The 69,839-nt window shown below is 44.1% G+C and overlaps 7 protein-coding genes across 8 annotated transcripts in view; 5 read left to right on the forward strand and 2 right to left on the reverse strand.

The window, feature by feature from the left end:
* The window catches only part of tmem222a (transmembrane protein 222a), a 10,898-nt gene extending 7,328 nt beyond the window's left edge, over positions 1-3,570 (forward strand). Inside the window, exon 6 of the mRNA XM_063198114.1 lies at positions 2,669-3,570. Coding sequence (XP_063054184.1) covers positions 2,669-2,756 — 88 coding nt within the window. The 3' untranslated portion in view covers positions 2,757-3,570. The remainder of the gene's footprint in view (positions 1-2,668) is intronic.
* Positions 3,571-3,901: 331 nt separating this feature from the next.
* Positions 3,902-6,794, forward strand: tpbgl (trophoblast glycoprotein-like). 2 transcript variants are annotated; one of them, XM_063198116.1, is made up of 3 exons: positions 3,902-3,977; positions 4,221-4,396; positions 4,611-6,794. In XM_063198116.1, exons 2-3 carry the CDS (start codon positions 4,356-4,358, stop codon positions 5,557-5,559), a joined length of 990 nt encoding a protein of 329 aa, XP_063054186.1. In that variant the 5' UTR covers positions 3,902-3,977; positions 4,221-4,355; the 3' UTR covers positions 5,560-6,794. The 2 variants fall into 2 exon arrangements, with proteins under 2 accessions (XP_063054186.1, XP_063054185.1); XM_063198115.1 differs by lacking the exon at positions 3,902-3,977 and having other exon boundaries at positions 4,136-4,396.
* Positions 6,795-8,769: 1,975 nt separating this feature from the next.
* Positions 8,770-19,800, forward strand: kdf1a (keratinocyte differentiation factor 1a). Its single transcript, XM_063198118.1, has 5 exons — positions 8,770-9,018; positions 11,607-12,711; positions 13,593-13,848; positions 14,518-14,595; positions 19,667-19,800. Exons 2-5 carry the CDS (start codon positions 11,626-11,628, stop codon positions 19,750-19,752), a joined length of 1,506 nt encoding a protein of 501 aa, XP_063054188.1. The 5' UTR covers positions 8,770-9,018; positions 11,607-11,625; the 3' UTR covers positions 19,753-19,800.
* Positions 19,801-26,927: 7,127 nt separating this feature from the next.
* On the reverse strand, positions 26,928-28,919 carry nr0b2a (nuclear receptor subfamily 0, group B, member 2a). The gene is made up of 2 exons (XM_063198119.1): positions 28,240-28,919; positions 26,928-27,997 (listed from the first exon to the last, which is right to left on the reverse strand). Exons 1-2 carry the CDS (start codon positions 28,772-28,774, stop codon positions 27,756-27,758), a joined length of 777 nt encoding a protein of 258 aa, XP_063054189.1. The 5' UTR covers positions 28,775-28,919; the 3' UTR covers positions 26,928-27,755.
* A 9,966-nt stretch (positions 28,920-38,885) lies between these two features.
* On the forward strand, positions 38,886-44,241 carry gpatch3 (G patch domain containing 3). Its single transcript, XM_063198120.1, has 7 exons — positions 38,886-39,324; positions 39,712-40,196; positions 41,056-41,230; positions 42,485-42,544; positions 43,107-43,234; positions 43,623-43,750; positions 43,842-44,241. Exons 1-7 carry the CDS (start codon positions 38,886-38,888, stop codon positions 44,041-44,043), a joined length of 1,617 nt encoding a protein of 538 aa, XP_063054190.1. The 3' UTR covers positions 44,044-44,241.
* A 186-nt stretch (positions 44,242-44,427) lies between these two features.
* On the forward strand, positions 44,428-48,932 carry gpn2 (GPN-loop GTPase 2). The gene is made up of 5 exons (XM_063198121.1): positions 44,428-45,126; positions 45,298-45,454; positions 45,755-45,915; positions 47,206-47,336; positions 48,124-48,932. The coding sequence occupies exons 1-5, from the start codon at positions 44,698-44,700 to the stop codon at positions 48,194-48,196; spliced, it is 951 nt and encodes a 316-aa protein (XP_063054191.1). The 5' UTR covers positions 44,428-44,697; the 3' UTR covers positions 48,197-48,932.
* A 2,187-nt stretch (positions 48,933-51,119) lies between these two features.
* Positions 51,120-57,274, reverse strand: LOC134448450 (T-box transcription factor T-A-like). The gene is made up of 8 exons (XM_063198122.1): positions 57,079-57,274; positions 56,541-56,805; positions 56,283-56,417; positions 56,090-56,151; positions 55,850-55,911; positions 55,201-55,377; positions 53,177-53,300; positions 51,120-52,556 (listed from the first exon to the last, which is right to left on the reverse strand). The coding sequence occupies exons 1-8, from the start codon at positions 57,261-57,263 to the stop codon at positions 52,271-52,273; spliced, it is 1,296 nt and encodes a 431-aa protein (XP_063054192.1). The 5' UTR covers positions 57,264-57,274; the 3' UTR covers positions 51,120-52,270.
* Between the last annotated feature and the right edge of the window lie 12,565 nt (positions 57,275-69,839).

A 69,839-nucleotide genomic window follows, 5' to 3' on the forward strand; every position in this document is an offset into this window, starting at 1 on the left:
GAACAGGAGAGAGGAGGGGAGGAGAGCAGAGCAGAGCAAGGGAAGGACAGAGGAGAGGAGAGGAGAGGAGAGGAGATGAAGGGAACGGTAGAGAGAGGATAGAGAAGGGACGTGATCCAGGTTACTACAGAGAGAGAGGGTAGGGAAGTAGAGAGAAAGATATGGGTAGAGAGAGGGTGGGGGAGGAGAAGAAGGGAGAGAGTGTAAGGGTGTGGAGTGGGAGAGGTAGAGAGAAGGCAGAGGAAAAGAGGGAGGGTTAGAGAGAGGGTAGGGGAGGAGAAGAGTGGAGAAGGTACAGAGAAGGCAGGGAGGGGGAGGAGAGAGAGAGTCGGGGAGGAGAGGAGAGAGAGTAGGGGAGGAGAGAAGAGAGAGAGTCGGGGAGGAGAGGAGAGAGAGTAGGGAAGGAGAGGAGAGGAGAGGAGAGAGAGGGTAGAGAGGAGGAAGGAAGCACAGAGAGAGAGTAGAGGAGGAGGGGAGAGACAGAGTCGGGGAGTAGAGGAGATAGAGAGAAAGAGTAGGGGAGGAGAGGAGAGAGAGTAGGGGAGGAGAGGAGAGAGGGAGTAGGGGGGGGAGGAGAGAGAGAGAGTGGGGGAGGAGAGGAGAGGAGAGGAGAGAGAGAGTAGGGGAGGAGAGGAGAGAGAGAGTAGGGGGGAGAGGAGAGAGAGAGAGTGGGGGAGGAGAGGAGAGAGAGAGTAGGGGAGGAGAGAAGAGAGAGAGTAGGGGAGGAGAGAAGAGAGAGTAGAGGAGGAGGGAAGAGACAGAGTCGGGGAGTAGAGGAGATAGAGAGAAAGAGTAGGGGAGGAGAGGAGAGAGAGAGAGTAGGGAGGAGAGGAGAGAGAGAGAGTGGGGGAGGAGAGGAGAGGAGAGAGAGAGTAGGGGAGGAGAGAAGAGAGAGAGTAGGGGAGGAGAGGAGAGAGAGAGTAGAGAGAGAGTGGGGAGGGAGAAGAGAGAGAAAGTAGGGAGGGAGAGGCGAGAAGAGGGAGAGAGAAGGTGAGGAGAGGAGAGAGAAAGCAGGGGAGGTGAGGAGAAAGTGGGGAAGGTAGAAAGAGAGTAGGAGAGGAGGAGAGAGGGGTGTAGAACAGGGAGTGGGGAGTAAGAGAGCTACAGAGACAGGACAGAGACAGCATAGGGGAGCAGAGAGTGGCGAGGATGTCCTCTGGCTGAGATGCGGCTGGGTGATCCATCACTGCCGTACGTCGGGACCCCCCTGTGCCACACACACACACACACACACACACACACACACACACACACTGTGCTAGAGCCCTGTCAGCTAGGCTGGTGTGTGTATGTTTTGCAGTAGAGGACATGATGATGTACTGTAGATGGAGGGCACGTGTGTGTGTGTGTGTGGTGTGTGTGTGTGTCTGTCTGTGTGTGTGTGTGTGTGTGTGGTGTGTGTGTGTGTCTGTCTGTGTGTGTCTGTGTGTGTCTGTGTGTACACGTGTATGCGTACGTATGTGCATGCACTGCATGGTTGGTGTGTGTGTGTGTGTGGGTGAGGGTGGGGGGAGGGGGATCCCCTTGTTGCAGACGCAGAGGGTGACTTGTGCTAAGCCCAAGGGATGACCCCCTCGTTCTATCTCTCCTCTCCTCTCCCCTCCTCTCCTCTCCTCTCCTCTCCTCTACTGTGGAGGTGGAGGTGGGGGTGGTGCGTGGAGAGGACAGGGTACCCTCCATGTTGACACTGTCCTTGACGCCCAGCATCGTCTGATAAATGGCTGTACGGTTTAGCTGTGAAATATTATGTTATTTTGGAACACGCTGCAGTGACGTAGGCAGGTTTTTTTTTTGTGCTTTTTCTCCCTTTGTTTTCGATTACATACTCATCTTATCAATCCATCCCTCGTTCCTGCTCTCTCTCTCTCTCTCTCTCTCCTGCTAACTTTCCATTCTTTTTCTTTCTTTCTCTCTCCCTCTATTTCTCTCTCTCTCTCTCTCTCTCTCTCTCTCTCTCTCTCTCTCTCTCTCTCTCTCTCTCTCTCTTACGCTAACTTTCCATTCTTTTTCTTTCTCTCTCTCTCTATTTCTTTCTCTCTCTCTCTCTCTCTCTCTCTCTCTCTCTCTCTCTCTCTCTCTCTCTCTCTCTCTCTTTCCCCTTTATCCCCCTTTTCCCCTGTTTGCACACTTGTCTCCTTCAACCCTCTTCACTAGGGATGCACGTTGTGAAAAAATTTGGCCGATACCGATATCCGATTTTTGATATTGTTCAACGGTTTTGGCCGATAACCGATATTAACCGATACCAATGTTTTAGTTTTTTTTTAAGAGATAACATTTAATACACACTGACAATGATGCAAACAAACTGAATTTTTGAATGTCCTCTTATTTCCAAAAACGCTTTTTAACTCCCTGTGATAAAATTAGATAAAAAATTGAGACAAACTAGAAGACAAACAATGAAAGTCACCATCAAGTCCAATCTTTTAGAACCCTAACAAATAAAAAAAACCATCTGTGTTAACATCGGCCCAGTTTTACCCATCGGACCATTGTCCGATGTGTTGAGAAATGTCAAATATCAGCCGATACCGATACACCTGGACGATACATCGTGCATCCCTACTCTTCACCCTTCTCATTTTTTTCCTCTCTCCCCCCTTTCCTCCACTGTCTTGCGCTGCCTGACCTTCTCTATCTCTCTCTCTCTCTCTCTGTCCCTCAGCTTCGTGGGGTTCCTGAAGACTTGGCTGCCCTTCCTGATGCTGGTTGGCGTGGTGGTGACCATCGCCCTGGCATTCAACCTCCGGTAACCGAGACAACAGACGCAGGACACACGAGCCGACAAACACACACACACACATATATGACGTGTGAAAACCAACACACGCTTGACACGCGTGAAGGAATTCAGAACTGCTCCAGAAGAGAAGGCAGGAACATCGGAAGTCCCTCCTACTTGTAATAACCTACTGACTCGTAAAATTATCACTGATTGTGAATCCAAAATGCTTCCATCTGCTCCGTTTTGTATGTGTATCTCTCTATGCTGGATCACAGCTGTTAATGGTCGTATGTATGGAATCACAAATGTATTGGCGGCTGACCGTGTGCCAGTCAATGTCTTTCAGGAGAACGCTACTACTGAGCATTTCCCACATGGCTGTTGAAGTCCAACAGATCATGCAGACACACACACACACACACACACTGTTGCTGTTTTTTTCCACGTGGGTTGGTTCAAGATTTGATAAGCCACTGCTGGATTTTCACAAAGCTAAGAAATACTGTACAAATTTGACAATTGTACTTACATATACAGCAAACTATGACACTTGGACAGATGCCACTCCATATTTTCATATCTGAGCTGTAGTTTTTATAGGAACTCCTTTTCGCCTTGGTGTATACCCACAACTTTTGACTGGTTTCCATTCCAAGTCTTTTCATTCGTTTGAAGGTTCATGGAAAGTACTACAGGGACTTTTTAAAAAAGAGAGATTGTATTTTGTTTATTCATGTTTTTTTACTGACTTGGTACGTAATCGATGCATGGAAGCCTCATTGTATTCCAATGTTAACCTATGCTGTACATAAAAATGAAAATAAACAATATAATGGTCTTTACTTTTTTCTTTCTTTTTTTTTATTAAAAAAAAAATCTATCTGTTATCACATTTCTCCTTACAATGTATGTTGTTTAAACCATCTATACTATGTAAATAGTTTGGGCATTTTACATTAGAACAATGCTTTCATGCTACTTGTGTGATTAAAAATGCAGAACCACCGGTATTTGTAGCATTTGAAAGTTTATGGACTGGAACACCTGGCCCTTTAAGTGCTATGCCCCCTCGAGATTGGCGCCACCTGTCCACTCTATGAAGGTGTGTGCTGCTGTATTTCTGAAGCCGCTTCATACATACACACACGCGCGTGAGCCCATGCTGTAGAACTAGGCGCAGTCTCGGTATGCTCACCTCTGTCGCTAGGTAAACTACAGTGGTTCGGAGAGACATGAGGACCATCTCCAGGTAAAGAGAAGGGACGGGGACACAGATGCGTTATTTTAAAACTACTGACAAACTTTACCACAGGATGACCTGACGTCTGATTTCACTGGGCAAAAGCAGACTGCCTTTAGTTATTATTTTGATGTAATTTAATGTATTTGGTGGACCATAGTCCGAGGTCGCAACATGCGCAACTGTGTTATAATACTGTGTGTGGTCCTTGGACCGTTTTTATGCTCCGCTGAATGTCCATCGGGGTGTCAGTGTTCCGAAACGTCCACAGCAGTGCAGTGTGTTTCCCTTGATCTCCGATCTGTGCCAGAAGACATCCCGGGATATACTAGACACCTGGTCATCACGGGGAACTTCATTCCAAGGATTGGGCACGACTCTTTTAAAATGTTGGATAATGTCACGGACTTGGTATTAAGCAACAATGGGTAAGTGCACCAGAGGAATCTACATGCATTATCTTGGTGTTTCAAGCCAATTATTTGTCTATTATGAAAACATTAAGATATCAATGCTCGTGCGTAATGACGCACTTAATGTGTTTAGCTCATCTAAATTGCGTACGTACAACATTACTCGTTGTCAAAACAATAGCACAGTTCTATGGTGCATTAAGAATGTCTTCTCATTCCTCTCCTTTAGGATCACCGAGATAGCATCACACGCTTTCTCCGCCCTGGCCATGCTGCGTTCCTTAAACCTCAATGGCAACCAGCTCGCCCTCATACACCCGGAGGCTTTCTCCGTAGCGGGCAGCCCCCTGCAACACCTCAGCCTCTGCAACTCCCTCTACAATCACACCTCACTCACCGACCTCATCACCGCCTTCCGCTGGGGTGGACTGGGGAGTCTCCGCAGTCTGGACCTCTCTGAGAATAGCCTGGTCCTGCTGCCCCCGGGGATGTTCGCCCCTCTGCCCAAACTCAAGCACCTGAGGCTGGGCAACAACTCCCTGGTGGCCTTGTACAACAGCACTTTCTCCGGCGTGGAGCTTCTAGAGGAGGTGGACCTGACCGGTAACCGGTTCACAGTATTCAGCGAGGAGGGGCTGAGAGAGTTGGAGAGTTTGGAGAAGGCACGGTTACTGCTGGGGCGCAACCCATACGCGTGCACCTGCGGTACCGAGGAGTTCGCGAGCTGGCTGAACAGTTCCAAAGTCAGAGTTGGCGACGCGCAGAAGCTGCGCTGTGCCTCGCCGGGAGAGATGCAGCACGTGGCCGTGCAGACTCTCACCAGGAGGGCCCTGGGCTGCGAGCGCACCGGCGAGAGGGCGATGGACGAGGTGGACGGGCTGAGCCTACATACGTCCTACGTGCTCCTGGGACTGGTGTGTGGGTTCGTGGGCATGGTGTTTTGCTTCGTCCTGTACCTGAATCGGAAAGGCATCAATAACTGGGTTACGGAGATGCGAGACGCTTGTCAAGACATGCTGGAGGGCTACCAGTATCGATACGAGATGGATTCGGACCCTAGACTCAGACAAGTTTCAGCTAATGGAAAAGTACAGCAGACGAACAAGCAGGATGCTGCGCGCCAAATACCAACCGACAAGTCATCTGTGACACAAATACCTGCTGATGTTGCAGTGTAGCTTCTGCACAGTAAATTTTGCCGTGTTAATTTAACTGTATTCGAGAGGCGAATTCAATATTGTTATACTCCCGAAGAGTTCAGTTAATAATGCAGAATTTACTGTGAGGTGATACTCCTTTTGAGTTAGATCCCATGTTATGCCTACAGACTCTATAACCATGTTTAGTCACAAGCACACAAGGAGTCTTCAAAGACAACCATTTTTATGACTGCTGAAACTGTAACATCAAAATAATTCTACTGATCTTCAGAAGGCACAAAGACTCTGTTTGAAGTAGAAGCCTCTCTTCAGAAAGAGAAGACTGTCATTTATTGACAATATACAAAGGATAGTGAAATGACCTATACCAGCACCTTGCACTAGGTAGTATCTCTTGTATCTCTCACAAACAGAGCATGGCCATCACACAAGCCAATTGTCTAAAACTGAACTGAACTTTTTCCACTACCTATCTATACCTGCTCAGCACTATATGCACTAGTACATTATCTAAAAATATCAACACATCATCTCTGCTCGGCACACCATTATTTGTGTCCCCAGCATGCTCTGCCCATGCTTGTGTGCGTACGAGTGAGCCTGTGCGTACCCATATACCCACTCCACAACCCCACTCCCCACCCCCAACCCATTGTGTACTTGTCCTCATTCCCCAAATGGCTTGGTTAGGTTGCGGGGCACAGGCAGCATGATGGAGTGCTGAGGAGAAGGGTAAGTGGGGCAGGGTGAGGACTTTGGGGGTTCTGCTGAGCAGGCTGTTGGTTCAGGGGACCAATTCCTCATCCCGCCACCTTTGCATGTAGCCCATTAGCCTATAAGGCCGTATACTTATCTGTGCCAACTTGCATGTGTTTATGCAATATAATACATAGCATGCATATGCCCTGCACATCGTATAATATGCTTTGCCCAGTTGTTGAACATTTGAATGACCAGTGACCTATCTTGACCTGGTGAGGGACTGAAACCACCAGCATGTAAGCACATACTATTGCAATTCTTTTGTTGTGTGAATAGACTGAAAGTGGAATGTTGGAAGTAGGATAGATGTACTGTATGTATATGTACAATTGTAAATGAAACTTGGTATTGATGAAAAAACAGCTTTTTCTCAGGTATACTGACTTTTGTTTTGTGTTAATACATCCCTTCTACACGCTGAATGTGCATGTGAGAACAAACTCTTCGTCATCCTCTCTGCATGTTATGAATTAAATGTTGCTGCGACAGCACATCTGCTTTCATCTGTACAGGTCACATTCACACATGTTTTCATGCTGTGTACAAGTCGCCTTCACATCCCTAGTTTATCGTGTCTTTGGATAGGGCAGAACACAGAGGGTTCTAGAACTGTCAGTGCTGTATGTTCCATGTCCCATTGCTACAGGTTTTTTTTTTTTAATTCCCAACATTTGAAAATCCAGAGCTGTTTCTGCATGGTCACCAACTCCTTTCCCAAAAACTGTTTGTGTACAAAGTAGCGAGAAGGAATTGTATACATGTGTGTTCCTATTTGTCATACGTTCTTCAGTTCAGTAGCTAAGAATGAAATGTATAGGCCTACATTTGTGTTCCTATTTGACATGCGTTCCTCAGTCCTCTTGACAATGTTCTTCATCGCCCAGTGTAGAGGGATGCCCCTTGGAATGCATTTGGTGCACTGCCAAATGATGACCTTGGATTTGCTAGTTTCACAGCTCTTTGCATTTAGACCACAGGGAAAGCATTGAACAAAACGTGATGTTCGGCCCTTTTAATGGGAGGGAGGGAGTGCACACCATGACATGTTATCCACTAAGCCATTATGTCCTCCTTGCAAAGACAAGGGAGAATGGATAGAGGTCAGTGTTCCTGCAACAGTCTTGTTTCGGACTGTATACATGAACCAAAATAGAAAATAGCTGACCTTTGTGCTGGTCTTTGAGAGCTCCCGAGCCGTGGGGCATTTTTCCCTGAAACTAATTGGTGGGTGACATGGGGGTGACCACTGCAGGTGACCCCTGCAGATTCACTACAGATGACTGAAAAAATACATGCCTTTAATAGAACCTGGATTCTGGCTGATTCTGTTATTCTTTTGTTACCTTGTGTGCCCTTTACAGCAGAGTGGCTCCGTCATTTGGTGTACAGTAGGCATATTGCACAGTGTTGTACGTGTACTTGTGGTTAGGCCAATGGCCTGAACAGCTGATGCTCTCACTGGGTTGGCGTGTAATGTTTAATATAATCTTGAGAGATTTTTAAGTCACACAGCCTAGTAGGCTAGCCTACCTACATGTAAAATGTTGAAGTATTGAAATGGAGAACTTTTTTTGATATGCAGGGCTGGATTGGCCATCTGGCATAGCGGGCATTTCCCGGTGGGCCCGGGAAGAAGTAAAAGTTGAAGTTAACGGAAAAAAGCATTTCTGCCCACAAGGGTGCAGGGCCCACCCATGAGTCAATTCTGCTGCTAATTATGAGGGGGCCTTTTAAGGCAATAGTGTCTGGCCCTAGGCTGTTTAATTTCAATCATCTTCAAATGGTCATGTACCTATTAACAGGTCTGGGTGAGAGTAATTCGCATAACTTTTCCTCAGTTTGCAGGAGGCGTCCTCCTCAGCCGTCATTTTAACTGTCAGCCCAACCTGACCCCCCTCCTGTCAGCAAACACTTCTGGAGTCCTCTTTTGTCTGCGGTGCGCTACTTCAGGCGCCAGACGAGCATCATCCACGCCCTCAAGAAGACAGCAGCACCTCGTGGAGGGGGGCGCATGCCACGGCTTCGAATTGCTGGAATTTTGCAGTTATCTCTCTTTCTCTCTCTCTCTCAGTATTGACACGTGTTCCAACTAATTTAATTGCAACAATAACACAACTCTTGAATTAATATTCAAATACATGCAGCACAGCCTAAAGAGAAGATACTTGGATGCAAACTCTCCTTCCATGTTATCTTTGAAAAAGTTTGTTATAATTATTATAATGTCTTCGATTTTAAAAACTACAATATTCAGTGTGGTGAATTATTAATGTAGGCTATAATGTATTCCGAGTTACACAACAACGGCGTTAACAAAACGACCAACGGACGAGTGAAGATTTGCAAACTGTCCATCCAAATCTCAAGTCATATCCGTTTACATGCGTGACGTCACTGCTTACCTGTGCGAGTGGGTGTGCGGTACCTGTAGCCGCAGGTAAAATAGGCTTCGAGTGTGTGGGAGAGCACCAGCGTATTGTGGAATTTACTGAAACAGATCTAGCCCAAGATCAGCCCCGTATGCTGTTTTGTCTGGATATTTACACGTAGTGACTTCAGGTCTAAATAATCTTATTTAGTTAAAATTGGTGAGGACACTGGGTTTATTGTCTTGAAGTTGTCTGGGGCAAGTTTGACGCCTTTGCTTCACTTCCGTGATATAAGACGCGGAGAGAAACAACAACACAAGAAGACAAGAGAAGTTGCTCTTATGAGGTAAGTGTACGGTTTCACGGAAAGCTCTTCGTCATTTGCGCCCAGTCGCCAGCAAACGTTGGCGAACTCGGCTACCTCTTTCAACTCAATTCCCAAGTACCCGAAGAAGTTGTGATTGTGGCAACGCCATTGAATGAACGAGTTTGGTCATTATCTTTCAGTGACAGAAGTTTGATTCGGGTCAGCTAAACAAGGTGAAAACCTCCATGCATTTCAAAGCTATATATATAGCAGACTGTTTTTTTTAACATGACTGACGTTCAGCCTGTTAAACAAGATTCTCAGTAAGGAGTAGGTTAGTCGGTTGTGGTGTGTTTATTTGCTCATAAGTTCATGCAAGGGGCTGCGCAATCCTATGCAATAGCTTACTGTATAAGCCTACCAGTGCGCATGGCCTATTTACATGATTGTTCAGCTATCCAACTTACATGCCATATGACAGACGTTCTGCAGCCAAGTGTGTGATTGTAATGGATGCTTTTACGCATGCATATGAGGCAATATCATAGTCACAGGTGTAAAGTCATGTACACAGGTGTAAAGTTCATTAGCCAATATCATAATCAAATCAACAACATTGGAATCCCAGAACTCCGTAAGTAATGGATTCTGTTTGGTTTGGCTGCCACTGAATGTTGATGGAGTCAGGTCAGATTCTGGTCATTGTTTCCTTTCAGTGTGAGGATCACACACACACACACACACACACACACACACACACACACACACACACACACACACACACACACACACACACACACACACACACACACACACACAAACACACTGATCAGCGTGCTCTTCATAATAACACTGGGAACAGCCATAGCATTGTTCAGGTGTGACTAAGCTCAACATGGAGAGGATGTGGTGTGTTGACATACTGGGTTCTCCGTCTTAAACTTCTTTAATTAGGCCTAAGTTTACATTTTTTTGAATGCATCGCAAACCCATATGAACAAGCTGAAGTCTGAACCGATCATCACTCGATCATCACAAGCGTACACACACACACACACACACACACACACACACACACACACACACACACACACACACACACACACACACACACACACACACACACACACACACACACACACACACACACATTTTAAAGTGTCCAATCTGATGGGTGTGTGTGTGTGTGTGTGTGTGTGTGATTGAAGATTGCAAGGTGTCTTCTGAAGTCACTGTCCTCAGTGCCACTCTACTCTTGTTCTGGTATCTCTGTGCTGGAAGGCACTAGGCAGCGGTGGCCTTGCTAAGGTTACACATGTACACTGGCTCACCTGCTCCAACGGGGCACGCTGTTTTCGTTTGAAAGCGGTGTAAAATTACAGTGAAATCAAGGAGCTTGGGTCTCACCGTTGCAGTGCCAGACTTTTTTCTGGCTTCTCGGAATAATTTGGGGTCTGCTTTCCTTGTCCTTCATGGTAGACTTGTAGGTTTTTTGGTGTTTTTTTTTTTTTAAACATTTTTTTATAGAAGACATGTATTCATCTTAGCACTCTCAAATTTGAATTGGACTTCAGAAGATTAATCTTAATTGCGTCACATGTCGGCTATCTTAATCTGATTGATGTTCTTAAAAACAGCATGGCAGTCACTCAGCCTTGAGTAGATGGAAGCCTGTTATTTTTGGCTTAGCCTACAGGAAAATCTTTGGCAGCCTTCCACATATTGTTCAGGTATGCCCTGTTGCCTATGTCTATTATCTATCTATTTTTTTTACATTTAGAAGGAAATCATCTAAAGTGTCTTTGAGGAATTTCAGTCATCCATGACGTGTTTGTGAAAATTAAGAGTTTATTTTTTAAGTTGTATCCAACTGCAAATGGATTTCTTTTTGGAGTCAGTTCTAACTTTGTACCTTAGTAGAACTAAACTGTTTTGTCAGCATTAGTGTTGTTGAGTGGCATTCTTTTGTATGCAGACAGTATCAATAGTTGGCCATTTCCATCATAATGGATCAGTGAGTTTCAGTTGGGGGTTTTTGAAAGTTGATTAGAGCAGTTTATTAACGGCACTGATGCTGTTGGTGAGTGGTGTGAAAGTGTGCTGCCACTCACACCCATTTTCTCTATGCAAAGTGTGTGTGTGTATGTGTGTGTGTGCGCACCTTTGAGAGAGAAAGGTGCCGTGTTTGTCCATAGGAACTGCTACGGATAGCAGTGTAATATTCATTTAATTGACACCTATCTGAGCAACATTTTTCTTAATTTGTGTCGTCCTTGTGTGTGTTCAGATATTAAGATGCTCTCATAACCTACATGAACAACAGTGACTGAGATTTTGTCTCTCAACTGCCTTTTTTGTGCAATGTATATCATTTTCCGTCTGATCGGAATCATGGACAAAAAAGAGGAAGTAGAATGTGTGTGTGTGTGTGTGTGTGTGTGCCTGCATTTATGTGTGTCTGCTTTCTCCCCCAGGCCCTGTTTGCTAAATTACAGAGAAATTAACAACTAAAGTGTGTGTGTGTGTGTGTGTGTGTGTGTGTGTGTGTGTGTGTGTGTGTGTGTGTGTGTGCGTGTGTGTGCGTACGTGCACGTGCATCTCTGCATCTCTTTGCCCTCTCCCCCCAGGCCCTGGTCGCGGTGAGGCATGCCTGGCCAAAGCATGGGCCCCAATCACAAGTCCCAGGCCCAGCCCCAGTCCCAACCCCACCACCATGCGTCCTCCTCGTCCCGGGCCAGGGCTGACGACTTCCGGCACGGCCGCAGCTACTCCCGGGACAGCGCCAACAGCCAGGACTCCGGGCGCGGCGACCACCAGCACCCCAATAACAACAACCACACCTACAGCAGCAACCATCACAACCACAACCACACCCATAATCACACTCACAGCCACAACCACCACCACAACCACCACCACCGCAGCCACAGCGAGTCCCGCAACAACAAGAGCCACTCGCGCCACACCAACGGACGCGGCTCCGAAACGCTGGGCTTCATCCCGGGCTCTGCGGACGCGGCGCAGGGCTCGGGCGCCCCGGCGGCGTGCGGCTCCTGCGCCTCTATTGGCTGGAGCGGCTGTAAGGCTCTCATCTGCTGCATCCTCACCTGTGGCTTCTACGGCACGCGCGAGCCCTGCTTACCCGTCCAGAACGAGAGCTCCACCGACAACCCTGCTGCCAAGGAAACCGCCAGCGTCCCCAACAACAATGGCAAGTCCGTGGAGTTCCTGGAGAGCTCCATCGGTGCACCTGCCCGGTACCAGGTGAGCGGTGTGGGCATGGGCATGGGCATGGGCAACGGCGTGGGTATGGCCGTCAGCAACCCCACCTGCGGCATCCCCCTGGAGCCCCGCAAGCAGCCCGAGCTGCCCAATTCGGATAGCTTCCGCTACAAGGACGTGCACATCGGGGGCAAGAAGGTGGTGTACCACCCGGGCCCCACCAACGCCAACGCGCACAACACCAGGCGGCCCTACGCGTCTGGGAAGACAGCTGGCGGTGTCGGCGGAGGTAGCTCAAAGGAGCGCCCGGTCAGCATCTACTCCCGCGAGGATCTCGATCTGGACGACATCGACGACGGCAGCGGCACCGACATCGACTCGCTCATCACCAAGAAGCTGCTGGAGCTCTACAAGCTGCATCAGATCGAGCAGCTGGCCAAGTGCACCTCGGACTCCTCCTTCTCGCGCAAGACCAACGAGATCAGCGACCTCATCTACAGCATCGCCCAGGTAACTGCACCACACTATGGAACAGGTGACCTGGTCCATGTTCAATTGCATTGCAATTGGTTGAAGCTTTTATTCAGAGTGACTTATAATAGAGTATTGGTTACAGCCCCTGGAGCAATGTTGGCTTAGATGCCTTGCTCAAGGGTACTCAAATCAATTAGAAGTATGCCGTTTTAAGCACAGCTTGAAAAATAATGGTTTGGACAGCAATATTAGATTGAATAGCAAAAACGTTATTTTGTTGTGTATATTGGAACCATTATGGGTATTTTTAGTAGAAAATTTACGAGGACTTGTTTTTTCAGTTCTGTCAGAGACGGTTTCATCATCACGGTTTCACCTAATTACTTGGAGTGAATTTCTCACATGATCACTGACAACCACTTCCCTGACACACGGCTACCGATGTACACGCAGCTATTTGCACAACATACAGTAGCCTACACGCATCTCGCGCACCATTACACATGCTTGCGTACATGTTCTCTTTTAGTCACCCATTGTTACATTTTTGCTCGCATTTCCAGCTTCAGTACCCTCACGGTCAATTCCTGATGCTTTCCCCTCACTCTGTGTTCCCCTGGGACTTATTGTGTTACAAGTACACGCAGTACCAGCCTCTCACTACATACTTTTGAAAGACCGCATTTTCCCTCTCATATTACACAACATGCCTCACGATCGACTGCTTCTCCACTTGAGATTTACTGGTAGACCGCACTCGACTGTTGTATATCTAGAATAGGCAAAATCAATCAATTAATCAACCAATCAATCAATCATTCTCTCTCCCTCTCTCTCTCTCTCTCTCTCTCTCTCTCTCTCTCTCTCTCTCTCGTTCTCGCTCGCTCTCTCTCTCGCTCTTTCTCTCCATCCATCAGGACTATAATCTGGAGGAGCAGGAGGCCGAGTGCAGACTGGTCCACGGCGTCATCCGCATCAGCACGCGCAAGGGTCGCAACCACAAAACCTCGTACGCGGGCAGGATCAACAAGGAGAAGGAGTACTACAACAACAAGGACTACAACAACCACAAAGACTACAGCTCCCAAGATGCACTGCTGCTGCAGCACAACGGCCGGCGGGATGGAACGCTGCCGGACAGTGGCCACGAAACCATGACCCTCACTAGCAGCTGTAAGATGCCATGTCGACATGTTTTCACTGGCCATTTGCCTACACACACTACATCACACGTTTACAAAGGGGACATAGACTACGCAGCAACATTCACTGTTTGGGAAGGCACAGTACAGCGGAGTACAGCAATATACAGTAATACAAGTCAAAGCAGGGTTTAAATGCTGGGGGGCAATTCATTACAGTAGAAGTCTTCAATCTACATACATAAATATACTTGAACCAGATCCCAGATGAGCAGATTGTTTTCCGTCGCCACGGTTTATTGTGAAACCCATACATGTGGAAAACTATAAAGCGCATTAAGCCACATTTTTTTTGGTATGGAATGGTTTATAAAAACAAAGATTATGATTACACTGACGGATATTATTTTTGTGTCATATCTACTTGACAGGGCTGTGTGGCATTGCACACAGTTATAATTGCGTCTTGATGAAAGGTGTTCTTTTATCTAGTCTTCATCGCCTGTCTGCTCGTTGTCACTGAGATGGGATATTAGCCATTCCTTAGCTGTAGGCTACACAACACAACACAACACACACAACACAAAGACATGAAAGCATATCTTTGTCTATAAATGTCTATCATAGCTTTCCCTAAGTGGGGTTTAATATTTTATCTTTGACTAAGTTGACTGTTGATTTGTTTTGCTTTATCCTGCAGTCGAGCCGGAAGTGAAAGTGTCAGAGCTGACGCGGTCAGATGAACTGGCGCGGAAAATGAGGCTTCACAGCGGGCGGAGTAAGTAGCCACTCAGACTTGAGTGTTTCTGTTTGTCTGTTGGTGTTTTGATTCATTGTTGTGCTAAAAACTTTTTGTGATAAAAACTTGTGTACAGTTTTATGCAAGCATAACTGGCACTCACATGTGTAAAACAATGAGTGCATATGAGTGTATGTGAAACAGAAAGACACATACATACCGGGAGGGAGAAAGGGCTGAGAGAGTGAGAGAATGTTTGGTATCATTTTATTGTGCTATGGAGTTTCCATAATGGCACTTAAAGGGACACTGTGCAGGAAATGGTCAAAAAAGGTACTGCAACTATGCTGCTCATTGAAACTAGGCTCCTATTGCCAAATTTGATCTTTACATGAAAGTGTACTAAGTAATAAACAAATATTAACTAGTATGGTCCAATTACAGTCATTTTTGCAGCTAAAAATGGCTATTTTAGGAAATTCAAAATGGCGGACCATGGAGAAGATCCCCTTTTCATGTATGAAAACTGTAATTTTTCCAGTCATAAGGAATATTTAGAATTTGATGGTGGTGGTAAGTATTCATGAAAAAGGTAACATTAATGAGTGGGCAGCATGAATTCTGGAAATGAACAACTAAAAATCTCACACAGTGTACCTTTAAAAAGCAAGCACTTTAGAGGTTGTCACACCTCTCTTCTCTGTTGTTTATCTGAGAGTTGCGGATGCCACTCTGTCTCTATTATTGTACAGTGAATGGATTGTATCTTTTATTTTAGATTTGAGACTTTTAACAACTGTGTAAAATAGAAAGAGAAATGTCTGCACACTTAACAGAACTGAGCCCTGAGGAAGGTCAGTTGACCGAAAGCTTGGCTTATTATAAAGAACACAAAGAGGATTTAAGCGCGCAGACATTTTTCTTTCTATTTTACACAGTTTTTGTTTATGTTTGGTGGTGTGATCCGGTTGAATAGAGACTTTTAACAACTAAAATGTGTGTATTTGTTTGGTAATTTAGAGGTTGTCGTGTCACAATGGTTTCCTCTGGTGTTACCGGAAGGTTCCAGATGTGCCTTTGTGCCTCTGTGTGCCATCAATGTGTGTCTTTCATGTGGGTCTCTCTAGCTTTGTGCCTCTTTGTGCCGCTAATGTGTCTCTCGTGCCCCTCTGTCTTTGTCCCTCTGTGTGCCACCAGTGTGTCTCTTGGGCCTCTTTGCCTTTGCCAGGTGTGTCTCCCGTGCTTCTGTGTGCCACCAATTGTGTGTGTCTTGTGTCTGTCTATCTGTCAGTCTGTGTGTGTGTGTGTGTGTGTGTGTGTGTGTGTGTGTGTGTGTGTGTGTGTGTGTGTGTGTGTCCCTCTGTATGCTCTGTACCTCTGTGCCAGTGGAGGCCTACAGTAGGCTACCTTTGTGCTGCCTCTCCTTTTCGTCCCCTTCCCCAGCCACTGGCGTCCCCTGTGCATATAGTATAGTAGTAGTAGCGCTTCGCTCCAGCAGCCTCCCTAATTACTCAGTGGAGTCCCAGTACCCCTGAGGGGGTGGGGGTGGGGTTGGGGTGCAGAGAGGGGTGTGTGTGCGTGTGTGTGTGTGTGCGTGTGTGGGTGTGGGTGCGCGCGTGCGTGTGTGTGTGTGCGCGCGCGCGTGCGTGTGTGTGTGTGCGCGCGCGCGTGTGTGTGTGTGTGCGTGTGTGTGTGCGCGCTGTGTGTGTGTGTGTGTGAGTGTGTGTGTGGGAGATGGTAGGGCATGCTGTTAACCACTGCACGGGGTACGGTCATTATGTCTGGGTGTGGTGGGCATTAATCAAGTGCAGGTTGGCATTCTGCATTAACTGCTGCTGCTGCTGCAAGTGAAAGCTGGGTAGTGAGCATGGCAGCCTGCTCCATCAATGCCCCATTGTGGCCACGTCAGCAGCTGCACACGTTTTCTCACCTTCTCTCCTCTCCTCTCTTCTCTCTCTGCTCTCCCTCTCTCTCTCTCTCCCTCTCTATCTCTCCCTTTCTCCCATTCTCTCTCTCTCTCTCTCTCTCTCTCTCTCTCTCTGCTCTCCCTCTCTCTGCTGCCTCGTCTTGGGTCTGTGTGTTCCTCTCCTCTCTGCTCTCTTCTCTCCACACTTGATTGTCTCTCCTATATCTCCACTCGATTCTCAGCTCTGCTCTTCTCACTACTCTCCACTCCTATCCACCCTCTCCTCTTACATTTACCCCCTCCGCCTACCTCTCTCCTCTCCTCTCTTCTCCTCTCCTCTCCTCTCCTCTCCTCTCCTCTGCTCTCCTCTGCTCTCCTCTCCTCTCCTCTCTCCTCTCCTCTCTTTCTCTTCTCTCCCCATTCCTTCCTCTCCTCTCCTCTTATCTCGTCTCACTCCTATCTACACTATCTCTCCTCTCTTTCTCTTCTCTCCTCTCTTCTCTCTCCTCTTCTCTCCCCATTCTCTTTTCTCATCCCTCTCCTCTCCTCTTCTTGTCTCACTCTGTACTCTCCTCTCCTCTCCACTCTCTGTCCTCACATCTATTCTCCTCTTCTTCACTCTATCCTCTTCTTCATACTCTGCTCTGGCTGGCTCTCTTAATTCACCCTTTTTTGTCTCCCTTCTCTTTTCCCTCCTGTCCTTTCTCCACTCCTCCTTTATCTGTTCTATTCTTCCCCCTTTCCCTTTCGTACTCTGCATAGCTCTTCTTTTTGCACTGTTTTCATCTCTCCATCTCTCTTCTTTTTTTGCTCTCTCTGTCCTTCCCTCTCTACGTTCCCCCCACTCTCTTTCCCTCTTCTCTTTTCTTTTCTTTTCTTTTCTTTTCTTTTCTTCTCTTCTCTTCTCTTCTCTTCTCTTCTCTTCTCTTCTCTCTGCTCTCTCCTTTCCTCTCCTCTCCTCTGCTCTTCTCTTCTCTTCTCTTCTCTTCTCTTCTCTTCTCTTCTCTTCTCTTCTCTTCTCGTCTCTTCTCGTCTCTTCTCTTCTCTTCTCTTCTCTTCTCTTCTCTTCTCTTCTCTTCTCTTCTCTCTCCTCTCCCTGCTCTCTCCTTTCCTCTCCTCTGCTCTGCTCTCCTCTCCTCTCTCTGTTCTCTCGTCTGCTCTGCTCTCCTCTCCTCTCCTCTCCTCTCCCTGCTCTCTTCTCTCCTCTCGCTGCTTTCACTGCACTGGTACTCCTGACTTTGATCCCACTCTTTCACTAGGCTGAAATACCTGCACATTCTTTTCCTCCTTTCTCTCCCTGAGAACAACACTCTTCTGGCCCTTGGCAGCTATTGTAATACACCTTTTCCCCCTTTCCACACACACACACACACACACACACACACACACACACACACACACACACACACACACACACACACACACACACACACACACACACACACACACACACACACACACACACACTCCACTACCCCTCTTTTGTTTGTTGCGCTGTGCTAAGCCAGTTTCTTTGACTATGGCGTCTATGTGTCTCATCTTTCAACAGTTGTCCTACAGCGCTGTTTCTCTTTAACTAAGACGACTCCACAGACCTCAAATGGATGGCTTCCCCTCCTCTCCTCTTCTCTTCTCTGCTCTCCTCTCCTCCCCTCACAACACGAATGTTGATTATACAGTCTCCTATACAGTTTTCTATTACGCCTTAATGCAGTGGTTGGGTCAGGACCCAACCTATGGGTCACCAAAGATCCACAAAGGGTCGCGAAGCCTTCTTGATTTTAAGGGGTTCAATTTTAAATACCATAATAGCCCATGTTGAATAAATGACAAAGCATTTATTTAACAAATATATGCATAGAAGCAACAAAATGTAAGTGCTTCATTAAACATTTATTCTACCGGTATATTTGACCAAAGTCAAATTAAGGAATAAAATAACTAAAAGGAGTTTTTGCAGGAAACAGAGGGTATCATGTGACTGCCTCTCGCGCGGGCGCTCGCGTGGTTGGGTCACCAAATCTTATAATGGTAAAAACATGGGTCCCTGAAAAAAAAGGTTGGGAACCACTGCCTTAATGCATTTACCCTGCAAATGCCAGTGGGCCTAGAGGCATTTACAGGGCTGATGGCATTCAGGCTCAGTGCCTTATTTCAGGCTTGACAGAGTTTGCAAAAATACAAAATATATAGTCATTGAGACATTGACACTGAGAATACGTATTAATTAGGTTTTTCTTATTTCGAAAAGTATTAAAGGTTCAGACTCGGTGCTTTTCTTCTACTTTCAGGCCTGTATTCTGGCATCGCATTGAATAATAGAACAGAGTTCTAAAGAAAGAGAATCGATCATTGTTTTTTGTGTTACTTCCTGATTACTGTCAAAGAGCTTTAGAAATGTCTGAGTGAACTTTTCTCCCTCTATAATTTGCGTTTTATCCAAAACCAGATGCAAAATACGTGTGTCAGTATTTAAAAAAAAATATTATTTCCTTATTTCTTTTATTTCTCTCTATGAGTGAAATGGAGTGATTATAAATCCCTTCAGCTGTATAAAATCGTGTGCATGCTGACTATCTAAACATGAGTATGATGACAGTCTTCTGTGACATGTTTCATGCTCCAGGCAGTATGGCCTAGTCTTTGTTGAAGTATGGCCTAAAGTGCCTTTGTGTTGATTCCAGTACTGTAGGTGTGTGCACTGCAGACATGCACGCCATGGAGACTGTTCATGTCACAGGTTGCCCATGTGCTTTGAGCATTAAATTGTGCTTGTGGAATTTTCCCCCTCTGTAATTTGTTGTTTTTATTATTACAAAACCAGAACCAAAATAGGTATATCAATATTTCATGGAAATTTCTTTGTTTCTTTCTCCTATTTTGTTGGTTAGTGTTCGGATTTGGAGTGATTAGTTATCCATTCAGGTTCATAAGTGACATCTCTGTGCCACAGTCTTGCCTTCTGCTGACTAGGTAAACATGGGTGCTGATGACAGTTTTCTGTGACATGAGTGTCATGCTTCAGGTAGCATGACCCACAGTGTCTGGTGTTGTTTCAGGAAGGGTTAGTGTGCGCACACGTGCGCGCCGCAGTGACTGTAAATGCCACAAATTGCCCAACAGCAATAACTTAACATCCGTTTGTTTGTGCTTTGTCTCTGCTCCTCTCTCTCTTTCTCTCTTTCTTTCTCTCTCTCTCCACAGCCTACTCATCCAGTTCGGCGACAGTCTACTCCCCCACCTCCAACGACACAGACTTTTCAGGGGAGCCCCTTCTACACTTCCGCTGAGAGAGAGAGAGAGAGCGACAGACAGACACCCACGTCTCCCCCGACCCCCTCTCCTTCTCCACCTTCATCCCTTGCTTACATCCAGCCTCTCCCTCTTCCACTCAGCGGCATCCACGAGAACATGAACTGGCTAGTGTATGACCCCTGCTCCACTTCTGCTGAGCGACACCCACGGCTTCTCCCCTCGCCACCGTCCTCCTGCCCTGAGGCATCCTAGAGCACACGGACTCAGTGGTGTATTCCATTGCTCCACATCCGCTGAGAGACAGAGACGCCAATGCCTACGACTTCCCCCTTTTTCCTCCGCCCCTGATAAACCCAGCCTTCTCCTACTCCGCCCTGAGACTGAGACATGCTAGAGAACATGAACTCGCCAGAGTATGTCCCACTGCTCCACCTCCGCTGAGAGAGACCCACGGCTTCCCCTCCTCCTCCTCCACCCTCGGGGTCCCTGCTACTCCCTAGCCACCGTCCTCTGCCCTGAGACATCCTAGACTCTAGGACCTAGAGCACATGGACTGGATGCTCTAGCTAGCACATGGACATGGACTAGCGCACACGGACTTGCTAGTGTATGTCCTCCGACTCCACCTCCGGCTCCAGAGGCTACCCTGCTACCCTGCTCCAAACATCCCAGCCCATAGGTGCCGGAAAGGGGAACGCAGTGTTGCATTTGCATCCCCACTTTTGGGCTCCCTAAAGGGAGGCTTTTTCAACTTTTACTGCAGACAAATGAGAGGAGTGCAGAAGCAGTGACATTTTTAAGAAATAAAGAATCAAGAAAAACAATGCACCACCACATTAAAACTCGTTCCGGTGCCCTTGTCCCAGCCACCCTCTTTCCTCTCCTGCACTCCTCCACTCACACACTGGCGGGAAGCAGAGAAGCTGCCTCAGGGGTCCATGTGCTACCACCCGTTCATCTGTGTGGAAGACGCCGCTCCCTCCAAGTGCACGTGCTTACCGTCGCATGCCTCAGCCCCTTTTTCTGGACGTGCGTATCGTCGCAAGCAACCCTCCACCCATCTGTGGGGCGGGGAAAACTCCAGCGATGGGCAACCTGTATTCATTGGTTTTCCAATCCAGTGCCACGTGTCTGCCAAACGACCTGGTTTTAGCTGTCCAATTCAACCAATCAATCACCTGCTTAAATTGGACAGGTAATCAGTGACACAGAATCGGAATCAGTGACACAGGATGGTAAAAACAAATGAATCCAGTTTGCTCGTCTCTGGGAATCACCAGTACATGTGCCCACCAGTACATGTGGCCACTCCAGTGACTGTATGGGCCGGTCTTTCTGGATTCTGGTTCTATGGAGTGGCATCAATGGTCCCTGTAACCTCCTTCATTACTGATGCACCCACATTGGGCTCTAGTGCTGCCCTGTCCTCCATCTGAACAGAACAATTCTGCCATGTGTGTGTGTGTGTGTGTGTGTGTGTGTGTGTGTGTGTGTGTGTGTGTGTGTGTGTGTGTGTGTGTGTGTGTGTGTGCGCGCGTGTGTGCATGCGCGTGTGTTCTCAATGTTTCTGCCCACCGCTGCTAGAGATGAGATATGTCGGTGACGTAGGTGGCCGTCTGACTGCCTGACCCGTGGAGCGATTCATGCATTGCTTGATGGACTGAGGAGCGTCAGGCCTTCTGTTTCAGCTTCTCTTGCAAAGCATGCTGGGAATGCTCCAGCCCAAAGCTGCACGCAGCTGGTGTGTGCCATGGCCATTTCTGAACTTCATTTGCAGACTCTTCACTCCAAAACACCTGACAGAGCCATGTCTTGTTTTTTTTGTACTGTCTTTTTTGTTTTTTTCTCTTGAGAAATATTTGGAATTGTTGCTTTTAAGTTTGTTTGACTTTTTTGTATTGTTGTAAAATATCATGAAAGCGTTTGTGCCATAAATGTAGACATTTTTTGTACTCAAAAGCCATGCCATGCCACTGAGGATGTACAGAAAGGTGCTTTCATTCTTTGCATATCTTCATCCTTGATGTAATGACTGCCTTCAGGTGTGTGTGTGTGCGTGTGCGTGTGCGTGTGCGTGTGCGTGTGCGTGTGCGTGTGTGTGTGTGTGTGTGTGTGTGTGTGTGTGTGTGTGTGTGTGTGTGTGTGTGTGTGTGTGTGCGTGCGTGCGTGCGTGCGTGCGTGCGTGCGTGCGTGCGTGCGTGCGTGCGTGCGTGCGTGCGTGCGTGCGTGCGTGCGTGCGTGCGTGCGTGCGTGCGTGCGTGCGTGCGTGCGTGTGCGTGTGCACATATCTGGGTATGCTTGTGTGTTAATGCATGACTGTAAATTTGTGCCAACGTGATGTGTTTTATCTTGGATGTACAGAGCTGTTACAGATTTCCAGTTGATTTCGCTTTCTTTAGATGTTTAGGCATCTTTGCGTGTAATGGCAAGCCTTTTACTCTGGGAAACATGGACACTTTTTATAAAGAGGAAAAAAAGCAATTTATAGTTTTATTTTTTATCAAATAAAGGGAAACGTCCCTTCTGATGTGTGCGCTGTTACTTTTCTGTCCTGTTATCACTAATCAGTCTCAGCATGTTACAGCCCGTATAACATGCTTATGCCCCGCAAAAGGCGAAGTGCAGGAAATTCTTACACATGAGCCGTAGATAACTGATGGAACTGCTCCGTCATACTGTGCCCAGTCAAACTAGTTGGTATAAATGGGGCAATGCTTTTCTGTACTTTCCCAAAAAGGAGGAAGCCACCTATTTAGCTACAAAGACATAACACGGGTGTCAATTTCCAGCCCATGTTTATAAGGCTTTGACAAGAGTTTAAAGATAATGGCCGCGTTCATGATGGCCCAGTGCTGTTTTGCTGGGCAGCGCGCATGCACGCTCTTTTGCTTCTTTGCTTGTTTTACTATGCGCGCTGCCCAGCAAAAGCAGCACTGCCCCATCACGAACGCGGCCATTGACTGGTCGCTCTGCAGGACACTTAACAATTATGTACATTCTCGGAATGTCAGGAAAGATCATCATTTAAGTGCTTAACTGGAATGCAAGTGTACACAGTACACACCACACCAAGTTTGCATGGCAAAGCCCTACCAGGAGTACATTAAGGACAAAGGCCATAACACTTGAAATTGAATTGCTTAATTGCCAATTTGTGCTTCGAATGTAGTGTGTGTGTTCTAAGCTTGCAAGGTTCGAATGTGCTGTTGTGAACTGGTGCAGTGTGAAAGTGTGCTTCACGTAGATGTCCAACACTATTGGACATCACCAGTAACATGTAATGTGTGGGGTAAATAAATGATACACAAGCTAGTACACATGAGTAAAATATATTACACGCAGACAGGATAGTACACACATAAGTAGGGTTAGTTTAGTTATGGGTATCAATCCTGCTTGTGTTTGTCTTCCAGCCTGAGTGAGCCTCCCACCCACCCACTAGTGCTGGCTTTCAACTTCCTTCAGCTGTTTGCCTTTAGGTCTCTCTCTTCTTCCATCCCCCTCCTCTAAAGGTATCCCACACAGTGCTGTGAAAACCTGCATTCCGACCACTAAAACCCCCTAACCTAACCCTAATACCCCGTCAACTCTGAACACAGGTTTTTAATTTCTGAACCCGATATTGACAACCACCCATCCTCACACACACACACACACACACACAAACACACACACACACACGCACACCAACTTTCTCTCCCGTTTCACTATTCATGTGCAGGGCTCTTCGTGCTGCGTTTTGGGCCCCTGTGAAGGTATCCCATCCGCCCTGTTGTTGTTGACATGTGGCAGCAGCAGAATGTGATCAGCCTGCCTGCCTGCCTGCCTGCCTCTCTCTACCTCCCTCCTCCTCCCCCCTCCTAACCTCCAGGTCATGGTGCGTGGTGAACTCGTTTGGCTGGTTTAGGCTGAAGACGAGAAATTAAATCCCACTGTTTTCACGGCAAGTGAAAGGTGCTCGCTTGCCAAGGAGAATATTTTAAAAGAATAGGGGTAAACATTGGAAGAAGAAAAAATATGATGTTTAAGGTGTCCTTTTTAAAACTTGTCCTGTTCTACATGTTTGAAGCAGTGGTGCTGGATCGCTCATTCGCTCAGTCTGCCAGAGCAACCTGTCAAAATGATGAGAGAAGAAATGTGGTTTTGTGTGATAGGAAAGCTGCTCTACTGTGAAAGTGCCGGTGATGAATGGATGCAGACACTTTGACTGTGCCTTGCTGTCATCTTTGTTTTTTACTTTTTTCTTTTCTCTTTCTTTTCTTTTTTAACAGATGCAGCATTTTGTCTTCAACAAAAAGTCGAGCGTTGACTGTCACACAAACATTTGCGATTTAACAGTAACCCAACACCGCTGAGCTCAGGTCATTTTGGGATTAGCAGAAGTGCAGTGACGTGATTGATGGGCTAACTTCTTGTCTCTTTTGTCCTGTGTAGAAAGCACATTGTTCCAGTCTGGAATCCAGACTGTGAGAAACTGACCAGCAGGAGGAGACAGAGTTCAGTTTATCCTCAATGACAGGGGTGATGACCTCAATACTGTAGTAAAACCAGACACTGTATCTTTGCTCCTTCATGAAGTATGCCCTGCATAAAGTTAGCAAAATGTAACATATAATTAAATTCTCCAATTAATATTTATTATTGAGCAGCTTGAAAGAGCAGATGTTTTTTTTTCCTCAGTAAGATACAGAGACACCTTTCCTACTGCCTTCTAAACAAGGATGTGCCTTGTAGCAGTTTTGCAAGTTGGTGCTTGTTCTGGGAGAGGGTGCTCATGTAGGCTATTTCTACCATGGAACACCCATATGTGTAAACAAATGCTCTGGTTTTCTACACTAAGCATGCAGTGTTTCCAGTTGAACAACACTGTCTACAAACTATACACTCATATGCAATGATGCCACACCTTAGTAAGATTTAATAATTACGGATCATTGTGTGCATGGATTATTAGGTGCATTTGTAGACAAATAGTTGAATGCTGAGAAAGTGCCTGTCCGTCTAGTAGTAGGCCTACATGAAAAAAAAGTAATTTCTGTTGTCGGGTCAGTCAAATTTGTTTGCATTGCACATTACAACAAAGGCTCTCAAAGTTAGGTTATTACATAAAACAAATCATACATTACCGGTAATTCATTCATTTCAGACACATTTTTTTCTTTGAAATGTAATTCATTATGGCCATGGTGCATGTAGGCTACGTAGGCCAATACTCTGCCACATGGCTGCATTGTTAGATGTGCCGTTAATGCGTCCAGTAATCAGCTTTGCTCAGCAGAATCCCTGAACATTCCTGGAGGTCAGGACTATAGTTTATTTAGTTTTAGTTTAGTTTATTTAGTTTAGTTCAGCAGGGACCATGCACAATAGACATTGTTTACAGGAGTAAAAAGATGGCTTGTGTCAGATTATAGCTATAGGGAGACCGGGGCTGGTTCGATCAGGGGCAGGTATGATCATTGTTGATTGTCACTACACCAAGAAGTGCTGAGAGATAATTTCAACACCAAAATGATGTCCATTTGGACTAGAATAAGTCAACCTACATTGGAGTTCTCAAAGTCATTAACCCTTGAGGTGAGAGAAACTTTTCAGTTTTGGGGTGTCATTCCGTGGATTTTACACATTCCACTCAACACATCCCAGAAAAGTGACAGTTAAAGATAAAAAGATGAAACACATTTTGATTGACTGTTAAGGGACTCAGCTATAGAGATCATCAGATGATTGATTCAAGCAGGGTAACAGCTTTTGTGAAAAAATCTGTGCCTCAAATGGCCGGGGCAGGTTCGATCAATGGATTCCATTGACTTCCATTATGGCACTACAATGGGGGTCTATGTAATTTTTCAGAAACATGAAAGGAATATGGAATTGAACTGAAAATAGCCAAAGTAGGTTAAATGTTGAATGTGACATGTTGCTTGACCTTTTTTGCCAGTAATATGTTCAACAGCTTTGGTTTTTAACAAGTTTAGTGATATTTCTATGATTATTTAATCATTAGCCAATTAAACATTTCTATCTTTGCATTCAAGCTGCTCTTTATAAGAAACCATGGTAAAAAGACATGCCTTTATTAATTTATCAAGCTATCTGTTTGCTATTTCACATTATAATTTAGACAGCAGCTGGGAACAGCTGCAGGGAACAGCAAGCCTATCTCCCAACCGGCTTGCGCATTCGGCACTTCACTCAACACTGTTGTCACCCCAGCAACCAACGCACCCGAGCACAACTGCATTGGAAGGGGGTTGTGTTCAGATGACTTTGTCATGGGCCCGGTCTAAGCCGAGCTGGATGTTGTGCAAGGAGTCTGGAGGTCGGTGTGCTGTAGGAAGGCCGATCTGCCGCTGTCACTGACGTTGAGACTATACAGGGCTGAGGTGTGCTGTCACTAGCCTCCAGGTCGTTCACCCCGCGCGCGGCGTCACCAAGGGGGTGTTAAGGCCACTCGCCCTGGATAAACACAGCGTACGCTGATAGTGCCATGCACACACTGGCTCTGCACTGGCATGGCCCTCTCAAAGTCCACCCTTTATTAAAAAACTACCCCATATACCAACCAACCTAGCTGTCATACTGGCATGGGCACCATGCTGTCATGTCTGACACATATCGCCAGACAGTGATTCAACCTGATTTAGTCATCATAGAGGACAAGTTAATGTCATATGGATAAAAATGTCAATCATGATATACAAAACCCTTTCAAAATGTACAGTAGACAAGTTCATAACTATTGTGAGTTATCTTTTTTTTTTACCTTTTTCTCATTACATTACATTACATCTAACCTAATAATATTTTCTCACTGTAAATAACTTTTGTTTTGTGACATCCATTTGATTAGACCTCATGAATCCAAGTACAAATAGTCAAGGTGAGAGTGTGAATATGAGGGGGTGCTTTTTTGATAATCTTGGCTATGGTTGATTGTTCTTCAAATGTGGGCAATTCTTTATTTGCCCTCTGAAAGGCCTTTAGATTCAGTGGTAATGCTATCTATGTATGTGTTATTTGTGTGTGTGTGTGTGTGTGTGTGTGTGTGTGTGTGTGTGTGTGTGTGTGCGTGTGCGTGCGTGCGTGCGTGCGTGCGTGCGTGCGTGCGTGCGTGCGTGCGTGCGTGCGTGCGTGCGTGCGTGCGTGTGTGTGTGTGTGTGTTTAGAAAGTTCAGGTTTTTTAAAAAGAAAGTTGCAAAGACCATATCTATAGTACAAAAATAAAGTTTATTCCAAACATTTTGGATTTTTTAGGACTCTCACATATTTACAAGGTTGACAGACAAATATTTATGCTCCACTGTCATCAAAGTCTTTTCAGCGGGTAAATGTCCCGACTTTGACAATCCCAAAACAGTAAGGAACTTACACATGTAACTTTTCCTGAGAAATTGCTGTATGTCTGTTGTCTGTAAACAAGTCTAAAATGTGCTGTATTCATGCACTAGCTGGGTTATGCTGTGTTTACATTCTATACCGCCACACCTAGCATCCATATGTGTTTACTTATTACATACAGTATAGCTATGGTGATGACAGTGCTTTGTGTTCAGTTTTGTGTCTCGGAAAATCGAGACAATATTTGCTTAAATGCACTGAAGAAAAGAAATGAAAATAAAACAAAACACAAAAAGAAACAAACAACTCCAGTCAAGGCCCTCACTAAAAATGTGGGGTTCTAAATGATGGTCCAAATAACAAAACAAAAAAAAAGTTTGGACAAGCATTAATATCGGAATCGAATATTGGACTGACAAGTTAACACTAACAGTGTCTTTAAGGGGCCTTGTATCAGTACTGGGCCCTTGGCATCGGCCCTCTTCATCCTTCTTCGACCGCCAGTTCATCCTCCTTCCTCATCATCGGTTTCAGTTCATCATCCTCTCCTCACTACCTGCTATTCATATCAGCCGTGACTTTATAGGGCCCTCTCTCAGTATTGGGCCCTTGGCATCGGCCCCCGTCAACATCTCTCCTCCACACACTGCCTGTGTCCTCTAGATTCTAGTTCACCATCCTGGCCTGCCTCCACTCCACTACTTGCTGAAGAGCATCTCTGCCAGCAGTTCCAGCAGGTCTGCTTGGCCGATGAGCGGCCGGAAGAAGAGCTCGGTGATGAGGCTGGGGGTGATGGCGTTGAGGGAGGAGGCGGTGAGCAGGATGCGGGCGAAGCGGCCCCGGTCGTCGGGGTGAAGGGGCAGGAGCACCTCCCTCAGTGCGTGCTGAGCCTGCTGCTGCAGCTCCTCAATGAACAACACAGCTTTCAGCTCCGGGACATCTGAAGGAGGGAGAAAGAGGAGAGGAGAGGAGAGATCAGAGGTTAGTCTCATTGTTCACTTGCATTTCTTTTGTGCATTTCTGTGTACAAGTTCCATGTATAAAAGTGGTATGTGTCATGCATTGTGTTTAGGCGTGCTTATAACATTTCTGTTATGTGAGTTCTATTCTAGTGATGAAATGAGACAAGATTTTTGTAAGTAGCCTAAGTGAGGAGAGGAGAGGAGAGGGTACACCACCTACCAGGATTGAACATCATCGTGCCCTTCAGGTAGGCATACTCCTTGGGACTCAGGTCCAGGCTCCAGAACTTCTTCAGGCAGGACATGAGCGTGTTGACCCCAGCCATGGTGGGCTGCTCCCGCAGCGCGTCCATGTCCTCGTGGCGGTTGAGCAGGATGCGCTTCAGCATGCTGGCTGCCGGGGTGTCCGTGACCTGGAAGCACACCCTCTCCTGGGCCAGGCCGAGGATGAAGAGCGGCGCCCAGCAGCTCTGCAGGAGCGCCAGCTGGTCCTTCGCCGGCAGCTGATGGAAAGCCGGCAAGCTCTTCATGAAGTTGATGGTTTTGACCAGCACGTCGGAGGCCGTTTTGCAGGTCTCGCCGGGGGTTTTCAGGCACACCGTCCTCCGCATCTCGCAGGTGCACCTGTGCGGCGCCAACGTGTAGTTGAGGTTGTTGACGTTGTGGACGGCCTTACTCTCCGGCCTGCAGAGAATGTTGTAAAGAATAGCGTTTGGTTGCCTGTTGTCCTCAATGCAATTGCAGTCGTAATCCATCTTGTCACGGTGAAACGTAGCAGCAGCAAGTCTGCAGGCAAATATCTAGTAAATAGCGTGTGTGTGTGTGTGCCACTGGCCGTTAGGGTCAGTGGGGAATTGGACTCTTTTGTTGGCCTGGTTGCTGCTGTGCAGTGCACCTGCTGCTGACTAACTGCCGTTTTCCAAGTCTCCAGTGCCTTTTATAGTGTACAGGCAATGAACCTTGGCCATGAATCGCACTCTCAGAAAAACAAGCGGCTGTTTAACCATTGATTCGGGGCCTGGGGGTAGATAAGGGTTTCTCAATGAAAGTCAATTGCCAGATGGCTCGGGCCAGCTCTCTGGGACGAAGATTGAGGTTAGTGCTATCTCTTCCTCCAATTCTCCCCCAGGCGGTACCAAGCTACCAAGGACTGTCACTACAATTAAGATGATATTATGACGAGGTTATATAGACAGCTCACACCTTAGGGCTGGCGGGATCCCAAAGCAAACGTGTCCGGGGTCAATGAACTCCTTATCATGCCTTAGAGATGGTACCGGTTAGCACTGAGCAGAAATAATCAGTGGCTGGGCTTTTTGTCCAGGGTTTGATGTTTTAACTGTAGAATAGATTAAAATTGAATGGAATAGACTAGAATAGAATGGAAAGTATACAATTAATGCCATTTGGACCTGCACAGTTAATAGGAAAACAATAACAAAAATGAAATCTATAGGCCCTGCCGTGGTCTAATGGTGGGGCACTGGGTTACGCCGGCGACCCCGGTTCCATTCCGGCCAAGGTCATTTGCCAATACTTCCCTGTCTCTCTCTCCCCACTCTCGTCTCTCCTCCACTATCCTGTTAGAAATAAAGGCAAAAAGCCCTAATAAACGTATATGTAAATGAAATTTAATATACAAACACTGGACAATATTGCAAATGCTACAATATGTATGCCACATGATATACCACCCTTAGTGATCAACTGGGTATTCATTTTTATTTAAATTTAAATTTAAATTTAAATTGGGTTCCCATTACATTACATTTTATGTACTGAGTGAGGGGGATTTTCAGATGAGCTTTAGGGTGGGGGCCCCTAGCCTGTGTGTTAATCCGGTCCTGTGATTATACCGATAGGGACATATTGTATTGTATGCAAGCGAAGGGGAATAGAGTTTTGACCATTCTGCCAAAAGAGCACTGGCGAGCTCACAGACTGATGTTGGTCGATACAACCTGGCTCTCAATCTCTGCTTTAATTCATTCCAAAGGTGTTCTATCGGATTCAGGTTAGGACTCTGTGCAGGCCAGTCAAGTTCATACATACCATACTCTGTCATCCTTTATGGACCTTGCTTTGTGCACTGGTGCACAGACATGTTGGAAGAAGGGGCCCGTTCCAAACTGTGTCCACAAGGTTGGGACCATGGAATTGTCCAAAATGTTTTGGTATCCAGAAGCATTCAAACTTCAGGTTCCTTTCATTGGAATTAAGGGGCCAAACCCAACTCTTGAAAAACAACCCCACATCATTATTCCTCCTCCACCACATTTCTCACTTGGCGCAATGCAGTTCAGAATGTACCGTTCTCCTGGCAACCTCCAAACCCACAAACCCAAATTTGAAAAGTTGCAGAATTGTGACAGACTGGAATGCAATGTTGAAAATGGTTTATCTCGTTTTGAACAGAGTTGGTAAACATGTTAACCTTAGCTCGTAAATATGACACTGTCTATGTAAATGTGTCATGAAATTTGGCTTCCAAGGGCCCCACAGCAACCTGTAGAATAGGGCCCCCAGGCAATCTTAATAGCCTCCATCAGATTTCCAGATGGAAAGGCGTGTATCATCACACAAGAGAACACGTCTCCATTGCTCTAGAGTCCAGTGGTGGCATGATTTAAACCACTGCATCCGACGCTTTGTATTGCACTTGGTGATGTATGGCTTTGATGTAGATGCTCGGCCATGGAAAACCATTCCATGAAGCTCTCTGTGTACTGTACTTGGGCTAATCTGAAGGTCACATGAAGTTTGAAGCTCTTTGGCAATGGACTGTGCAGAAAGTCGACCACCTCTTTGGGCCAACTATGCTCCTCAGCATTCGCTGACCCCTCTCTGTCAGTTTACGTGGCCCGCTACTTCTATGGCTGAGTTGCTGTTGTTCCCACACTCTTCCATTTTATTATAATCAAGCTGACTGTTGAATGTGGACAATGATGGATTCATGGATGGATGTATACAGTGGCACATATTCCAAATGACTTGGTTTTTCCTGTCCGATTTAGCCAGGTGATTGGCTGGTTGAACGATCACCTGGTTGAACTGGACAAGTAAAACAAGGTGATTTGGAATATGTGGCCCTATAATAACTAATGAATCCATTTTGCCCATCACTGAATGTGACATTTCATGACTGGATTTGTCGCACAGGTGGAATTTGACAGTTTCACGCTGGAGTTCACTGACCTCCTGAGAGTTCACAAATGTTTGTAAGAACAGTCTGCATGCCTATGTGCTTTACTTTATACAAAATATATACCAAATGTGTGTGTAGAGCATAGGTGTCCGCTTCCCACAGTGGAAGGCAGTGTGATGGTGTGAGTAGTATCAGTTGTGGGTGCAATGAGCCTGTCTCATTGATGTAGCGGTCAGAGCCACAGTTTGGCACCCCAGAATGCTATGGGTGCAAGTCCCGGCAGAGCAACTCTGCCACACAAACACAGAGCACGGTCATAGACAGAGATGTTTTCATGTGGTCATGCTTGTATTGCATTGATTGGTGGAGTATTAAATAACTTGTTTTTGCATGTTTACGATATGGTGTGTAAGGCGCCCTGGTTTCTTATCTCCCCGGTACCAAGCGCAGAGGCTGCGGCGCGATAAGCAAATGATTTTATTAGCCATGGGAATTTGCAGGTAGCCGGGCTGTATGCCATCTTTATTTACACAGTCTCATTAAAGCAACAATAGACATGTTCATTGTTTTCTATTTTTACCATTTTAGTATTTTTGTTTACAAACGATTTAAAATAGAAATATATGGGACATTTACATACAATTTATGACATAATGTGTACAAAAAACGATATGCAGTATTCTCTTTTTTCCATCACAACTACATGGTCAATAAACGCTTAACAATTAAATTAGGACTAATAGAGTTAATGTAGTCGTCTCATAATGAGCATGTCTGCCCCAGTCCAAAATAGTGTAGGTCTTCTTTCACACCTATGCTACTTTGAGGGAAAAGACGTTTATTTCCAGTTCTTCACAACCAAATGGTCAATACCAAATTGGGACTAAAAGTTCATTTGGTCGTTAATGTTTAAGATATAGCATGTCTGTTCCAGTCTTGGGTCTTGAGGATAGTTCGAGTCAGATAGTCAGATAGTCCAGGGGTTAGATGTGAATGTCGGTACCATCTGCAGGGTTGCCAGATGAGGTGATTTCCAGCCCAAAAAATGCTTAAAACTCGTCTGGAAGCACAAAATCATGCCCAATTTGAACTAATTTCTATTGATTATGGCCATAAATTGGCAGAAAAACTTAACCAAATGCATGTCCTACCCGCAGATGGCCATCCTAAGCAGCCCAATTGGGCGGAACAACGCCCAATCTGGCAACACTGACCACCTGTACTACTCTGAGTAAGACATTACCACGTCAGCAGCATCACAAGGATGGACAGGATATTACAACATACAAAGCCCAAATGACTAATAATGGAAATAACACCAAGGGCCAGATGCTGTTCAAGGGCACTGTTGAAATGTTCAAAGGGTGCAACAGCTCAACAGCCCAATATCTGACATGTTAATGAATAGCAAAATAAATGTTAAAGAATTGGTAACGGAATTGTTAAAGACACGTAACTCAAATCGTGCACATTTACAGTTACATGACAAGGCATAGGCTAGTACATATTATTATTACGCAGCAAAGAGAGATATCCTCCGCGCTCCTGCACTTCACAATCTGGTGCGTCTCGGGAAAGGACTTGGTAAATGCAGGGGAAGAAAGGAGTCACCGGAGCATCTTCAGATGTGGAAAATAACTTGTTTTATTGGGCAAGCGCCAAGACTAAACGCTTGCCCAATAAAACAAGTTATTTTCCACATCTGAAGATGCTCCGGTGACTCCTTTCTTCCCCTACATATTATTATTAATTTGTGTCTGCGTACATCAGTTTTTGTCAATGTGCACTGTTGTAGACCAGAGCTGCTCAGGTTACTCAATGAACCAAGTTGGGACACAATAAAAAGAATACAAGGCATATAGGTTAGTGGTTCCCAAACTTTTTCTGCCGGGATCCCCTTTTGTTATTAAGAATATTTTCGCGACCCCCAACCCCCTAACATGTCAATATCGCTAAATTCGAATTCGATATCAACAGGAAAAGTAAACAAAAAAATGTATTGGCCTTATAAGTGAGTAAGTTTCTAACAACTGTATGAAGTTACAGTAGCCTATGTTAACTATTAACCTGTGATTTCCACTTTTTTATAAAAAGGCCATTCTGTCTGTGACCCCCCTGCAGCCTATCTCTGTGAGCAGTACCCCCCTATCCGTATCCTGACCCCCAGTTTGGGAACCACTTATAGGCAATCATGAAATGATGTAAATCATTAAATGATGAAAAGCATTTTACCTAGAAAACACAGGGAGTGCGTGGGGTTTCCTTGCTTGAGTCATAGCCTTTAGTTTCCTGTCCAGATTGCTAGTAGATGGGGTTGCTGGGAGATCAAGGTCATCTGGTCATAAATTAACAGTCAATCTTAAGGCATGGGGAGTGGAATAAAACCTTAGGCCTACTTTAACCACTGTGGAGAGAGGAAATCAATATATTAGTCAGGCTCATAATCATTAGGTGCCATTTGTTTTTCAAAATATAGGCCTACCATAAAAATGCATCTTTTAAGCAATGGAAAAAGTCACACTAGCCACATTTAATTTGATTATATGTATACATCTCTTAAATATGCATCATGTAAACAGTCAAATAATCTCCTTAAATATAATCAGCTTACATATATAAATTGATTATATTGCGTTAATATAAACTGATTAAGGCCCTGCCGGCTGGCGGCTAACTGGTCTCATAGGACTCAATATTAACTGCTAGCTTGGAGGTAAAATGTGCACTGCCATACCCAGAGAACGGTTGAAAGTATAGAAGAACGGTAAAACCCTATTATTTAACTCCAGGGAAGGTGTAAAATAAGCTTATTTCCAAAAATGGGACAGTATCACTTTAAGTGTATGGATAATTTCAATTCAGATATAATTTGTGGAATGAGGAGAAAAGTGCAACCCTGCTCCTAACACAAAAAAAAGAAAACATGATTTAATATTAATCAGTTGGTCAAACCATCATCAGAGTTGATCATAGTTGACACATAAACATAAACAAGCGATATAAATGACTAATGGGGAAGTCAGGAAGCGGGGTGGCAAAAATTAGTGTTGTAATAGTCAGGTGAGGTGGACTGTGGGTGACAAGGCAATAGAGTTCTTCAGCGTTGACGTCAACTTGTATGCGGCGTTTGGACTTCCGGTTCTATGGCGATTTTTTTACATTGCAACACGCCATAGAGATTCAGGTTTGGCAAAAATATAAGTTGCACGCCAACAACGAACATTAGCGTGTCCCCGCATCCCTTTCTCATTAGTGGAACGGATCGTATCATCATGTTGGTGTATTCACATGTTAAATCATGACGATTATAATTCAATATTGCTAACCCCTTTCTGATCATTAAAACTTCCGAACTACATACTTTCCTTTGGTTGCCATGGGTACAACCTTCCGCACGTACATGACGTTAGATACAGGCGCCGCTTCTGTAGTCGCCAAAAGTTTCCGGGTTTAGCATATGGACGCAACATCGTATTTATGTCGAAGTTTGACACAAAATGATCAACCATGTCATACCTACAGCCTATTTTTAACACCCTCGACAGTTTGCGGGGGTTCGCTAAGCGCCTGCTTGCACTCGGAGCTTATTTGAAACTGGCCCCTATTCATTCCCAATGGAGGCCGGAAGCCGATACGAACCAGGAAGTCCTTAAATGCTAACATGAAAGACTACAATCTACTACATGCTTCCGCGTTACTGAAGAACTCTATAGTGCGCGTGACGCTCGTGCGTGTTGGGGAGGGGGGGTGCAGAATTGCGTTGTCATTACATTGTATGTATTGGGTAAAGGGCCCTTTCAGATGACTTTGCCTTGTGCCCAGTCAAAGCTGTTTACGTCCCTGGGTGTGTGTGTGTGTGTGTGTGTGTGTGTGTGTGTGTGTGTGTGTGTGTGTGTGTGTGTGTGTGTGTGTGTGTGTGTGTGTGTGTGTGTGTGTGTGTGTGAGATAAGGGTTTGGCTTTTATTGAGCCAGGAGAAGCCTGAGACAGACACCGAGGACAGCCGCTTATCAAGGCCTCGATAGTAAAGAATAAAACCCCGGCCTTCAAGGCTCGTGCACGGCAGGAGTTCACCTGTGGTTAGACGCCAAGGAAATACCCCAAGGACAAGTTCCCGCAGTTTTTTTGCGCAATGTTATGAGGACACTGGTCATTTTTATAATCATTTCATTACCTTTATAGAATTAAAGTTACATTTTGCAGATCATCTTAATACAATAGAGGCTATAGCCTAGGCCTATATTTTAAAAGAAATAAAAGCAATGAATAACCATGAAGCCAATAATTTCTTTTAAAATTAAATAGGTCTTAGATTTGTGTACTTTTTACAAATCACTCAGCCATCCCCTCTATGAAAAGAAAGAGTCCAACTACTGTATGTTGTTTACGTCAGGTTGACTATGCGCTCCTATGTAATGTAGCGTTGCCTGGGAGGTCATTGACCTGCTCTGCAGCGGCGTGTCAGTCACCGGCTTACTGTATACCTCTCGCTCGCTCTGACATCCTCCACCGCTGACCTTGACCCAAAGCCAGTGCAACGTGGGACAGCTGCAGGGGTTACCTTCATGTCATTCTGCTGAATCAATGCAGTATGGCTCTCTATCAACAGCCCCGTCTCAACCATGACCCCTGACCCTCCCCGCACCTCTCTTACGATGCAATGTGTTCATGCAATTTAGTAATCACACTAATATAGGGCCTACCTCGACAGGTCAGACGCGCTCAGAGATATTACAGACAGGACAGGTTACAGATACAGTCATTTCAAACAGTAAATCTGCCGATTTTGATTAACCTCTCGACTGATTATTACTATGTACTCATTACAATAGCGTCAATGTTTTTATGTGAACAAAATACATGTTTTGGCCCTACCGTGGCGCATATGGTAGGGCACACGTTTGCTATGCGGCTGACCCGGGTTCGATTCCCGGCCCGGGTCCTTTGCCAACCCTTCCCCGTCTCTCTCTCCCAACTCGCTTCCTGTCACCATCTGCACTGTACTATCATGAATAAAGTTAAAAAGACCAAAAAAATATCTTTAAAAAAAAATGTTTTGTCTGGCTAGAAACACTGAGTGAATATTTCCTGGACATCATCCAATTTGAACGCGGGGTTACATGATATGACGAAAGTAGTCATTCCATGTGCCAGTACACAGCTATTTTAAAATGATAGAATACAGAGGCAAAGAATGCGTCACAATAAAACATTTTATTTGAATGCTGATGACTGTTTTCAGACACCCACTCACACAGGTCAATGAGAGTGCTACTGTGTCAGTTCGGCTGCTTATTTTATATGTATATTGCTGTCCTACTCGTAGTTATGGGGAGATGAAGGACAGGTGAGAGAGTCTTTGTGAGGTTGCTGCACTCTTGTAACCCGCTTCACGCAAACCTAAAGAGGACTGACTGACTGAAATGCGTATGCCAAGGAGCCACAGACAAACATCCTTTTTATGGTTCATAACTTTTAATTGGTCTCGTGAAACCAAAACGACTTTCCCTCCTATACAACTTGTCTCAACAGTGCGTAATGTTCCACATGCAAGAACACTGACTGTCCTGGGTATCCTATCCGGATGTTGTAAATATGTATAATCTACAATATGATGTGCTTTGTCCTCTGTCATGTGCACTATCATGTAGTGTTAATTCAACACTGAATTCAACACTGTACATTCGTTCATACTCTAAGTGTTGAATTACACTGCAAAATGTAATGCGCTGCCCTTATATAATACAGCATAGCAAAACATTTGGCAAAAATTTCCACCAAAACAATGACATTATTTGGCCTCATAATCCACATTTTCCACCAATAGAACACTTTTCTATTATTTTTTTTACCACCATAGAACTGCATTACACTACTACATTATACAGTAGTGCATTACGGTATCACCATTGTGGCAATAGCAAACTTTAAACTCTAACTGTGTCCATCATATTTAGCCTTTTTTTTTTTTTAAACTTGATAGGCCATGGATGATCTGCTTCAGGTCTGTTGTGAGCTATAGTTTTTTGTTTGTTTTATTTATTTATTTTTTCCCCCAAAAAAACCTTAGTTTTAGCTGTTATTTAATATACAGTACATGTACAGAGCACAGGCATTTTCGTGTTTTTGAATGAGATGTCCTTTAGAGGGAGTTTTGAGTTAAGCGTAGCCGAGGTCACTGACCTGGCTGCTACAGTTAGAGGTGAAGGATGTTTCCTGCGGGACGTTTTTTTAATATTGTTTATTTTGCAAGAGGAAATCGTATTATACCCTTGTGTACGTGCAGTGGCATCTGTTTCAAACTGCTCATGTCACCGTTACAGAAGGGAGTGGATGTGGCTACCATAGGTTCATCAAACAGACACCCACCATGGCTTTGTCAACCATTCCCACTTTTGTATGCAGCTGCCAATGAAACGTTTTGTGGTAGGCCTTAATGGTTCTGTGATCGCCCATCGCTGTGGGTTATTTTATTTTTGAGGGAAATGCAGGGCCTTGTGTGATGTCGATTATCTCATAAAACAACAACGTGCGGCAGCCTCCAGAGCTGCTGTGTGACTGTGGGAATGTGTAGGCTATTTGTGTATGTGTATTTTGAAAGCGCTTTGAATTCAACTTCATAGTTGTGATAGTGCTATATAAATACATGTTTATTGTATTGTATTGTAACAAGGCATATAATCTTTACAGCTGAAACTCTTTATGATGAAGCTCTTAATGAAAGGCCTGCTACTATTCTATCCCTATAGTCTACAATCATAGGCTACTAGCCTACTATTGATAATGATAATGATCATGATAATAAGTAATAATAAGTAATAAGTAATAATAATAGTAATAATAATAATAATAATAATAATAATAATAATAATAATAATAATAATAATAATAAATGTTGTTGTTTCACCAACTGATTAAAAAAAAAAAAAAAAACTTTTAGCCTTAGCCAAGGAAATTAGAGAAGAGTGGAACAGGTAGGCTAGGGGATAATGAGGGAATCCTCACAGTCAGCAAAAGCAAGTCTCTGGAGCATGACCGTGTGACCCACTGGGTTATTAGGCCTATTTGTTTTATTGGAGTCCTTTATTAGCCTGGTGTTAAATTCACCTAGCAATATTATTCCACTTTGATCTAGGCTATAGCCTAGGCCTAGGCCAGTGATTCTGAAAGTGTGGTCCGGACCGGGGACCACTGGTGGTAGCCTACGCAACAGAGCTCAGGTGGTCCGCAAGAGGATTTCTACTTTTCCAAAACAACATTTTTAACATTATTGCTTTGTAACTATAATTAGGCCTATTACAAAGCTAAACATGGCTGAAGTCATATTTTCACCACAATAAGACAGGCTTGTAAATATGAATAAAAAGTGATTTGTATAGAAATTAGCAGTGTCAAATCAGCACCAGTCAACAGTGAATTTTTAGGGGACAAAGTGGTCCTCGGTCTGAAAAAGTGACACTGGCCTAGGCCTTACTGATGAGGAAGAGGCGTGGGAAATGCTGAAAAGATAAGTGTATGTTCTCATTTTTTTAATTATTATTATTATTTTTATATATATATGTATAATATGTTTAAATCAAGACTACACGTTTAGCCAGACGTCCTTGTTTGTAAGTTCGTTCGTGTATTTGTTTTCTTCATATGATAAAAAAAAAAACCGTACTCTTCACGTTTTGACAGGAAATGACGTGTGTACTCTGACGTTACAGGGACGTAAACAAATATGGCGGAGCCCTTGGAAGCTTTGTATTTCGCTGTTACCAACATTCCTGTGAAATTTAGGTCCGCTGACCTCCGAAACTACTTCAGTCAGTTTATTGAGAGCTGCGGATTTATTTGTTTTCATTACAGGCATCGACCCGAGGTCCGAAAAGAGACAGCGAGTTCTGTCGGTGAACAGAAAACAGAAAATCTCGAGACAGACGACGCACAGGGCACCTCCAGTAACGAGAATGGTAGAAGTAGTCCCACCGAAGAATCGTCCCAAAGTACAGAGACAACAGCGGTTAAACATACGTCTTGTTGCTGTGTAGTGTCCGTCCATGCCAAGGAGGCTGATCGGTTCATGAAGATGTATTCAGGAAACCAATGGATCAACTCATCAGGGAACTGGCTTGCGAAATGCTGCATCATCAGAAGAGTTCGTGTTTCTTCGCAGACTGGTGAGATCTACGTGGAGAGGCTTTGTGAACATATTCTGTAGTCTTAACTAAATCTCCAGAACTATTAAAGAGTTGCAATTTATATTTAAACTGACAATCAATTAATTTAAAGGACAGCACCACAGGCTCGAGTTAGTAGTAAACTACTTGATGTGTTTGAAGAGCAGGCGTAGGCCTTTTTCTCCCTCTTTTACCTTAGGGGTTGCATATTTATGGGTTTTTGAGGGTATTTGAACTCTCATGCAGGTGAATGAAATTTAAACCCTTAAATTCAAGTATCCCTATTCAGTTGTCCATCATACCCCAATCGTTATTGATTGACACTTGAACTCTTCCTCTTTTACCATTAATGATCATAATGCCTCACTCTCTGTCTTTGACCTCCAGGGGACGACACCTTCCCTTACCGCACGAAATCTCAACAGAGGCGACGTGTGGCCCTGAGTGAGCGCTTCACCGAGTCGGACCTGAAGACCCTGCCTGAACTCAACCCGCCGTCGCTGATGCCCGCGGGCAACGTGGGCACGCCTGTCACCGTCTTCCTGCAGCTCATCCAGTCGTGCCGCCTGCCCCCGCGCCTCATCCGCAAGCTGGGCCTCACCTTCCCCAAGACCGGCTCCAGCCGCCGCTACGGCAACGTGCCCTACCAGTACCGCGGCAGCGAGGAGGTGGTGGTGCCCGCCTCCGGTGCGGAGGAGAGCGTCTTCACGGCGGCAGGGCATGAGATCTGCGGCCCTGGGAAAGTGCCTCCTCCTGTGGGGGGAGGTGGAGGAGGAGAAGGTGGTACTCAGCCGAGCTCTACAGACACCATAGAGAGAGAAGAGCAGTCGAAGGCAGAGGAGGAAGAGGAGGTCCAGTCTGATGCTGATGATGTGAGTTGTTGCCAGGGCTACTATATCCATTACGTTACATTACATTTTGCTGACACTTTTATCCAAAGCGACTTAGTTATTTTACAGGATATTGGTTACAGTCCCTGGAGCAGTAGTATAGGGTTAGCCATGGAGTGCACCAGGGAGTGAAAGGGAACACGAAACCCTCTAATCTAAAGCCCATCTCCTTAACCACCTACGGCTGCCCCAGTCGAAACATTTCCTTACTGTCATACATTACATTACATTGCATTTGGCAGACGTTTTTTTTGTGTTTAACCAAAGCGACTTACAATCGAGGACATAAACATAGCCATAGCGACATCACTAGTAGAAACAAAGTGCACTGTAAATATACAGAACAACAATTGCAGATGTTACGTCATCAACACAGGGTTAAGTAGAGCACATACACTCACACACACATCAGTTCAAGCATTAGTGTAAGTTAGTAGATAGTCATTAAAGAGAAGAGTCTTTACTTGCTTCTTGAAAACTGAGAGATGTGCCTAGTCTTTCTGCCTCTGGGAGGCCGTTCCACCACTTGGGGAACAACAACAGAGAGCAGTCTTGACTGGGATCGCTCAGAGCTAACAGGCGGCAGGGCCAGACAGCCTGTGTTGGAGGAGCGTAGTAATGCATCTAAATGATATCTAGCTACAACCTTGCTTTCAGTACCGTAATGTAGCTGTTGTCATGGTGGGAGGAGCAGCTCTGCTGTCTAAATACTTGTCATTACGTAGAGATCACTGGCATGGTGCATGTCTGGCCGTTGCACAGCTCTGCTCAATTTATTCATGTTTTGCTCAATCTTGAACGTGTGTGTGTGTGTGTGTGTGTGTGCGTGCGTGCGTTGCAGGACGATGACCGGTGCGAGGAGTGGGAGCGTCACGAGGCGCTGCACGAGGACGTGACGAGTCAGGAGCGCAGCAAGGAGCGTCTCTACGAGGAGGAGATCGAGCTCAAGTGGGAGAAGGGAGGCTCCGGCCTGGTCTTCTACACCGACGCCCAGTTCTGGCAGGAGGAGGAAGGAGGTACGTACAGTACATCATCACCATGACGATCATTATGACTCGTTTGGTTATCACGGCAATGATGATGATGATGCTGATGATCACCATGGCAACGGAGGCCTTGTTTTTCACTCCGACACATAGTTTTGGCAAGAGGAGGTAGGTTACCACAACCCTGATCAGCCTGGTATTTTACCACAACCCTGATGAGCCTGGTATTTTACACCGGCACCCAGTCCTGGCAGGAGGAGGGAGGTAGTGCATCACGGCGATAATTGTAAATTACCGTATTGACAATGACAATTATTATAAGACGATCCTGAATATAAGACAACCAAGAGGACAAGCTCAGTGGGTGATGCCACTTGGGTGATGCCACTATGTTGCACTCCCCTTAAATGTGGCAACATAAAGCTCTAGCTGCACCTACCTTTTGTAATGTTGGGTGCTACCCGTCCATGTAACACGTAAGAATCGTAAGAATAAGTAAAGTAAAGAAGTAAAGAAGAAATAAACGTAAGAATAACAGTCTTGGCTTTATAAACACTTTGTAAATAATTATTAACGGAATATTTGCAAATGTTTGTGAATGAGTACCAAATACTATGTTAAGATTGTCCTCCAAAGAGAAAAAAGAGATGGAACCACTAGGTATAGACGTCTCAGGCAGGCAGACACACATCAAACTCATTCTGGAGGAGCTGGTTCCCACTCCACTGTGTAGCTTTGGATTGGTTCTCACTCATTTACAAACATTTGTAAATGCTTTGTGTATAATTAGTTCATTAATAATTGTTAATAAAGTTTTTATAAACATTTTCAAGGGACCGTTATTCTAAAGTGTTACCCATGTCCAATTAAGCTAGATTAGATGTTTTCATCTCCATGGCTTCCTCTATTATACCTCAGTGCTGAGTGCAGTGTATCGTGTGGTATATACCTAATTGTGTTAGTATGTTTTGGACGGAAGGGGAACCTGTTTATCACTGTATAAAATCATACAGACAAATCTTTCCGTTGTTACTCACAGGGTGCTAATTATAGCGGCTGTGTTATACTAATTGGAAGATTGGAGAAATTTCCTGGAACCGTTGCAAGAACATCTTGTGCCAGGAGGAACGCATCCTACGTGCGGCCTCACCCGATTTATTACTCGATCATAACATTGCAATAAATAACTGGACTACTTGTTTATTGTGACACATTTGGCTCTTACCATGCGGTTTGTGTGTCAGCACTAGTGTGAGCCTCTCTTTTTGTTTTTCTTGTTTGTAGACTTTGATGAACAGACGGCCGACGACTGGGACGTGGACATGAGTGTGTACTACGACAAAGGTAAGATCTTCTGAAATATTGCTCTTCACACTCTTGATGTAAAATGACTTAATTGTGATATTCTCTTGTTCAATTCCCCTCATCACTCTGCTAGGTAAATGTATGATTTGCATCAAAATGCAATTTCATATAATATTGTATGACTTAGTTGTATGTGTTTTGTATAAGAATTAAGTCATAAATTGTGATGCAAATATTGGACAAAAATTGGCAAATGCTGTATATTGGCATCACCTTCACTGACATATTGCCCACCCCAGAACGGAAGTACATGTTATAGAAAGAGAAAGCTGGTGGAGCATGGATGTATTACTTTTAATTTAAACTATTTCATTATGCTACCGTTGCATATCAACTATCCTTTCGATGCCACATCAGATGTGTTGAAAACCTGAGTTGATATGCACCTGTAACGTATCAAAAAAGAAGACATCCCCGCTTTCTCTTTTTTGACCTCTTCTGGTCTGGTTTCACCAGAGTGTCAACCCCAGAGGCACAGAGCATGTTCTCCTTTGTTCTGGAAGTTTGTCACTCACTGCATAGTGATGATATTGCTCCACAGATGGAGGAGACAAGGACGCCAGAGACTACGTGCAGATGCGTCGGGAGCGGAGGAGAAGAGACGGCCTGAGAAAAGACACGGCCAGCTCCTCACAGCAGCACATTGGAAGCTTTGAGAAGTTCACCAAGGTGAGAGGGTGTAGAGAGGACAAAAGGAAGATGCAAGTGCGCCATCTACTGATGTGCCTTGGTTAATGCCCTCTTCTTTGTTAAAACCTCAGCATTCACTTCATTTCCAATCAAGATTATCTCTCTCTCTCTCTCTCTCTCTCTCTCTCTCTCTCTCTCTCTCTCTCTCTCTCGCTCTCTTGCTCTCTCACTCTCACTCACTCACATACACACACATTACCAAAAAATCACATACAGGTGGACAGACCATTATCAAAGACTAAACGTTACACAGGTTAGGCCCTCTAGTCATATCTTTCAAATAGGCGTGCATCATCAGATGGGCCTATGTGAATGATGTATGTTTTTGAAATATTCACACTTGTGATGTGCATTTCTTTACTCACAGGGTGTGGGAAGGCGTGTGATGGAGAAGCAGGGCTGGAGAGAGGGTGAAGGATTGGGTCACAGCCAAGTGGGAATGGCTGAAGCGCTTGAGAATGAGGGACAGCATCCAAACTGCAAGAGGGGCTTTGGGTAAGAAACATTCACCTTGTAAACATTAGTTTTTTACCTTTGGTATCAGTAATGGCTGAAATACTACAATAACGTATCCTATGTATTTTAGCTATCACGGAGAAAAGCTGAACACCTTCATTCCTCCGAAAAAACCTCGAAAGGATTTCCACATTTCCACGGTGTATGATAAACCCCTTGAGATTGATAAAGGCGACGATCTACTGCGACGCCAGCCAAACACCAACATGAAGTACAGAGACTGGAGGCCAGGGGGCAGTATTGGACCACGTAGCTCAGCGCCGTATAGCTGACGGACTTGATACTTTTTTTTACACACACAAAAAAAATATATTTTGTATTTGTACTGTTAGTTTCCGTACAGTACATCATGTTTAAAGTATTGTATTTTGTATTTGTACTTTTTTTGTAACTTTTTTCCTCAGTAAAATATTTATTGTATTGATGCTGCTCTTGTTTATAGACTGAATGGTGGATATTTTTGCGATTAAACTGGTTTGATCAATGTATGTTTGCTTTTTTCTATTTATTGTGGCGTGCCTTTGAAGAACAGCCAAAGTTACTTTTTATAGCTCTATATGAAGCGTCTCTGGAATAACGCATTACAAAAAAAAAGTTATCAACAGCGAATATTTAACACCTTTAACTTGATACAATGACGTAAATATCAGCAGGAAGTTAAATAACTTCCGGGTCATTCTGGACAACAACATGAGAACTTCGCGCGAAGACTCCCTCAATTCTCCGAAATATGTGACAACTGTTTAATTGCTTTTAAGGAAATGCCATTGCATTACAAGTATGAAATACTGGTGACTGTAGTGAGCTGTTAGAGTGTTTATGCTCTTGGTACGCCTTCTGAACTCCACTTACAACACATGTGGTTAGCAAGCAACCTAACCTCTGCAGATCACCGGTATTAGATCTTTATCACTCTGGTAAGCAACATGACCACCCCATCCCAAAAAACACGTCCAGCGCCATCCTTACATTTCGGCCAAGTGGTCATCGGTCCTCCTGGCTCGGGGAAAACTACCTACTGCCGAGGGATGCAGGAGTTCCTGAACAATCTTGGACGCAAAGTGGTCGTGGTGAACTTGGACCCAGCCAATGAACACTTGCCATACGAGTGCGGCGTGGATATCTCCGAGCTGGTCACTCTGGATGATGTGATGGATGGCTTGAAGTTGGGGCCTAACGGAGGACTGATCTACTGCATGGAGTACCTAGAAACGAACATTGACTGGCTTGAGTCCAAGCTGAAGCAGCACCATGACAGCTACTTTCTGTTCGACTGCCCTGGTCAAGTGGAACTGTATACCCATCACAGTGCAGTCAAGAATGTTTTGGCTCAGCTTACCAAATGGAACTTCAGGGTGAGTGGATGCACTAACAAGAAAGAGTAATGGAGTAATGGACTGGGGGATACAACTATTTCTCCCTTCCTTCAATGCAAGACAATGAATTTAAATAAAGAACGCTCAGATATCAGTATGTTTTTCCAATAGTAAGTTGAGAACGATGTCTCTTCTATCCCCCTTCTCCAGTTGGCCTCAGTCCACCTTGTGGATTCTCACTACTGTACAGACCCAGCCAAGTTCATCTCTGTGCTGTGCACGTCTCTGTCTACCATGCTGCACGTGGAGCTTCCCCATGTAAACATCCTCTCCAAGATGGACCTGATTGAGCAGTATGGCAAGCTCGGTAAGTTTTAAGATCTGAAAATGGGGTGTGAGAATGTTATTGACCATCCTGTGGCTGTCTATTGCATTTTGTCGTACATTGTTGTAGATCATCAGTACTCCGGTAGGTATGGTGGTAACACAACATGTTGCCAGATTAGATTTATTTTTTAAAAAACAACATAATTACAGTCGGTGGAAATACTTCTACTCAAAATCTGGATAACTTCCACCGGGTTTTCCACCATTTTCACCATGGATTTGGCACAAGATATTGTTTTTTTTATTGTAAGCTTTTGTCTCATGCGTTACCTTCTACCAGCCTTCAACCTGGACTTTTACACTGAGGTTTTGGACCTGAGCTACCTGCTGGATCACCTGGCGGCTGACCCCTTCTTCAAGAAGTTCCTGCACCTCAACGAGAAGCTGGCTGAGGTGATCCAGGACTACAGTCTAGTCTCCTTTGTGCCGCTGAATGTGCAGGTGAGATTCCCTGATAGTGGCATCCCATTGCATTATTCTTAGATGACATCCACACTGACTTTAAGTACAGGTTCTTGGTTACAGCCTCTGGAGTTATGTCATGCTGTATTCAAGGGTACTTACGCCATATGGCATAAGGGACTCGAACCTGCAACCCTCAGATTCCAAGATCAAACCCCCCTCAATTAGGACACTGTTGCCCTCCATAATTTACCATAACTTCATGTTATCTAAGTAGTAAGGTTCTGACTTTTTCTGAAGCAGTGACCATGATGTACAATGCATCACATATAATTACATCAAATATAATAACAGTTATTGCAAAAATATGAGAGTATAATAGAGAAAGATAGGTCAAACCCCGCCCATCCAATGCAAAGGAGTGTGCTCAAAATTTGGTCTCCTCAGGGGGCGTTGTCCCCTCCTTCCTCTCTTTTGTGGTGTTTGTACAAGAAGTGTGCTACCGCTATCTACCGCGCTAAGGGTACTCCATTTATTCTCAACTTCGAGACTCCGAAAGTCTCCTAATCGAAGGTCTCCAAAAGGGGCGTTCAGTCGACATCACATGGATACCGGAAAAGATTTGGCCTGAAGTATGTCTCTCTCACATACGATTCTCTGCTTCTTGCATTACAAGGAGATGGGCGGATACCACTTAATTAGATGCGGGGAGAGAATTTGTGGAGCAATGTGGGAGCTAAGACGTCATATAATGCATGTTGTACTTTGCCAGCTCTTTGCTCTTGAGTTTACCCTGGTCCAGAGCTCTGCTGCCAGGATCCTCACAGGCACTAGGCCCTGGCAGCACATCACCCCCGGACTCAGACAGCTACACTGGATCGACACGGTCCCCATCAGATCTTGCATCAGCTAAAAAGTCCTCTGCCTCACTTTCAAGTCCCTCAATGATCTTGCACCCCACTACCTCACAGACCTCCTCAGCCCCTATATCCCCCACAAGATCGCTGCTGTCCTCTTCCAAGAGCAATCCCTCGCACCAGACTCAAGGTCACCCAGTGGCAGAGCCTTTCGTGTAGCTGCTCCACTCCTTTGGAATAACTTACCCAACCACATTCAAAATGCCCCTTCACTGGCCATCTTTAAACAACACTTTAAAACCTGTCTCTTCTGGACCTGTCTCAACCTCTTTTGGCTTCTAGTGTCCATAAACACACTCCTACATACTTACACACACCTACACTAATACCATGTTAAGCGACCTTGGGTGTTTTGAAAGGCGCTATATAAAACAAAAGTGTTATTATTATTGTTGTGTGTGTGCATCTGCAGGACAGGGAGAGCATGGTGCAGGTGATGAGGACGGTGGATAAGGCCAATGGCTACTGTTTCGGAGACCTGGAGGAGAGGAACCTACAGGCCATGATGTCTGCCGCAGTGGGGGCCGACTTCCAGTTCGATGCGTATCCTTTCGTGAAGTGTGTGTGTCTGTGTGTGTGTGTCCATGCATTTCTATAAATGAAGGAAGCCTACATCCACTGCACTAATTCGACATGCAGTGTCTAGCAACAGCTGATGATACCAAAGATTCTTTCATTCTAACAAGATAGTTCATTTAACTCTGACATGTAATTTAAATTTTTAGAATGTAAAGAAGACATGTGCCTCCTACAATATGACATTTGTACGTCCATCACGCCGCCCAGTATTAAGGGAATGGCCATTATCCATGGAGAAGTCTCCAGAGATTTAGAGATTTCTCCATAGGCGCCCATTATAAAAGTCTCCTACCAAGTCTCCTAAAGGGGCGTGGCTGGCGTCATAAGGGAAACAGGAACGAACGCTGAGCTGGGCGTCTCTTCATTTGGAACGTCTCTGATGATACTTCACTGGAGTCCCTTGTAGACAGCTAGGCTACGTTAAAACCGCAAACAACATCGCCCCTTTGGTGAAATCTTAAGGCGGTGGGCACTGGGCAGCAGTGACAGTGTGGTGGTATGGGATGTGGCGTCATGATGTCCTCTCGTCACGGTTTGGAATCTTGAGCCTTGGCCCTGCCATTAGGGAGGGCATTGGGCTGCTGCACTGGCGACCCGGGTTCGATTCCGGCCCGGGTCATTTGCCGACCCCTCCCCATCTCTCTCCCCATTCACTTCCTGTCCACCTCTCATACTGTCCTATCATCAATAAAGTCGAAAAAGACCAAAATAATCCCTAAAAAAAATATTGAGCCTTAACGTAACCCTGCAGAACTCTTGGAGTGCAGGAGCGCTATGTGGAGACCAACCAGCAGACGGTGGAGGAGGAGGTCATGGACCTGTGAGCTGAGGAGAACCAACTGGCACGGTGGAGGAGGAGGTCATGGACCTGTGAGCTGAGGAGAACCAACAAGCAGACGGTGGAGGAGGAGGTCATGGACCTGTGAGCTGAGGAGAACCAACTGGCACAGTGCCCTGTGTCTCTGCAGTTTGGAGGAGTGGAGTGGGCCCCATCAACAAGTGCATCTGACTGTCAAAGACAAGCAAGTCTGTTTCTCACAGGGGCCGGTTGGAGTTTGGACTCAACAGTCTTAAGAAATACAGTAGATGGCTACCATAGCTCGTCATTTGTTAAGTTTGCGCCGGAGTAGCAAGAAAGGATGTGATCAACAGCCGTGTAAGGATTTCTTAAAATAAGACTGTTGTCTGATTATCGTGGCGTAATATTCATAGATGGTCTCTTCTTCTGAGGTGTGGAATTTGATCATGCAAGGTTTCTGTTTACTGAAAGCATATGGTGGGCAGACTCCTGCTCCTTATTCTCCTCCTTTTATTAAAATAATTTATTTTCAGTAACAAGGGCTCATCGCTATTTATTGGATGTCTTTTGCACTAACCTATAACCATTCTTCAGGAGTTCTAGGTTCAGGCTCAGGTTTTTGTTCTAGTATGCCTGGGTAAAACCAAAGATATAGCAGCAGTACTACAGATCAATTCAAGTCATTTTTATTTGTATTTATAAATGTATCGTATTTCATAAACTTCGGCAACAAATGTGCTTCCCCCCAAAAAAAATGTGTGTTAAAATCTCAAAATTAAAGGTTTTGCTGCATAAACACTAGAAGTTGCTTCTCCACAGTGAGTTAATACCATAGAAACAACAACAGTAATACTACAAATTAAAGTAAGGCTCTGTAAGGGCCCTGTGTGGCTTTTCCAGAGTCTGTTATGTTTGCTGCTCTCCACCAAAGGCCTAGGGTTGCTATGGGGGCCTAGGGTTGCTATGGGGGCCATCCCGAGTGCCTGGCTGACTGTGGTCATCTCACACCAGGGTCCGAAAATGTGCTCATTAATGAAACGGCCAGGATCAGAGGAGTGAGTGTGCATGCGTGTGTGTGCATGTGTGGAAGGGGGGGGAGGTGTGATGGTGTGAGGGAGGGGTAGGCCACAGGTCAAACGAAACTCAATTTTTGTCTGACACCCCCCCTCCCCCACCCAGATCACATACAGTCTGACATCACTTGCTTCCACAAAAGCCAAGAAGGCCCAGCAACAAAAGGCAACCCAGACTTTTATTTTTAAATCCATCAATGGTATTTTCCATGTGAACTTATCCTTATCAGGTGGCCAGTGGAATGATTTCACACTTCAGACATTTTCTTGTGATTTCTGGCTACATTTAAATGCACAGAAAAGAGACAAAGGATACCTCAGTGTTGTGCAAAACATTTTTGGTCCTTTCAGGCCATCCTCCCCTTTTACTCTTCGGATTGTGTGGAAGAGCCGAAAATTATTCACACAACTCTGTGGTAGGTTTCCGTGTATTGTGTGTTTAACCGGATCACACTGCACTCTCGATTAAAAGGTGCCAAACAAACAAAAACTGTGTAAAATTGAAAGAAATATGTCTGCACACTTGAATCCCCTTTGTGTTATTTTTAATAATAGGCCAAGCTTTCGGTCTACTGACCTTCCTCTAACTGAGCCCTGAGGAAGGTCAGTAGACCGAAAGCTTGGCCTATTATTAAAAAGAACACAAAGGGGATTTAAGTGTGCAGACAATTTTCTTTCTTTAATTTTGAATACAGCATACAGTAAGTGATGTGCAAGTTCCATTTACGTTTTTCATTGACCTCATTCTAAAGACCACTCAATTTTAAACCCATACATAGGAAGCCAATAGTCTGACCGGTTGTTGCTTGGGTTGTATGGTTGTATGGTGAGGGATATTACCGCTTACTCTCTCACTACAACTACCTGTTCACACTGATGATACACCCCCTTCTTAAGTTTGGAGTAGACATATTTTTAGAGGTGTAAACTGAAAGAAACAAGGTCTAAAACGAAACAAACAAACAAAAAATCAAAAGAAGTTATCTTACAGTGTACCTACCTCATAAGGTGTAACTGGTGTATAAGTAAGGTAACTGGTGTATAAACTATGTAAAGCCATGTACTAGTTTTGTAATTACGTAAGTAAGAGTACTTCTACTGTAGTCACCGTATACACCCCTGGATACTTAATTTATCCCAAAATCCCAACAGAAGCCCTTAGTTTGCTGAAGGATTGTTTTAGATAGGTCTTCTATCTCTAGTGAATGGTTATTCACTTCTTCATTTCACATTACAAATGCTTCTCGTGTGTGTGTGTGTGTGTGTGTGTGTGTGTGTGTGTGTGTGTGTGTGTGTGTGTGTGTGTGTGTGTGTGTGTGTGTGTGTGTGTGTGTGTGTGTGTGTGATCGTGATCGCCAGGGTAAACGTTCTCTTTCCCTCTCACTGTTTGGAGAGGGCTGACCCAGTCTCTCTGCCACCCTCCTGTGACATTGCTGGCTGTAAGTTTATGATGGACGAGGCCCTAGGATGGCTGGGCCATTGGTTTCCTGGGCTGTGGGGTTAAGGCAACCAATCAGAGAGCTGGAACATGTTACCATGTCAACACGGGATTTTCACACATACATTTATATTGGTAGTTTTCATGACAGTTACGTCCTGTGATCACAAGGGCTGCTCCAAACGTCATCTCACTGTACTTGGTTTTGTGAGAATTAAGACTACTTTTTTCCCCCCGATTGACATCCTAGTAACTGGTCAGGAATAACTCAAGATAACTGCAGTGATTCAATAAACATACAATGTATTCCAAACTGATTAGTGCACACATACATACGTAAATTTCACAATTAATGTCCACAAATACTTTTTTTAAATCAGAAAAGACTTTCCTTTTGAAATGGAAAAAGACTTAATTTATTTTTAAAAATAACATAAATAACAGTCACAGCTATTGGTTCTTGAACAAAACGAGTACATATATGTACATTATTTTGGGTTTCCAGGACATTTTAAGGCACACATTGCATTTTAAGGCACACGAATTGAATAAAGTGCCATTGCATTTCCTTTGAATAGAACATGATGATAAAAACACTTCCCCCACCACAGACGAAACAAAACAGCACAAATTATTTACAAAAACCTTCAAAATTTCAATTACCTCAAGTGGAGACAACCAACAAACATAGGCCTACTTGCATTTTTCATCTGTTAATACAATAAGTGACGAGTGACGACATGCACACCATGGAGCAGGAGTAAAAAAAACAGTCGCAACATTGATATCCAGTGTTTTTAGGTATTGGCTGAAATTATTAGCTATATCCAAATTCCAGTGTAATCCTACAAATCACCTTGTGTCTGTTGATTGAATATACAGATGATGCAAGTGAATGGTGACCACACTCATTGGGCCATTTTGACCTCTACGTGGTCCTTCAACCATTGTTATGGAATGTGCTACTGCCTGCCAGGCTTCTGTTGAAAGACATCTGGAAATTACTGGGCTAGGGCACCAAACAGGACAGCCCACTGTAATGAGATCCTGTAATTACAAAAGTAAGAGTCCAGCCTTTTATTATTATTATTTTTACTTATGATCCTCCAAACATTTTTTAGTGCTCTACCTGGCTGAGGATGTGGTAATTGTGTTCATGACCGTTCAGTGGACTTCACTGCAACATATACTACATGTGGCAGGGATTTTATTCTCTGAACTCGATATGTCGTTCAGCAGGGGTAGACAAACTGGATTGAGAAAGTAAAAGTCCACATACATGGGTTTCCCGTTTGTAAACATTCCTGTCTGCGTACACAACCAGGGGCCCTTCTTCAACCTCTGATTGTTGGAAATCTGCTGTCACTCAAAAAATGCGCTCGTGCGATTGGCTGCTTAGCATCTTGCCCCTCCTCACAACGTGAATGTTTGTAAACGGGAAACCTGTCTATTCCTTCTGTATGTGCTGCAAACACAGGTGATTTGACTCATCAACCTGGTTGGGTGTGGTAATTCAGATCAGCTGATTCATTGAGTTGGCTGGCGCAAATCCGTGGCAGGGTTTTTACTATCTGAATCCGGCTTCGGTTCAGTAACTCTGTGCCACAGGCGTCGTCCACGAAGCCGTCAGGCGGGCGATGGAGCTCTCGAACTGGGCGTCCCCGCTGCCAGTGCCACCCCCGCCCACCTCGCCTAGTCCGGTGTCGTACATGGGAGAGGAGGAGGTGGGGGTGAGGGAGGCCGAGCCCAGGCTTGTATAGGACACAGGGGAGGTGCGCAGGAACTGAGAGGTCAGGCCCCCCGCCAGGGAGCCCGATGGAGGGCTGGCGGAGGTCAGGGGAGCCCCGGTCATGGACCACAGGCCCGGGTACTGGCTGCAGACGGAGGAGGAGAGAGGGGTGGAAAAGAAGAGAGAAGAAAGGAAAAACAAAGCAAAGCAAAGAAAATAACTATTTTAGTGATGTATCGAACCATAGGACTTGCATACAATACCACCATGTTTAGGGAAAGTTACATATCAACACACGACAATGCACTGGAAGGGTGCTGTAAACTAGAGACACAGGATGGCAATAAGAATCAATATTTGCAAGCAAAACAAGGTCTTTGTCTTTGTGAATCCCGTACTCTCTCGGTTATATCGTGTACATTTAGGCCTTCTATGTGAGTGCCAGCTATAGTGGGTGTGAGCAGAAGTTAAGTAAAAGTAGAAGTATTAGGTACAGTGTAAAGACTGTTGTATAAACTATGTACTAGGTACTAATGTTGTAATTGCATCAGAGGTACTTCTACATTATTACGTGTGTGTGTGTGTGTGTGTGTGTGTGTGTGTGTGTACCCGGGGCTGCTGGTGCATTGTGGCAGGGTGTGTGCGTGCGTGCATATGTGTGTAAATGCACCTGAGGCTGGTTGTTCCGTGTGTTTGTGTGTGTGTGCGTGTGCGTGTGCGTGTGTGTGCGCGTGCGTGTGTGTGTGTGTGTGCGTGTGTGTGTACCTGGGGCTGGTTGTTCCGCTGCTGGAGTGTGACAGGGAGCCCATGCTGGTGGGACTGGGGATCTGCAGGGTGGACCAGCTCTCCGAGGTCCCCAGGCCAGCTGAAGAGTTGTCCATGTAGCCGCCTGAAGGACCACAGCGGACATTAATTTTTTTAAATGTATTTTTAAATGATGTAATTATGGAAGTAATATGACACATGCAGCATCAATTACATTACAATAGATTTGTGATGTGCTATGTATGGTCTCTGAGTTTTTTCCGTTACTGTTTTGAAATTATTATATTATCAACCTGCTTTCATTTTAACAGACAGCCTCTGTGGCTCACAACTACACATCTTGGGAGAGAACTACTACACCGCATGGACTTGGTAAGCTTTATGACACCTCTGACAATTCTTATTGAATAAGACCTGGAGGGATGTACTTCAGGATAAATAAAATACTAACATATTGTTTTATGCCCTGAATAAGAGACGCATTTGCTTTCACCAGTGTTGGAACTGTATAATGTGGTGTTCAAGATTGTCCTTCAGGATATAGACAAAATGTCTGTACTTAACTTTCAATACGATGGAATGTTCACTCTAACCTATGCCTCTTATACTTTGCTCTTCAATAAGAGCGAGCGTGTTTGCTTTTACTGATGTTGGGGTTGTAGACGGTGCATGGCATCTTTTTGGAAAAACAAAACATCTTCACCCTATTCTAAAATAACCGTTAGTCTATGTGTTCATTCCAGCATTTCGGTTGCAATGTGGTAACATGGACACAAGGTGTGGTACACAAGGACATCCTTCAGCATGAGGAAAATATCTCTCCTCTACCCTAGTCTACTCAATTCTACCTTTCTCCACAACGTCCATGTTCTCTACTCTGAGTGTAAGATGTTATGTGTGCTGATCACACAAGTGTTAGAGCAAATGTGAAACGGGGTACTTCTTCGGGATTAATAAAAACATATCTACTCTTCTCTGAATGGGATGTGCTGTTTGCAAATACCAACATCGGATACTGCAGTGCAGGTAGTGTGTAGGGATACTGATGTGCCTGCCAGGATAAATAAAATATTATCATATTGTAATTTACTGTACTTTAAAGCGACATTCAAGCATTTCTGGAAAGATGCTCATTTTCTACCTCCCCTCGAGTTAGATAATTGAGCTGTACCTCTTTCCTGAGTTCTCTGGTGAATATTACTTCTAATTCCAAGACAGCATGTATCACTGAACCAAATGACTAGCTGCTAACTAACTAGCTGCTAGCCCGTTCAGTTCATTGCAACAGAATGCGTGTGTGTGTGTGTGTGTGTCCGTGCGTGCGTGCGTGCGTGTGTATGTGTGTGTGTGTGTGTGTGTGTGTGTGTGTGTGTGTGTGTGAGAGAGAGAGAGAGAGATTATTGTCAATGTCTTATTTAAATGTTTTTAGTTAAACTGCACATCGGAGACTGGTCAAACGTAATTTCAAACTTCTGTGCTAACCCTGTTACATAGATTTTTGACAATAAAGTACTCTTGACTCTTGAGCTGTGGTGTGGGTAGTGTCTGAGGTAGGAGGCCGCCCTTCACGATAAATCTGTAGTCTATATATCTATAATCAAATATAATCTGTAATCTATGTATCTTTAATATAGTCTACAGCAGTGGTTCTCAACTGGAACAGTCTTGGGACCCACCATTTTCCACTCTCATTGGGTCGCGACCCAATTTTTTTAGCGTTCAAGTCAATTCAATGCAATTCTCGAAATATAACCAAGACTCGAATGACTGGTTGCACGCTATCTATCTCGCAACATTCAGATTGTATCTTGAACGACAGATGACACGGAGTTCACTTGCCTATCAACATAAAAGTTGTAAATTGTTGCAGGAAAAGTTGGATTTTTTATTTTTTAGAATTATGTTTTTTTACACCAAGGCTCTGTGACCCACCCATGACCCCTCCACGACCCACTTTTGGGATCGCGACCCACCAGTTCAGAAACACTGGTCTACTGTATTCAAGATGTGCTGTGTGTTCATACCTGTGTTGGGGCTGCGGTGCGAGTAGTGTGTTGGGTAAGGGGCCGCCCTGTGGCTCCGGAGAGAGGAGTACCGCTCGCAGTAGGAGCCTGAGGAAAGGCTGTGGTGGCCCCCGCTGAACTGGGACGGGCTACTGCTGGGACACATGGAGCCGCTGTTGGGCAAGAACCAGCTGCCTACTGAAAAAATAATACACAGGAAAAAAATACCAGTGTTAATACAACTCATATAGAGTTGAAATTAACTCTGTTTCAGATAACTACTGTAGAATAAATATATCCATCATTATCCACATCCAGTGTTAAAATGCCAGTACACCTGCAGTGTGAATTCAAAACTTAGAGAGAGTACTCTGATACCATATACAGTACACACTCTAGAAGGTGTTAAATTAACTTGTTGACTTATCGAGGCAAAATGCACTCTGTACTACACCATAATAATCCTTTTTGGTTTTGTGTTGTTGTAAACTGAGGTCCAGTATATTTTGAAAATATGTAATGATGTGTTTTGAAATCAACCTACTGTAAATAAAACAAAACTACAGACATCGGTTGTTTCCAAGGCTTGCTTCAATTGACACCTCGCTTGCATTATCAAATAGCATGTCTTTGAAATTACTAATTGCGTTATGGAAGTGTGTGAACTCACTCTGAGCATAGCCGGATTGCTGAGTTCCCGACGGATGATCCACTACATCTTTGTGGTCGCTCCTGTCAATGACAAGAGACTCACTTTATATGGGCACTGCGTAGTGAGAATGCAGTGCCGGTGCGCACATTACGCACGATTTTACGCACACCATTAAAAGAGATGTGTGACTTTGCGGCACGAAATTAATATCAAATCAATAATTGTGTTTATTCTTGCTAATGAAAATGTTTTGTTTACCTTTCTTTCGCGTCAAGGAAAGCTTTGGCAAACGGGTTGTGTTTTATCTTAAGCGCTGTGATCTGATAAAGGGGGAAAACACAAAATAACCCGACTGAGCAAGTTAATTGTTGTAAGCAAGTGAATATTGTTTAAAATAAACATCAATGATAAATAATATAAACATTTTACATGAATTGTAATATTTACTAACCTCCTCATTCTGGTATGCTGTCACAGCAATAAACTGTGTCTCCGGGAAGGACTGACTGCTTATCATTTTCTGCACACCGCCGACTTTCACAATATGAATACGGGGTTCATATTTGTGCAGGGAGTTCAGCATGATCTGCCAAGAGATAATAATAATATTAATAATAATAATAATAATTATTAATTATTAATAATAATAATAACCTCAAGCCTCGTCATATTTGTAATCGAGCTCAGTTACCGCGACATTAGCTCTTACCTGTCCTCCGCCATTTAGCTTGTTGGAAAGCTTCACTTTGCTAAAAGAAACTGGGGCCTTCATCCAGTGTGCTCCAAAATTGGGTGAGTCCGGGTGAATATAGACGCAGCTAGGACTCTGGGGCTCGGGTTTACCGCCTGCCACCCACTCCCCATTCACATATTTCCAGCGGTTGTTGTCTGCTGCCACGAAGTCCAACAGAACGGAATACATGGCGTTTGGGTCCAGGCCAGCGATGTTTACCCGCAGCACTGGGAACATCCGTCTTGTAGAAGAGAAACAAGAAATCAGAATACCAAAAACAACCAAAAAGCAGAAGTTGTTTTCATCTAAGACTTGGAGACAAATTAGCCAATTTCTTACAAGATCCTTTAGCCACACTAAATTGATCTACACTGCCTAGCCAAACTATTTTCAGCCACCATGGTCAACGGTTTGGAGTCTACCAAACTAACATGTGCTAACATCAAGACTTACACAGAGAAGACAAATTGTTACTTGATGAATTGTTAAATACATTTGGAAATCATTTGCTTACCTGCCCGTTTTGGTGACGATCATCTCATTGGTGAGCTCTTTGAACTTAGTCCAGAGTTCGCAGTCATCCAAACTGAGTTTGATATCCCTTTCTGTAACATCACCTTTCTCGCTTCCTTTCTGAAATTCGTTCTCCACAGCCGTCAGTAGATGCTCCAGCCGTTGGTCCGTACTTGCGGAGCTCATCTTTCCCTCTATGCGGCCCCTACACTCCGAATGACATGCAATTCTGATGCTGGGCCCTCTCAAGTCGACTTTACCATAAGTGGGCGTTTCCGAGAATGCATCGGCCAATGTTTGGAAACGGGAAGGCCCTGGAAGCGGTTGAGACCCCGCCTGCTCATCCATCACTCACAAAGTAAGTGATGAAATTTGATTTGGTAAAATTAATACATCATAGACCTACAGACCTAGGTCTATATTTTGGTATTTTGAGATGGGATCTTTACTATGTTTAGCTGACAATGCACCAGTTAGCATTAGGCCACAATGAAAAACTCCAATCAAAATTGTGTTGAGCATAACATTGAGTTCAGGGAGCTCCGTGACGGAAGAACAGATGTAGGCCCATGTTTTTATTTAATAAAATCCTAGACACCGTCTACAGACAGTGTAGGCCTAGGCCTAGGGCTATGGACATCCGATTCTCCCTGAAAACCAGAGGTGATTAGCCTCAAAGCGTGTGAGCGACAGATTAAAGAGACCAAAGTCCCTGCGCCTTTCTATCGCCGGAGCCTTTGAACTTCCAATTGCGATTGCTTTCCCATTGTCTCTGGCCACTCTCCGCGGAGATTGACAATGGTGAGGTGAGAAGGCAATGATAATCCTTTACATCAGGAGATTGGGCACTTTTACGCGGATGTACGGCCACCGTCCTGACTGCTGTGAAGGGCGCAAGATACTCGCACCTACCGTGGGATCAACCTACAGGCCCATCAGCACAGTCATTATTTATGTAATATAACGTCAAGAAATCAAGAAAATAAGATGGCACAGTAGACTATAGGTCTGTTTTAAAGTGATCGTCCATTGGAGAGATTCCTTGAAAACACTTATTTGCTATGAGAACATTCCCAAGGTTAGGCTATATGACATGACAATAAAATCAAACCCCTTTCTATTTGTCACAGGATCGTTTTTAAGGACCTTTGACAAAGCCATACGCTTTACTTTACTACTCTTAATAAGTAAAAAGTGTTACGTGTGTTTGCATATTTTGGACACTGTCACAGTTTTTTTTGTGGTGAAGATGAAGGGTCATATGTGCTGGTCTGTGTCAGGGCTTTGTTGTGGCTTCAATCAGATTGGTGTCCTACATTGTAATAATAATAAGAATAATAATAATAATACATTTAATTTGAATACATTTCAGAATACAGAAAGTCTGAGTTGAGTGGAATGGTGTTTCACCAGGTTTGGGGCCTCCCACACAAAATGCCCTAAATTCTACTCATCTTCTATGCTCTCTGGTTGGGGTTGCCATGGCCAAGGATGCTGTGAGCTCACATACACCAATAACTAGCCATTGTGTCGCTACTGAGAAAAATTACTCAAATAATTAGCATTACTCTGTCATTTGGTAATATCTGCACAATGTGCCTTCAAAACTGAAACTTGTAAGTGTCAGCATATCTGTCTAATTTCCCTGTGTTCTTCAAAAGTAGCCTATTCTTCTTCATACTGTTTGTTGCCTTTGCCTTTTCAAGCTGTTCACAAAACAAAACAAAATAACAATGAGTCTTTAAATTCCAAGGTGGTTAAAACTACCACACAGCAGCAAGTGTAGGTGTATGTTCAGTCTTTTCTTTCCATCATCATCCATCAGACGGCCTGTCCTCTCTCCTTCTCCATCAGCAATGTCCCAGGCACACTAGCCGCACGCATAGGCCCAGCAGTAGCCGCAGCAGTAGCAGCAGCAGCAGCAGCAGCGGCATACAAGCACCTGGGTGTGAAATATGGCAGGGGCCTGGCAGTTCACAAAGAGCCAGTTATAAGATGTTACATATTTTCCACAGGACAGCCTCAGTTGAAAATGGGGTAAACAAAGGCCATAAGAGAGAGAGAGAGAGAGAGAGAGAGAGAGAGAGAGAGAGAGAGAGAGAGAGAGAGAGGGAGAGAGAGAGAGAGAGATTGAAGGAGGCAAAGCGGAGAGCCCAGGGCATGAATCAGATGGGAGGAGAGGCGAGGCAGAGCGCTCAGTCAGATAGATAGTCACTATGCAAACAGGACCGATCCAGCAGAGCCACAGTCAGGGCCAGGCGAATGACGGGAGATGAGCAGAGAGGGGAAACATGACCTGGCAGACATGTGAGAGAGAGAGAGAGAGACGGAGGACAGCAATGGAGATTGGAAAAGGGGAGGAGGGGAGTATAGAGAGGGGATGGGTGCTGACAGCAGAGCTGAAGGATGTTGACCGGTTAGAGCCAGCGCTTATGGCCTCAGCCACACACGCACTTTTTCAGGGGGCATGGCTTGAGTTTGGGGCGTTCTTTTGGGAAGCATAATTTAAATCTTAATAATCAATTTTAGTTAGTTAATTATTAATAGACTTTAGGCAGTATGGCATGATTGAAGGCACTTCGCTCAGTGTCTATGTTCATGTAGTTTTTTTTGTACTTTGGCTTTGGACAGAATTGGGCTGCCATTCCTTGTGACTCACCGTAAATCGTGAATCCAGGCCTATATCAGTCGAGATTCCATTTTCCTGGATTCCTGGGTCTAGATTATCAGAAACTAGGCTTAAAATGTATTGTATTTATACCAAACCGAACAGACCTGTACCGAACCGAACAGTGCTGTACCGAAAGGTAGAGTAACAGGACTGATCATGTTTTTACATTATGCTTGCTGCCACTTCATGCAGTGGCTCATGCAGGACGCTGAGAGAGAAGGCAAGAAAAAACAGGTGTTGAGGCTTGGTCTTTGTGAGACCTTGAGAAAAGGGCTATTTCTTACACTGATGAAATCTCTGACTCAAATTAGCTGTTTGAATGTATTTTCCTTTTTTTAATTGTATTTTGACAATATTTCGGTGGTGAAAAGGTGGATCGCACTGCCTAGGTAAGACAAGACACTGACGAAGGCAAAAGCCGAAACGTTTCTCTATTTTTCTGCTGCTATGTAAAAAATATAAAAAGAAAAAAGAATAAAAGAAGAACCCGAGTGTGATCCACCATTTCACCTTCTAAGTTACTCAACTGGAAATGCACCACACGGAAGAGCGCGGTGTATGAACTACTATTATATAGGCAATATTTTGGTGAAATAAACATCGTGCTGAGGAAGAAAACTTTTTTTTCCATATTGTTCCCATATACTAACTATACCAAAAATGTACCGAATCGTGACCCCAAAACCGAGGTACGTACCGAACTGTGATTTTTGTATAGCGTTACACCCCTAGTAGAAACCATATTCATTTGTGGGTATGCCATGCGATCATTGCTTGAGGATAGGAACACATCGACTGGTCTGTTCATACTAAGTGTTTTCAAGGCTTCATTTCAAGGTTTTCATTTCAGACATTTTTTTGCTATTGTGATCCAGAGTTTTAAGGACTTGTGATGACAGAGTTTGGATTGGGGGTGGGGGGTGGGTGGGGGGTACACACTAGCTTACAAGTGAGGATGGAGGCAGGCAGGAGTGTATTCAGGTGTGAATGAATGTATGAGCGAATTCATTGACCCCTCTTCCAGATCTCAGCCTGTAATGTGTATTGGACTTCTCTCTCTCTCTCTCTCTCTCTCTCTCTCTCTCTCTCTCGCTCTTTCTCTCTTTCTCTCTCTCTCTCTCTCTCTCTCTCTCTCTCTCTCTCTCTCTCTCTCTCAGCATCACACTTTGTGATTTGTATTCTGGAACTTTTAAAGTGTCCTTTTAAAGTGTTTTCAACTTTGGCAAAGGAAAACAATAACAATGCTCCCTCTGTGAAGGGTCTTTAACATTTTCAGACAGGCAAAGAAAGACTTGATTTGCTCAGACAAAGCATTACCTAAACTATCTTCTATACGGCATCAAAACTTTTTATACTTTATAAATTAAATATTTTTTACTATGTTAGTTGTTTGCTTGTTGTATTTGGTAAATACTGTATGTCTTATTTGATAATATCAGTGAGATTGTTCTGGAGTGGTGAGTTCTGTTAACACCATGTGTAGTATGAACCTCCATGAGTAAGAGGGTTTTTTTTCATTTCAAAGCGGATTGTTTTACTCGACTGCTGTTTTGGCTTGAGATTATTTGATTCCTAAATTAAAGTCGGAGTGGTGAAATGGAGTAGTGCTAACACCGTGTGTGAACGTCCATGAGTAAGAGTTTCTTCATTTCAAAGCCGATTGTTTTACTGGACGGCTGTGGTGGCTTCGTCTGCTTTGCTCTGGGATGTTGGGTGGATTTATGTGGATGAGGTCAGCTCACACTTGGGTGTGAAAAGGCTGAGTTAGTACCTCTGCTCCCTGCTCTCAGCCCCCAGCTGAACAACCAAACAAGCCTCTTTCGAGGACCCCCCCTCCCCCGCCCGACACACGCACACACACACACACACACACACACACACACACACACACACACACACACACACACACACACACACACACACACACACACACACACACACACACACACACACACACACACACACACACACTCTGTTGGATTTCCAGCATATGATACGTATGATACTTACTATGTGTTTGCTGGAATCCTGTGTGTTCATTTTAAAAAAATGAGTCAGAGAGCGTGGTGTCCCATCCTTGAATTTTACACTTTATTTGTCTAATACATAAACTTAATAAATTATCAAATTACACGATTAAATCATTAGTAGATCTCTACAATTCCGACCTGACCCTCACTGCAACAGACCAAGAACTGCCTGTCTTCCCCTAAACCAGTGGTGGGAAATTTATTTTTATTTTTAATTTATTTATAAACTGTATTTGAGGGGCCACTTCAAATGTTATGAGGTCCTCCAAGGGCCGTACTATTAACACAAGCCAGGATTTCACCCTGCACTTTATGCCTATATTAAAGGCTGGCACCTTTAGTAGGTCCCCTGAAGATATAACTTAATTGTATTTCAAATGCAATTTTAAAAATTTCTATGCAAAACACGTCATATTTCATGTGAAACTCCATAACATAACATTTCTACCGGGGGCTGGATAACATGGCCTCAAGGGCCATAAACGGCACTCGAGACATAGGTTCCTCACTGTTGCCCTAAACAATCTCTTTATGATGGCCAGATTGTGAAGTTTCCTGTCAATTTCTATAATCCTTGATCACACATGCTTAATAGAAAGTTATTCAGTCTCCAAGGACATAGCCTACTCTGTCTCTGATACACACTTACAGTGCACAATGGAGTACAATGCATCAACAAAACTCTTAATGTCTTATCCTGTTGATAACTCCTTAATCTATACAAAGAATGTCCTACTTCAGTGGTTCTTAACCTTTTTTTCTTGAAGCACCCCCTTACTTGTACCCAAGACAAGCCGCGCACCCCAACCCAAACTTCTACATGTTCTACGTGCTAAAAAATGATTTAAGTGATTAATTACAATGATTGTTGCTTTAGACATTAATCAATACTTCAATGACTTTACATGGGGATCAAAACATGCTGTGTTTTGTCTTGATATGGCCTAATTATAATGTTTGGAAGCACAATTTTGGCCACAACCTCAACATAAACAAAATTAAGCGCACCCCCTGAAATCTCTGGCGCACCCCCAGGGGGTGCCCGCACCCCAGGTTAAGAACCACTGCCCTACTTCATGAAAGTACTTGCTAACTTTTGGCTATAGAGTTGCCTAACATTCAGCAACATAGTTATGATTAATAAAACACTTTCAGGATAGAATTATTACTTATTCATTTCAATGCTTATTTGTGACTCAGATACCTTAAGCACACGCACACACGCGCACACACACGCGTGCGCGCGCACACACACACACACACACACACACACACACACACACACACACACACACACACACACACACACACACACACACACACACACACACACACACACACACACACACACACACACATTTTGGCTGGTGATGAAAAAAGTACATTTAGGGTCCTGCATACACGTTAACAGAAAATACTTGTAAAATGTTGTCAGATTATTCACAGTGAAACAGAATATACGACCATTTGTCAAAGTACTGTTTAAAATCATAAAGCATGAAATATTTTCTCCTATAAAGCATGAAATATTTTCTCCTTTTCATCGTTAAATTGTTCAATTGGATAACTTATTTTTCTTTAAGTTGACATACTTTAGTCATTGCTTACACTGAAATAAGTATTGCTCAATTAAAATATATTATTACACTGAAACCATAAGACGTCTTTACCATATGCTATGTGCATTTTTTAAACATACATTCGTCCTAAGCTGGATTTACAAATAGGCAGACTATAGGCTACTGCCTAGGGCCCCCCTAAATCTGCCCCTATAGGGACCCCCAACAGTCAGCCCCGCAACAACAAAATACCAACAAAACTAAATTCAAGTGGGCGTGTCTATTTTTCACCTATAGGGCCGCCAAATGAATAGGAGAGCTACTGCACTCGGCAGATCTCTGGGTTCCCTCTGACTGGGCTGCTGAAGCCATATCAAAGATGATTCAGCCATTACTGCCTACTTCATTTTTTAATTGTTTCATAGGTCGTACTTCTTTTCTTGTTAGTGGGCTTGGTGTACCGTTCTTTATTGCTTACACTGAAAAGATTATTCTCATCACATTTTTTTCTCCTTGACATAAACAGAAAGCACTTGTCAAGACAGAAAAAAGCTGTAACGACAAATCACATTAGTGCCAGACGTGCTCAGTAGAACTGTGACAGTTCATCAAAAACTTTAATTTGAATTGTGTTGGACCGAAAAATGTCTCTGTGGAAATCTAAAAGTTCTGGGAAGAACCCAAAGATTCTTAAGAGCCAAATGTGGGTTGCGGAGAGCTCCTGGGTGGGTTGCGCAGCTGTGTTGTAAAAATGATTGACATTTCAAAAAATTGAGACAAGATGCGGTATTGAATGAATGAATAAAACAACTATATCAAATGTATAGTTATATTTTTGATATTGCAATAAATGGACCTCCGTCACATGCAAACATTACAAACAGCAAACCGGCATCTATTAGACCCACAAACTGACAGTGGTGCACCAAAAAACTGTGTCATTCCAGTTAAAGGGACACTGTGCAGGAAATGGTCAAAAAAGGTACTGCAACTATGCTGCTCATTGAAACTGGGATGCATATTGCCAAATTTGATCTTTACATGAAAGTTTACTAAGTAATAAACAAATATTTTCTAGTATGGTCCAAGTACAGTCATTTTTGCAGCTAAAAAGGGCTATTTTTGGAAATTCAAAATGGCGGACCATGGAGAAGATCCCCCTTTTCATGTATGAAAAGTGCAATTTTTCCAGTCATAATGAATACTTAGAATTTGATGCTGGCGGTAAGTATTCATGAAAAAGGTGACATTAGTGAACGGGCAGCATGAATTCTGGAAATAAACAACTAAAAATCTCACACAGTGTCCCTTTAAGAACCACTGCTCTAGACCAGTCGTTCTCAAACTGTGGCCTGGGGCCCACTGGTGGGCCTTGAAAGCACTCCAAGTGCTTTGAAGTCATTTTCTAAAAATTTAAATAATAGTTGTGTGTGTGTGTTGCTGTTGACTATCTATTTGAGTTGTATTGTTTTTTTGGGTCAGAGGTGGGCCCTGGAAAATTGTGAAAATTTCAAGTGGGCCACAAGTTAGAGAAGGCTGGGAACTCCTGCCCTAGACCAGTGTTTCCCAACCTTTTTGGTTTCGTGTACCCCCTAACCCTTTTCGTTGTGCCACGAGTACCCCATAACTCATGTTTACATCAGTGTTTCTATTCCAATGTTACTATGCTCCATACATTTGTTAAAATTATTTTTTTTCCAAGTACCCCCTGCAGTGTGCTCGCGTACCCCTAGTGGTACACGTACCCCTGGTTGGGAACTCCTGCCCTAGACTATTTTCCCATTGAACTTGGCTGGACTTGGGTGGGTGAGGGTGTGGGCTGTCCTGGCCTGGCCTGGTCTAGTCGTCTGTCTGCCCTGGGAGAGTCTGTGTTTGACCGGACCACCACAACACCACCACCACCACTGTTGTTTTTAGTGGTGGGGGGCACTAAGGTGGTTTGTGAGTCACTAAACTTGGAGGGGCTAAATGGGGCCTCACAGGAAACCGTTTACGCTGGGACGATCCACCTGCGTGTGTGGCCATTGTCTCGGCCGCTCTCTGTCACTTCATCAGCATTAGCATGAGAAAGGCCAGAGTGATAGCCCCCCCTTTTACCCACACTCCACACTCCCTTCATCTTCTCACTGTACATTCTCTCTCTCTCTCTCTCTCTCTCTCTCTCTCTCTCTCTCTCTCTCTCTCTCTCTCTCTCTCTCTCTCATTCCTTCTCTCTCACCTCCTCCCTCCCTCTGTCCCTCTCTCTCTCTCTCTCTCTCTCTCTCTCTCTCTCTCTCTCTCTCTCGCCCCGTCTCGCTTGTTCTCTCCGTCCTTGTCTCCGTCTTTCTCTCTTCCTCTCTTGCGCGCTGTCTTTCTCGCTCTTTCTTCTTCTCTCTTCCTGTCCTTTTTCTCTCTCTTTGCTCACAGGTTTCAATGTCTTCTGATTGGATGCAGTACTGTATGTTAGAATAGGTTTGCACGGATGTTCAGCACCTGCTTCAATGAGCTTGTTTATATGCGCAACAATAAACTGTTTATGATCAGGTTTTTGGAGTAACCAGTTTATTCAAGCACTCATGTAAACTGAATAAACAGTTTTCATAATTGGTTTATTACCGTTATCGGTTTATGAGAAATCCGATTTGCACAGGTAGGTTTTTGGCTAATAAACTGATCTCTGAAGACATGTATCCAGCATAATCAGGTTATTATCAGGTTATTGACATTCTAGAAGGATAAGTTCACAATCACCTTAAATTCTAGCTTCGTGTCACATAATTGAGTGGAACACAGGCAACTGACTAACTGCATATAAACAGCAATACACAGTTTACTCCAAAAACCTGTTTATTCCAATAACCTGATTATTGTGGTAATGTAAACAGGCTCATTGTGCATCGCTTTTAGTAGGCCTACAAAGCGGATTCCAAAAAAGTTGGTAGAACATTATGTACAGACAACAAATCAGTTGTTAAAGTCAAGCAAAACTATTGTTTTGAGGTAATTATGTGATCATTTAAAATTTCACCCTGGCAACAAATCCCAAAAAGTTGGGACAGGGCCAATAAAATGCTTTTTATATTGGATAAGACTAAACACAACTCAAGGGATGATGCTGAACAGTTAAATACTTTGACTGATGGCATCATTTTATTCAAAAATTAGATATTTTGATGTGCGAGACATGATTTCAGCAGCTCAACTGATAGGTATGTTCTCCAACTTGTTTACCTTTTATTATGCTGAATATGTGGCATTTCCTGACTGCAAGAAAACTATTTTGTGACCTGTTTACTCTTATGATGGAACCACACTGTTGGAACACAGTAGAGATTGAAATTGGCCACCATTATGGGGCAATATCTAAAGGCGGTGCTCCAAAAAATAATGCCTTGGTAGCTATGTTTACTGTTTAAAGACTGTATGTGTCATTCAACATTCATTTTAATGCTCTACATGAGTAAGAAGACCCTAACCAAGTCACCTCTGCACCCCCTTACCATCATTTATGCTGTCTTTCAGACTGACCACTAAATCAAGCTGAAGTATTCATTTTCTATAACCTGGAGGGTGCATGACTCCATCATTTTCAAAAAGGATTAAATATTTTCCATTCTGTAATCAGAGGACAGTTTCACATGTCTCCTAGGTCCATAGAATGAGCTTTTCCGCATGCAATGCTGTTAAATGTCTGCATCATGTGCATTAATCAAATGTTGTGTTTATGGTCATTTTTTCGAGAGCTGTCATTGATGGATTGTCATAGTTTGCTTATTGACCACGAGTATGTCATGATCTCATAACTCGTGCAATGATTACACAGAACTCTATATTACGGAAATAGGCCTTATATGCCTGCAATTTTGATAATTCAATCTTTCTGTGTAATAGATAAGTAATTAGTCCCCCAAAATATTCGCTGCTGAGTGCCACAGCCTCTATGTGATGGTATTTTATTTGTGCATTCATGTTGGCAGTCAATATAGTTCCTTTTAAAATATTCTTCCTTGTGTAATTTTTAGAATTATCCAACTATTACAACATGTTTTGGCCCTGTCCCAACTTTTTTGAGATTTGTTGCATGGGTCAAATTTTAAATGATCACATAATTACCTCAAAACAATAATTCTGCTCGACTTTAACAACTGATATGTTGTCTGTACATAACGCTCTACCTTATTAACATATTATATGTTTTTAAAATGCCAGCATTTTCATTTTATTCGCAAAATACAAAGTGTCCCAACTTTTTTGGAATCCGCTTGTATATCACAGTGCCATTGAATCTCACATTGTTTGCAATTTTTTCTTGGCAAGTAGGATAGAGTAGAGAAACTTAATTGATCCTGAAGGAAATTAAATAAGTGTAAACAGGAGTGAAGTAAATGCAATTGCCAAACAGCCAACATGTCTTACTTCAAAGTGCATTGTAATTATTTACACATTCAAGTGTTACATTGTTGCAGAAATACTCTGAAGGACTTTGGAGTAACAATCCAGTGTGTGTGTGTGTGTGTGTGTGAGTGAGAGAGAGAGAGAGAGAGAGAGAGAGAGAGAGAGAGAGAGAGAGAGAGAGAGAGAGAGAGAGAGAGAGAGAGAGAGAGAGAGAGAGAGAGAGAGAGAGAAGAAAGGCCAGATCAAGGTCAATGAATTCACTCATACATTCATTCACACCTGAATACACTCCTGTCTGTATCCTCACATGTAAACTAGTGACACACTTCCTGGGTGTAATGTCACACACACTGTATACATTCAGCCGTTTGAGCTCTGACAGGCCTGGTGCTATTGTTAAACATCCCCCCGGAGCGTCATGTAACAAATGCACATTCATTATTAAACAGTACTTAACCCAAGACACCTGTTTAGATATTCTAGGCCCATGTTTACTGTAGACCGAAGCACATTGTAACATCTGTAAAGATTTCAGGTCCATTGGATTTATTTTGATTTCAAAGACAGTTTCGTTATATAATAATAATAATAATAATAAAAAAAGAAAACCAATGAATTGGTTTGGTTCTTGATGCACCTTTTGTATGTCTTTCTTTCAAAAATTGTGTTAAGACACTTGTTTTGTATGTGTGATGTGTTGTGTTGTTGCTGATGATAATGAACCATGAGTAGAAATGTATACAGGTATATAAACAAACGGAGGGGGAAAACCGTATTACTTTAAGAGTCCCAGCATTGGAATAGAGCAAATCAGAAATAAAAAATACTTATAATACAGAATATTGTAACCATTTGCTGAACTAAGCAAGGGAAACTGTCTTTGAAATCGACTTCAAATTCAAATTGCTGCTATTATTATTATCATTATTATTATAAAAACTTGAAAAGTGTTAATGAGTACTTTGCTAAAAGAATGAATTGGTTTGGTTCTTGATGCACTTATGGCCTACTATTATTGTGTTTTTATTGACATTGTGGCCTATCAATGGTGGCTTCAGAGTTCAGTGGCCCAGAGTTAGGAATATTAAGCAAGAGGGAATGTATGCCACCCTCACCCCAACTACGTAGGCCATCCAAAATTGCAACATTTTGTATAGAGCTAGCAGTGAAAGTGAAAGCCCATTGGGAAACTCCAACTCCCATTGTCATTGTGACACAGCACTCCACAGCACACAAGTGAACACTGCACACTGCACACAACGAAATTGCATTTATGCCTCACTCATGCAAGGGGGCAGCCCTCAGTGGCGCCCCATGGGGAGCAGTGCGGTGGGACGGTACCATGCTCAGGGTACCTCAGTCATGGAGGAGGATGGGGGAGAGCACTGGTTGATTACTCCCCCCACCAACCTGGCGGGTCGGGAGTCGAACCGGCAACCTCTGGGATGCAAGTCTGACGCCCTAACCGCTCACCCATGACTAGCAGTGCTTCTCGCTGACTGAATTCTGAATTCCCTTGGCAGGCAACTCCACAGGCTACACATCAGTCAGAATAACTTTTGGCTGTGCCTTGAGCTACGCAAACATGTGGCTATGAGAATTTGCAGAGTCTCTCTCTTGTCCTCAGAGATGTCTCAAATTCAGCAGCTAAATAATGAAGACACCCCTTGCCACGTAGATAATAAGATAGTCCGGCAGAGGGCGACATTGTCTTCTTTTCCCAGTAGGCCCTAGTTAAAATCTGAAATTTTGTGTCATGAAGAAATTGAACCTTTTTCTGGTGGAAGGATGATTTGGACAAGAGTGCTATGTTGATATGTGTTATAGATGTTGAGAAATTTCGTAGGCTACCACTTGGCGTGGTTAGTTTCCGAACAGCATTTTGTTTAACATTAGGCCTACACTTAAGAAGCCCATTAGACCTACTTGTCCTGGAAGAGGAAAAAAAGACTAGCAGTAGCAGGAGATGCTCGTCACATGAATGGTAGGCCTGCTGTATTCTTTTGTTGCGAGACCCACACTCCGCAAAGACCCTTTTAAACGCACTGGTGGTGTCCTTGGTGAAATAATTTCGACAGCAAGTGAACAAAACCATTATTCGGTTAAAAGTAGGCCTAGTCCTACCAAT

This window comes from Engraulis encrasicolus, chromosome 5 (genome assembly GCF_034702125.1).
Source record: "Engraulis encrasicolus isolate BLACKSEA-1 chromosome 5, IST_EnEncr_1.0, whole genome shotgun sequence".
Lineage (NCBI taxonomy): Eukaryota > Metazoa > Chordata > Actinopteri > Clupeiformes > Engraulidae > Engraulis > Engraulis encrasicolus.

What these genes read in the sequence shown, in the direction of transcription:
- tpbgl (XM_063198115.1), top strand. Translation starts at nt 4,143, where the DNA reads ATGCGCAACTGTGTTATAATACTGTGTGTGGTCCTTGGACCGTTTTTA. An exon ending in TTGGTATTAAGCAACAATGG is followed by an intron (nt 4,397 to 4,610) that starts GTAAGTGCACCA and finishes CCTCTCCTTTAG; the next exon opens with GATCACCGAGATAGCATCAC.
- kdf1a (XM_063198118.1), top strand. Translation starts at nt 11,626, where the DNA reads ATGCCTGGCCAAAGCATGGGCCCCAATCACAAGTCCCAGGCCCAGCCC. An exon ending in TCATCTACAGCATCGCCCAG is followed by an intron (nt 12,712 to 13,592) that starts GTAACTGCACCA and finishes TCCATCCATCAG; the next exon opens with GACTATAATCTGGAGGAGCA. An exon ending in GAGGCTTCACAGCGGGCGGA is followed by an intron (nt 14,596 to 19,666) that starts GTAAGTAGCCAC and finishes CTCTCTCCACAG; the next exon opens with CCTACTCATCCAGTTCGGCG.
- nr0b2a (XM_063198119.1), bottom strand. Translation starts at nt 28,774, where the DNA reads ATGGATTACGACTGCAATTGCATTGAGGACAACAGGCAACCAAACGCT. An exon ending in CACGATGATGTTCAATCCTG is followed by an intron (nt 27,998 to 28,239) that starts GTAGGTGGTGTA and finishes TCCCTCCTTCAG; the next exon opens with ATGTCCCGGAGCTGAAAGCT.
- gpatch3 (XM_063198120.1), top strand. Translation starts at nt 38,886, where the DNA reads ATGGCGGAGCCCTTGGAAGCTTTGTATTTCGCTGTTACCAACATTCCT. An exon ending in TCCAGTCTGATGCTGATGAT is followed by an intron (nt 40,197 to 41,055) that starts GTGAGTTGTTGC and finishes CGTGCGTTGCAG; the next exon opens with GACGATGACCGGTGCGAGGA. An exon ending in AACTGCAAGAGGGGCTTTGG is followed by an intron (nt 43,751 to 43,841) that starts GTAAGAAACATT and finishes TATGTATTTTAG; the next exon opens with CTATCACGGAGAAAAGCTGA.
- gpn2 (XM_063198121.1), top strand. Translation starts at nt 44,698, where the DNA reads ATGACCACCCCATCCCAAAAAACACGTCCAGCGCCATCCTTACATTTC. An exon ending in TGAGCAGTATGGCAAGCTCG is followed by an intron (nt 45,455 to 45,754) that starts GTAAGTTTTAAG and finishes ACCTTCTACCAG; the next exon opens with CCTTCAACCTGGACTTTTAC. An exon ending in GCCGACTTCCAGTTCGATGC is followed by an intron (nt 47,337 to 48,123) that starts GTATCCTTTCGT and finishes GTAACCCTGCAG; the next exon opens with AACTCTTGGAGTGCAGGAGC.
- LOC134448450 (XM_063198122.1), bottom strand. Translation starts at nt 57,263, where the DNA reads ATGAGCTCCGCAAGTACGGACCAACGGCTGGAGCATCTACTGACGGCT. An exon ending in TTCCTTGACGCGAAAGAAAG is followed by an intron (nt 55,912 to 56,089) that starts GTAAACAAAACA and finishes TGTCATTGACAG; the next exon opens with GAGCGACCACAAAGATGTAG. An exon ending in GCACCGCAGCCCCAACACAG is followed by an intron (nt 53,301 to 55,200) that starts GTATGAACACAC and finishes GTGGTCCTTCAG; the next exon opens with GCGGCTACATGGACAACTCT.